We start from the raw sequence: 72089 nt of genomic DNA on the forward strand, positions 1-72089 counted from the left end.
CTTTAAGGAGTCCTCACTGAGAAAATCAGCAAAGCTTCCCTAAAGGAGAGCAAGTTCACCACTAGAAATCTTCTCATATAATCTGCTGTTACAGCGAAGTGTTTTAGGGTATTTGCTAACATTACATGAAGTGACAGTCACACTTTAGAAAAGTGACTGGTTGAGATTACAAATCCAAGAATTGCCAAGCGAGTAGCATCACTGGCCGAGAGATTCTGGGAAGTGTTGACCAACAGGTAACGTTTTCAAGCTCTGAGGATAGTAAATGTCAAAAGGCTTGGCATGTGTTTTATGTGAATTGGACAAAAAGAAAGAATTTTGTGGTACCTTCAAGACTAATTTATGTCAGCATAAGCTTTCATGGACTACAGCCCCCTTTCCCTGATGCTTCTGCAGAAGGAAAACTAATCCATAAACGCTTATGATAAAATAAACCAATTTAGAGCCGGAACAGACAGGCGTAAAAAGCTGGCTTCTGGGCATCTTGCGGGTGTGGTGTGCAGATGACACACTCCCCCAAGATGCTCAGAAGCTGGTTTCAAGCTGGGCAGCTGCCCACATGTGGGCTGGCTTCCAGATGCACCAGCGGCATAGCATTTAGACACTGCATGACGCCGGAGCACTTTAAAGTCTCTGGGAAAAGCGAGCCTTTAGCCACCTGGAAAAGGAGCAGCTCTTTGTTGTTGCTTTTTCGGGTGGCTTCTAGGTGGATTGGGGCGATCACACAGCAGCAAGCGGCCTTGTAAACACCCACCCATCAGCACACAGGCTCATGCAAAAGGATCTTGTAGTACCTTTGAGACTAACTGTGTAGAAAAAGGTGTAGCATAATCTTCTGTAGACCTGGTCTACTTCCTTAGATGCATCTCAGAACACAGTTAGTCTCAACACAGTTAGGCTGAAACAGATGGCCCTGAAGAGGTGGCTTCAAACTGCCCCTTCTGAAGGCAGATTGGGGCTGCAGCAACCACATGCTGTGGCCCCAATTTGCCCTGAAGCCACAGCATGTGGTTGCTGTGGCCCCAATCCATCTGTTTCAGCCCTAAGTCTTTAAGTATGCAAAGAGATCTTGCAAAGGCATCTTTGAGAAAGAAAAATAACACCACATACCATTCCTAATTCCAGCAAGCTAATTTTCATAACTGACCTTGGAATTAAGTACTGGTTTACTGTCACTCAGCACTTAATAATCCAGGAAAGCCTTAAAGACTTTAACAAAATAAAAGCTAACATAAGACCTATATTTCATTTACTTGCCATTTAATTTCATGTATTTTTATTTGTGTGTGTGACTTTCTGAAAGGTTTCCAAATTTCTCTGACATAAGATTCCAAATATATTTTTTCTTATAATATACGGTTCACTATTAGAAAACATAATATGCAAATATAGCAGAAATGGGGCATGGAAGTGTGATTGAAATAAAATGACCTGTTTACATTAAAACATCAAAGAAAATGAAATGTAGTGCTTAATGAGTCCAATCCGGCTTTTTTTTTCCTATTCCAAGAGCTGGCAATAAACTAAATCCCACAAGTTCAGAGATAACATGATATAAAGCTCTAGACAGAAATCTGGGGGTAGTGATGGTAACTTTTGTGTAGAGTCCACCAGAGTTTGCAAAGTCATGTTCTTAGAGTTCAGCTCAAAGAATCCGCAAGTCAACATGGCTCCAAGACATAACTGACATGAAGATTCTGGGGGCTGGGAGAGACAGGTCAAATGTTGATTACATGTCCAAAGGAAGGTACAGTCATGCTAAAGAAAAAGTATTTTGAATTAAGGAAAAATATGGAAGTTTTTTAAGCTCTTAGGTATCCCAAGGAAAAGCAGTGAAAGCATTACCAAGAACATTTTGATCCTATCATTGACTTACTGGTGCTTTCTAGTAATAATGGCCTCATTACCACTAAATAATAAACTGGTTTGCAAGCAGACCTGAACTGATTTAAATGGACCTTGTTCACACTTGCGCCAATTCCCTAAACCAATTTAAAGCGCTTCTCCCAGATCTGCTGAATTAAACACATCTTTTGCAATGGATCGATTCTGGACTAGTGTGAATAGGGTTGCCATAAGCCAGGACCTCCAAACCGGGACAAATGTAGGACAAATGTAGGACAGCATTTTCAAATGTACGACATGTTTTTATAAAAATGGAGGACATGTGAAAAAATTTGATGATTTTTAAAAAATGTTAATCTAAATGCATGTTTCTAAGGCATGATCAAAATGGAGGACATTTTGGCATTATTCCTAGACAGATGGCAGAAATGGACTTCCCTTTCTGGCCATATTTATATATTTAATAATAAAAATAATGAAAAAATAAATAAAAATCAAGACAGGGGTGTATATATTTAATAATAAAAATAATGAAAAAATAAATAAAAAATGAGACAGGGGTGTATATATTTAATAATAAAAATAATGGAAAAAATAAAAAGCAATAATAAAAATTAATAAAATAAAAAACAAGAAATAATAAAAATTAATAAAATAAAATAAAATAAGTATTTTATATTTTTAAAAAATAATTTAAAACCCCCCAAAAACCAAGGCAGACCTAATGGCCACTGACTCAGCTTTCCTCCTCCTCCTCCTCCTCCTCCTCTGCTCCAATTCTGCCAAGGCTATCACAGCGGCTTACAATTTGTTAATTAGACATTTCCCTGAGTCAGCCCTGTGACGTGACTCCATGCTGAATCGATTTATTGATGAATGTGAACATGAAGTGGATTAAACTGAAACAGGTAAGATTCGATTGCTGCTCCAATAGTGTGAACGTCTATTTGGTGCTAATTCGCTTCATCAGTTCGACTCAAAAACCAGTTTATTCTCTAGTGGGAGTGAGACCAACAATCTGAAATGTAAGGAAAAGGCTCAACAGGAATAGTTTTTACTTGGTGATTGCTTGATAATTTTCCTTTATAATTTAATAACTGCTGTCGTTAGCTAATATATCTTCAAAATTCTCTTATATGCTGCTATATGTTGTTGTAAATGGAATACATTTTGCTGTAAATGTTAAGGTGTTTCGTTGCTTTAGTGCCACACTGCCCAGACAAAATGCTGGTATCTGGACTGCCACCATGTTGTTAAATAAACTGCAGTCTTCAATTCACTATGCATCCCTTCTTGAACTGGGCAAGTTTCCTCTTCAGAACTGAAATGCAAAAATACCACTTGTCTATGTGTTGCCTTTAAATCATGGGTTCGATGTTGCTGCTGCAATATAATTTAAATAAGCAAAATCTAAGGGTAAAGTGGAGTCAGAGAAATGGTGTTGAAGACAAAGAACCATTAAGAAAAATCAGAAAGGCAAATTAACCAAAAATAGAGCCAATGAGCAAAATTAACATTTCTTGTTGCAGCTAAAGGAACTGGGGAAAGAATTCAAATCCAGAATCCAACTCTCTCATACCTTTCCTGAGATATTCCAGTTGCAGATTTGCATTATCACTGCCTACAGGTATGTGAAGTCAGTGAAGCTAAATGCACAATCCTTCTTTCCCTATCACAGTAAATATTTGTTCTGAGTATCTGGTGGGAAAAATGGAATAGAATGCGGGTATCATAAAAATGACTACAAACTCTGTTAAAAAAAGTCATTTGCTTAACTGTAACCACTTACATTTTCTGTGTTCTTTCTCATAAAAATGCTGACATCTGGACTTGCACTGTATTGTTAAACAAATTATAGTCTTTGATTCACTATATCTCTATTCTTGAACCCCAAATTGGGCAAGTTTCTAGTGCACGGACATGCACACTCACTAATAACATTCCAGTTTGCAAAGACCAAATCTAATGTGCTAAAGATGATAGAGGATTAGCTTTATTTCTACTGTAGTTAACTTGACTTACAAATAATGGCTTCCTTTGTGCTTTAAGCTAATAAAATATTTAGCAGTGGGTATCTATCTTTAGACAGTATGGATTTGGAAGTTTCACTATTAGGCAGAGTGTTTCTACTGACCATCTCATCATCTGTGAAATGAAAGATTTAAAAAAGAAAAGAAGGAACCATGAATTCTTTTTTAAAGATCTTGAAAATGAAGAATAAATCTACAATAATAACTGGATCTCTACTTATTTCATTTCAGCTATAAAAATAAAACAACCTAATTTGATAGTGTTTTGCCTAAAAATGTTCATGCTAAACAGACCCTTTTACAACTCAGATTTATTATTGTTTATTATTCAACATGACCTTTAGAGAGCTGGACCAAAACTAACAAAAATGAATTTCAACAAGAATAAATGTCAGATATTACATTTGGAAGAATCAGATGCAGCTAGCTGTCCATATCCATGGATTCTTTATCCACGGATTCAAGCATCCATGGCTTAAAAATATTATTTAAAAGTATAAATTCCAAATAGGAAACTTTGATTTTGCCACTTTATATAAGGGACACCATTTTACTATGCCACTGTATTTAATAGGACTTAAGCATCCACAGATTTTGGTATCCATGGCAGGTCCTGGAACAAAACCCCAGCAGATTAAAAATGGCCCACTGTATAAAATGGGTGAAATCTGGCTTGACAACACAGGTGACAAGTTATAGGAGTCTCAGTAGATCGTCCACAATATGATGTTTTGTGATGACACATAAGTCCAATGCAATCCTAGGCTGCACCAACAGAGATATAACATCTAGGATGCAATAGTGCTGCTTTATTCTGAATTGGTCAAACATCATTTGGAATACTGGGTCCATTATTGGTATATGAATGACACTGACAATCTGTCACAGATCCAGAGGAGGTTGACCGATCTGTTAAATGATATGGAAGCCAAACCGTATGACGAATGGTTGCAGGAATTGGGTATGTTTAGCCTAAAGAACAGTGACAGTCATCTTCAAATGTATGAAAGACTGTCATATTGAAGATGGACTTTTTTGGTGTTCCACAGAGTAGGATCCAAACCAAGGCATTCAAATTACAAGAAACTTTATGAATAGCGTCCTGTCGATATACAGTGAAACAGATTCCATTGGAAGGTGGTGGACTCTCCCTTGTTGGAGTGTTTTTTAACGAGAGATTGGATGGCCACCTTTCAGGTGTACAGTGGATTACTGTACCGGTAAGAAGTTGGACTACCTATCTCCTGAGATCCTTTCCAACTTTATGCTTCTATGTTCTTATCTGCTGTTTTCTGTTGTGATATGAGTGAATTATGAAAAATGACCCTTGGAAAAACTGTGGAGAAAATGTTAATTTTAAAAGAAGAATTTGAGAATTTAGACCACAAAGACTGAAGTTGTCCTTGGACAAATGATTTGTGTGAGGAGACACAAAGGAAATCAAAAACAGCTGTGCATGTATGAAGACCAATACACACACACACACACACACCTACACACACATGAGAAATACTAAATTTCTGTGGGAGCACCTATCCTTAGGAGCACTTTTTCATCCTTGTCCAAATACATCCAGTTGAAAACACTTCCATAGATGGATAGGTCTCATAAGAAAAGCGCTGTAAAATGGGACCCCAAAAACCTCTCTAGCCCAGCAGTACTGTTCCCAAATGTCTAATTGAAGACCGTAAGAGGACATGAGTGCAATGGCAACCCCTGCTCATGGTTCCTCAGCAACTGAGACTTGGAGGCCTGTTGCTTTTGATAATGATGGTGATATATAGCTATCCTGGCTGGGAGCCATCGAGACCTTATCTTTTATGGATTTGTCTAATCCCCTTTTAAAATTGTCCAGCCATCATATCGCTACATCTCTGCAGGTTAACTATGCACTGTGTGAAGAAAATTCTTCTCATGAATCTCTAAGTGTTCAGATTCTTTAGATTATCCTGTTTTCTAGTATGATCAGAGAAGGAGTAAAATTTGCACGCTTCATGTTTTCTACACCAAGCCTAGTTTTGTAGGTGCAAAACACACTGCAGAAATAATCCAGTTTGAGACTGCTTTAATTGCCCTGGCTCAGTGCTAGGGAATCCTGGGAATTGTAGTTTATTGTGGCATCAGTGCTCTCTGACAGAGATAGCTAAATGTCTCACAAAATGACAGTTCCCAGAATTCACTAGCCAGGGCATTTAAAGTGGTCCAAACTGAATTATTTCTGCACTGTGTTTTGGACCATAGACTCCTGTCCTGCTTCCCATTACTCACCTTTTTTTCCTATGCTTAAACAGATCAAAATAACCTTTCCCAGAACTTAGAACTACTGTTTGGAACCCAAGCCAGCATGTCAGTGTCCATACTGGCTGGGGATTCTGGGAGCTGTTGTCCAAAATTTAACTCTTCCAAGGTCTGATCTTCTCCTTGATTAGTTTGCTTTATCCTTTTCTGCAGCTTTTTGAGCTCTACCGTAATACTTTTTCAGGTGCAGTGACTAGAGGTACAGTATACACAACACATTTCCTACCCATATAATGGGCCACATCTGTACTTAATAGCACGAGAAGGGAGATAACAGGAGAGAAGAGGCTTGGAACCTCTTCATGTAAAAAGTACAGAAGCTTTGCCACTGGGGCTTTATCTGCATTGCAGAAATAATCCAACTTGACCCCACTTTAACTGCAGAATTATAGTCTGTTGTGGCACCAGAGCTCTCTGACAGCAAAGACTAAGGTCCTCACAAAACTACAATTCCCAGAACTCCATAGCAATGAGCCACTGCAATCAAACTGGACAGATCTCTAGGGAAAGCAGGTAACCTACAACCTGGGTTATGCTGGCCCTGATAGATGGGAAGACAAGATTTCCTAAGGAATTCTTGTGGCAATAAAAACACAGTTTTCTGCATATAAGAAACTACAGAAACACACAGAGGTCACAAGATCCATAACCTTTGGAGTTAATGACACAGTTAACAATTAAAAGTCTTTGCTAAATGCATGTATGCCATTCTAATGCAAAAGCAAGTGGTTTTTCATGATAGTGCACACACAGAACTCAAATTGTGTAGTGAAGAATGGGGAAGAAAAATAGTGGTAATACTAGTATCAGTTTATGCAAGGGCCAATCCAAGACATTTTTGTGCCTAAGGTGGATGCACAGTTTACCCTAGTCAACTCAAGTTATCCAAAGCCAGCTGACACACAAAACAGAGAATCCTGCATGAACCTGTCCCCATCACTGGCAGTAAAAATGCATAAATGACAAACTGAATAACTATCCCCACCTCAAAAATAACAAACTAAGATCCAAAGCGCACTGCAGAAATAATCCAGTTTGAGACTGCTTTAACTGCCCTGGCTCAGTGTTAGGGAATCCTGGAACTGTAGTTTATTGTGGCACCAGAGCTCTTGAACAGAGAAGGCTAAATGTCTCACAAAACTACAGTTCCCAGAATTCCCTAGCATTGAGCCAGGACAGTTAAAGTGGTCTCAAACTGGATTATTTCTGCAGTGCGTTTTGGATCTAAGTAACTAACAAGGACCAGTGGCGTTACTAGGGTTGGTGTCACCTGGTGCAGTAACTCATCTTGTTACCCTCACATTGATCTCCTTCCATACCATACCATACAGAATCCTGAGTAACACAGAATCCTTAGAAGAGACCTGGTGGCACAGTGGTTAAATGCCTGTACTGCAGCCATTCACTTACAAACCACAAGAGTTCAGTACTACTAGGGGCTCAGGGTCAACTCAGCCTGCCATCCTTCTGAGGTCGCTAACATGAATACCCAGCTTGTTGGGGGCAATTACCTTACACATTGTAAACTGCACTGATAAGTGGTTTAGAAATGTACTTGCTATTGCCAATTTTTTTTTTGTAATTATGGCCCGATCCAGATGGGCCTAAAGTGCGCCCTCATCACATGCTAGGGATTGGCTGAGGGCGCACTGCCCATACGTGCCTCGCCCCTAGCATGTGACAAGGACGTCAAAATGGCAGCGCCCTGTGCACATGGGCGTCGCCATTTTGACGCGACGGACACTTAGTGTCCGCACGTCACAGCGCAACTGTGATGTCCCGAGTGCAGCTTCCCGCTGGCGGAAAAGGAGGCACCAGCAGACCGCCCTTTTTGGGCGGTCTGTATCTCATCAATGTTACTCATAAAGTGTAATTCCCATAGACCATTGAATGTAATGGCAATAGTTGTGACAGAAAACAACTAGCAAAATTAAAATTATACTTTTAAATTACAAAATCATACACACATCCTAAATGTGTTTACATGTATATAGTTTCATGCAATTAAAGTGAAAATTTGGTAAGAATTTTTTAAAAGAATAACTTAAAAATTAAATTAAAGTTCTTTTTAAATTATTTTTTAAAAGGTAGCTTCTCTTTTCTCCTCCCACTGAGCCTCCCCCTGCTCACACCATCCCTTCAGCATTTTAAACCTCTCGTTTGGATTTCTGTAACGCGCTTTACATGGGGCAACCCCTGTACCAAACCCGGAAGCTTCTACTGGTTCAGAATATGGCAGCAAGGCTGGTCACTGGATCTTCCAGGGCCAGCCATATAACACCGGTACTTAAAGATCTACACTGGCTGCCTATTCGCTTCCGGGCACAATACAAGGTGTTGGTTATTACCTATAAAGCCCTAAATGGCTCGGGCCCAGGGTACTTAGAGGACTGCCTCTCTCCATATAATCCGCCCCGCACTCTCAGATCGGGTGATAAACATCTCTTAAGAGTTCCAGATGCTAGACGAGCCATCACTACACAAAGGGCCTTTTCCACCTCGGCCCCTAAGCTCTGGAACTCGATCCCCGACGAGCTCCACTCGACCCCCTCCCTAGCCCAATTTTAAAAAGGGCTGAAAACGTATCTTTTCAAACAGGCATACCCCCAATAGCCCTGTTGTGATCCCTCTCCCCCTCACCGTTGTTACAATCGTTGCTAGCCTAGAATTGTTATTGTTACTATTATTGTTGTTTTATATAATGTAATTGTAAATTTTTGATAATGCTTTTATTGTAATTTGTATGTTGTTGGATTGCAAAATCCACCATTGTAACCCGCCTTGATCTCTGGAAAGGCGGGCTAGAAATAAAAAAAAAGCTTTTAAAGGGATGCAGATGAATTCCACAACCCATTTCTACTCAGATATTTAAGCAATGGTGACATCTCCTTTTCGGTGTCACACGGTGCAGTCCTCACCCCTGGCACCCTCTAGTGACACCCATGACAAGGACATCACCGATCTATTGCTTGAGGGAGCCACCTCACATTGTCTAGTCACAGAATTGGACTTGGATTCATAATACAGCTGGACCTTGGTATCCACGGGGGGGGGGGGGTCCGTTCTGCCTCCCCCCTGGACACCAAAAACACAGAGTCTCAAGTCCCATTCTCCCTAATGACGGCCACTGAGTATATGCCTTTGACATGGTATCTGAGGTATTGTCATGGTATGCGTTCCTCTTAAATAATCATCTGCCTCCTCTCCTTGGAACGCAAAAGAATGTCTGCCAAAATCACTTCCACCATACTTTGTAATGCTTTTGACTTACTATACACAAGCAGCAAAGTGAAGTGGTGGAATCTTGAAGCTATTTTAATACAAAAAACAAGTGGTTTCTTATTATTGTTCAGACAAATGTGTAAGGAGGGAAGAGAGACAGCGGTAATGCTGAAAAGATTCTAAGTAGAAAACAACTCCTTACAAATCTTATTTATTGGAGAGAAAACTGACTCCAGTTTATAGTGACCATATCTGCAGGATTTTCCTGTCCAGATTTATTCAGAGGAGGTTTGCCATTGCCTTCCTCTGAGGCTGAGAGAGTGTGATTTGCCCAGGGTTACCCAGTGGGTTTCCATGGCTGAGTGGGGATTCAAATCCTGGTCTCCTGAGTTGTAGTCCAACACCCAAAGAGCTACATCATGCTGACTCTCAATTTCAAAATTATTCTATTTTATCTCAGGAGGTACAGGAAAGTAAAACTGGTATATATCCAGATAATTTGTAGGAGATCACCAAGGATTTGCAACTAACATGAATCCAGGGAAACACCAGTAAAAGGCTCCCTTTCCTTCCTAAATCAAGTTGCTAAATATCATGGAAGCTAAAGAAGAAAGGGAGTCAATTGGTGTATGCAAGGATTTACAAGCTTAGGTTTTGCTACTTAAAACAAATACCTTGGCTAGGCATGTTCTGTAATTCCATGCTGGGCTAGCCCACCATGAGTCAGAATGATTCCATCAACCAAGGCAGCTGCTTTTGGATATCATTAAAAGGGAACATATTATTAGTTAGTTTATTTTTAAAACCTCCTCCACTTTTCAAAGAAAGAGGTTTTGGGGAGGGGGCAAGGGATTGCCTTAGGTGGCAAAATAACTTGGCCAGCCCTGAGTACTGCACAATGTGACTTAAACCTTAAAACATGTTGTTGCCCGAGGTGAAGCAGCAAATGGTGTCCTTTGCTGCTTCACCCCAGGCAAAGAAAATTCATGGATGATGGCTTTTATTCTCTGCTTTTTGCCCTCCCTGAGCCAATTGTCTTTCAGTTGAAGGATCCCAAGCTCACAGTGAAAAAATAAATTACCGGTAACAAACAAAGCAGACCTTGGAAGATTAAACTGCTCACCCATGGATTCAGCTGTCTTTGGTGTGCCTCTGCTTTTCACAGACGAGCTTTAGGGATTTTTATGAAAATTTATTTATTCTATGAAAATTTATCTTATCTATTCTACGACACTGATCCATTGGAATATTTTTCTCATAAATATCAGAAGGTAGTAGCAATATTACAGAAAGGGTGAGCCTTTCATGATTAAGGCAACTGATACGAGGCCCATGACTGTCATTTTGGAAACCAAGGATTATATTCAAAAGTAGGAAGATAACTGCAAGACAGGAGTGCCTATCTCTTTATGAATAAAGTTTCATCCATGTCTTTAAAGTGGTATTGTTATGCATTGTTATTCTGAGTGATACTTATGATTTATTCTCCTCTTTGTAAAATATGAGTTAGGAACACTTTTCCATCCTTTTTAAAAAACTCTTACAAGATATTGTATAGCTAGTAACGTTTTCTGAAATTACATTTATCCTATAAGGAATATTCAAATTAATAAGACAACAACAACAATATTTGTCTAACAGCTTTGTAAACTCATGTATAGGCTGTTCCAGCAATGGCTTCTCTTTAAAAAAAACCTTTCATGTATGAAATGTAGAGGGAAAACAATGCAACTGAACAAACACAACATTCTTAAAAGGAGAGCGAAGCACACACAACACACAGGCTTTCTATGCCCCTAAGGCCTAAGGTCAATTGAAAGCTATTTTGTAATAGAATTTATTTATTTGCTCTATGAGATATTTGACTTTTATTTGCTGAGCACTGAAGGATTCTCTAATGTTGGACTGCCAGCTGGAAGTCAGAAATTTGCTTTAATGTATACCACCAAAGAATTCAGGGCTGTATGTTTTACACTGCAATCCTTTACAAATTGCCTTGTAAAGTTCAGTGGGACGTACTTGGGGGCAGCTGGTGGATTCCATGCCAGTCAGGAAGTGAAACTACTCTGGTTTTAATTTAGACTTTAAACATGTCAAATCTATTTTGGGGCTAGTGTTGAGCACCTTGGGTAGTTCTTTTAAAGTCCTTTAAAGCAGGATCATTTAGGAGATTACTGCACACGGTTTTTGAACCGCAATTAGACCAAGAAAAAAAGCAGCTTAGGTCACCTACTACAACCCATTGCTGCTTTGTTCTTGACCTGTAGCTGCTGCATCCCTTTCCCTTAATGGGGAAAACCTATCAATGATCTCACAATCGCACAAGTCGCCAGCTGCAAAATGTTCCCTTTATTAATTTTTCCTATTTCTATTTCTTTTCTTTTCCTAAAATACCCCACAGTAGCAGAGCTCTGGAATTGCTTGAGAAAAAGTGAATATTAAAAATCAAAATAACCAAAAGTCATGTTAGGTAGGGCATAGGGCAGAGAAGTGGTGTTAAGGGAGAGTCAGGGGGAGAGAGAGCGATAGGAGCAGCAACCACAGACATGCGATTGAGAAGATGGGCAGTGATGGCTTCTCTGAAAGTGATATTTTGCATTTTTAAAAAATAGATGCATTGCAGCAGGAGTGGGGCATGTTTGGGAATGCCCTTAAAGTGGTGATTTGTGGAATGGTGCTGGTCCCTGGCAAGTATCCAGGAAAATAATTGCCATCTCCTCACATCAGATAGCCTGAGAAGCACTGCTTTAAAGTGCTGCTACTTATCTGATGTGGGAGATCAGCATCCCCTTCTCCCGCCCATGGTGCTGGTACCAGTGCCAAATGGCTCAGAGGTAGGCATTGGTCCACAGACCACCACTTTGAGAAGCACTGCTTTAAAGCTTAAATTCACTGTCCCCAATTACCACCAAACCTACCCTCAGATAAGTAGGTAATAGAGTTGCACTCTTAGTCATTTGCAGCCTTTGAAACTTTCCATGAATTGTTATAAACAGCAGAAAAATAATTAAAAATGTTTCTTTGCTTTGGGAAAATGTGAAAATCTTTTTTTTTTTACCTTTGGATATTTACTTTCTATCACCTAGTTGTTTTCATGGTTGCCTATGGCACAGAAAGTGGAAAATGAAAGTTGTTATCAGTAGCCGGAGAGAAGTGTCTTATCTCTTATTTCAGATGCATTTGTCCACTTAATCCTTGACCACAGTCTGATGAAACTATGCTAGATTTATTTCCAGGCTTATAACTAGTAATTTTTCAAGGAAAGGAAGGTGTATTACTGAATGTAAATAGCAACAACCTAAATGCAGCCAATCTATTATATTTTAAACTATAAATAAAATAAAATATAATACACAGAGAGAGACAGACAGAGTAATTTATTCCAAAATGAGAAAAGAAAAGAATGAAAGTGCCAAATACCCACTAAACTGTGCTCAAGATAAAAATAATAATGTCATGTACCCAATTTGTTAACAAGTTATAGAAATCAATGCAAATCCTTGCATTCAGAAAAAAAAATAAAAATAACATAGCCACCATCAACCAGATTAAAACAACAGCTAAAGGTGACATAGGGAAGAAATGCAAGAAATCCTTCCTACCTCTTCTTCATTGCTTTATGGAAGAAATGAAAAGAAAGGCAGATGGACTTTATAGCTTCCATAACATGTCAATCATCCCAAGTCTTTGTCTTCCTGCAGCTGAGAGCTTGACCTGAGCAGTAAGCTTGTTCAGCTTGCACTCTCCCTCTTACATTTGCACAAGAAAAAGTGCTCCTAGTTCTATGACTTTTCATTGAACTCTCTGGCCCTTACAAATTCTTTTTGGAAGCATTTTTTCAACTTCCCCATCTTTATAGTTGAAGCATAGGGATAGAGAACCCTCATGGATCAAATGAGTATCACATCTATCAACTCATGAGACTTCACCACTTGCCATTCGGCCACAAATTCACTTCCAGATCAGCCAAGCACATGATAATCCATAGTTCAGACTATGATATATATGTAAGGACAGGCTGCAAACTTCAGTCAATGAGCGCCTCAAACCTTCAGTTTAACCAGCAAATGAATCAACCACAACTTGCACAGCACATTAAAAATCCCCAACAATTAATCACTAGGCCTTAGAGCGTGCAAAGACTCAGCACACTACTACATACAGGTCTGCCATCATGATGCTTCTCACAAAGAAACAAACTTTGCACCAAAATCAGCGAAAAAGAAACTCAAAAATGGCTTCCACTTCCATATCTAACTGTAGCTGGTGACTTAACATTCATGATGAAGTATTGATGCCTTTTATTGATATGAATCACAAGCATGAGTCACAAGTAGACAGTGCTCTGCTGAAATCACTATCACATACACACATATGTATAAAGGGTTTTTAAGTCAATATGCTTAGGGATGCATGTAACAGTTATGTTTTTTGGCAATAGAAAATATCCTAAGTTCTTCAACAGGATGATAATGCCAGTAATAAACATGTGGCAAGTCCCATTACACGGTTAAGGCACTATATTCCACTTTAACTGCCATGGCAACATCCTATAGAACCCTGGGCTTGTAAATCGCTGAGGTACTTGAGGTTTCTGGCTGAGAATTCTGCATGCCTCTCCCTAAACTGCAAATCCCAGGATTCCATAGGATGTTGCCATGGCAGTAAAAGTGGAACATAGCACTGTAACTGTATAATGTGAAAGGGCCCATGGTGTTACCTCCTGCTGAAAAAAATTGCAGCTTTCATTTGTCAATCTTGTTCACACATAGAAAACTGCCTGTCCTTCAGGGTTTTAAAAAAAATGAGCTGTCATAGAAATGTTGCAGTCATTTCAGACTTTCATTTAACAAAATGGTAACTATATGGTGCACATTCCACATGTGTAGCATCACATTGTTGTGGATTTAGTGGTTATACATATTATGAGCTTTGATATTTTTGGTCAGTGACATGTGCCAAGTAAACAAACCACTAACTGTGCAGAACTGCAAACCAATCTATGAATTACATTGAAAGAAAACACCAGGAATAGCTGTTAGGATGGGATTAATAATGTAGGAAGAACAGGAATGAAAAACATTAACTGAATTTGGGGGTGGGAGTAACCCAAACTACAGCAAGGATGTGCAAACAGCAAGTAAACTCAGTATTCATCACCACCGGCTATGCTGGCTAGGGTTGATTGGAGCTACAATTCACTAACATCTGTACGGTTGCATTTTGCCCACCTTGCCATATGGGGAAAGGGGACAGGTTGAGACATCCAATTTTATTTCAGTAGGCTTACTGTCCATATTGTCTTTAACTGTCTGGCTCAGAAATAGTATTCCAAATGCTGAAAGTCTGAAGCTTTAAACCACACATTCAAAATCACACCATGTAGTCCAATATGCTTAACTTCCCTGTGCAAGGACATTTTTATATACATGAGCATTCAACCATGTAACCCCAACCCCACGGCATTCTGAAGTGGATACAGTCAAAAGAAAACTGCACCATGTGGTACTTTGAAGATGAAGGTCAACTGTGATATTAGCTTAAACAATAAAAACAAAACTAAACAAAACCAATAAATGATGACTTCTGAAGATAACATGAAATGTCAAACTGGAATAAATGTGCCACTCCTTTATTGCTCAGTGGCACCCATCCCAGCATTCAGCAGAAAAGATCCCATAGCACAAGATGCCAGCTATGCAACAACACAGGCAAATTTCTCATCTTGACCTCCATCTCTTTATGCACAGAACATTATGCTACCCAAAATTATAACTGCTGTCCAGATACACCATTTTAATCCATGTAAGCATATAATCCTTTTAGGAACTGTAGTAAGCTATTTGCTTGTATAATTTGGTGTCACAGTGCATTTTACAAATAAAGTAACTGTGTGTTACATTGAAATATTTCATGTGTTGCCTTTTAATTTCATTTTTCAAGAGAGCAAAATGAAAGCAAAACCTGTCTAAGAACATACAAAATAAATGATTTTAAAGCTTTTAATGGTTGTAACTTTTATAGTGTGTTATTTGTAAAACTGTAAACCGATACATGGAAAACATGGGCCCACTTTATATTCCCAAACTATACAGTTAAAATGTGAGGTTCTCGTTTCTGTCACACCAATTGCAAAACTCAAGCTTGATTGAGACTGGATATGTTTGAAAGTTCCTGGTCTTTGAAACATCAGTATCTGTATATCTATAGTCAGAATTGGTATTTTACTGATATTCATTAATTATGCATAATGATGCATCTTATGAATGTAACTATTGAACAGAACCTAGTTACCAATATACCTTAGCAGTCTTAAAAATAATACCTTTCAATTCTATTCTTATTATATAAAGTGAAATATTATTTCACTACTCTGCATCCTGATTTGACTGGAAATTTGAAAGCTGCCTTTCGTGCCATTGTAGATAGCTAAATCATTTAATTTGTTTCCTATATAAGTATAGATCCAACTCCAACAGCATAGGTATCTTATGTTTAACCAATCTGCACAATTTCTATTGTCTCATGTGTACATGCACTGACAATATGCAACTGTGTTTCCCAGCACATATAAGCAAGGTGAACACAACACATTCATGATCTACACATCACCATGTGCATGGCTAAGCTCAGAATTTTCCTACACCTATATGCAGAGAAAAAACTCCATAAAGAGGACTTACATTTTTAAAAATCATAATATCACTACTGTTAATGTGGGACTACACCATTAAATACTCCTTCAGTATATGTAGATCAGGCAGGAGGACACGTCTCTGGAACTTCATTTATTTCAAGCCTCTTGGGGATTATGACCTGAAATGTTTTTGTATTCATGAAGATTGATTATTGCAGTGTTTCAACACAGCATGCTAAATTTAGCCTTTGAACCCATCAACATTAGCGTGAAGAACAAATGAGGTCAACTTATGAAGCTAGCCATAAGCATGGGTGGAATTATGTTTTCTATCCTAATCATTAACCAATTGTTTCATATGCAGAAATAGAACTATTTTTATTAGCAGGAAGAAATATAAAATCCCCCAAACAGCTCAGCTGGTAACTGCTTTCCATGAATTTTTGGATGAGAAATGGCTACTTCTAGAACTACAGTGAAATACAGAGTATGCCAGTATTAATTGGGAACAAGTCCTTTTTCTTTTTTTGAAAAATCTCTCTTTGTCGGAATCATAGTGTTATTTTTCTACTATACATTGTGTTCAAAAACTGTCATGTGACATGTTATCTCAAATAATGTGTGGTACCTTTAAGTAGAACTGACATATTCAAATAGATATCGGGGTAATTATGATAAACTACACAACAGTGCTATTGTCGAGAATATCATTTATCAATCCTGCAGTCCCCATCATTCATGCATTTACAGTTTGGGAATACAGTGACTTCAAAGAATAATAATCCATAATCGCTACATTCTCAATAATTCATGCTCTCTAACAAAATAATAGTAGTAATACTCATAATAAAAAAGGTTGTTGTATAAGTGGAAAAATGTAAAATTTTATTCCAAGAAAATTAACAGGCTACACAGGTAAATTTTGGCAAATGCAACTTTATATTGAAATCCACACATCTGTATCTTAAAGAAGGAAAGACTCACAGACTAATGTATTTCTAAAATACTAGAAATCATATTATATGCTTTCACAAGTTAAAATTGAAATAAATGGAAACAACCAATACACCAAATGTGCAGAAAGTATAAACAAGACTGTGCCTTCAGTAGAATAAATGCGTCAACCATTGTGCAAGATATCTTACTAAGGCAGCGGTCTTCCCATGACAGTTGTCTTAAAATATAAACATACATTGACTGCCTGTGTTTCTCAGAACAAACTAGAATGGGCAACACACCTAAAGGTGGGGGTTTGGGCGGGGAAATCATATCATCCTAGTGATGAGCATATTGATTTAGGGAATCATGGGAATAAAAAGGAAAGAGGGGATTAAGTGATCATTCATGCACTCCCAAACGACAGACTGGAGTTTACTGATTCACTTTTCTTTGCTCAGTTGCAAAAAAATGCTAAACAAAATGGAAGATACTAGATAACCCTTTAAGGCAACATGTGATTTTGTCTGTGTAATGATTACTCCTTTGCTATGATTGGATAATCTCATTGATGTTGCCTAACAGACCGATATCTAGCTTTCGAAAATATAAAATGTATACAGTAAATAATCAGGATTAAAAAAAACCCCAACAACAGCAACAACAAAAGTGAAATAAACAAAACACAGAACACAATTGTATACCAGTAATATTTCACCCTGAAAGAAGAGCAGTATTATGGAGGGTTTTTTCTAATAATAATAATAATAATAATAATAATAATAAGTGGGGGAGGATGAAAAGAACAAAAAATGTACAGAGAGGAAAATAAAGGTTTAATTTAAACCAAACCAAATGTAAACCCAGAACAACAACAACAACAACAAAAAACTGCTTTGGAATGCTCCCCAGAACTCACAAGGCAAACCGAATGGGGTGATAATCCAGCACTACATGGCACATCTCTCATCAGTTACAGGACTTAACCAATTTTTAGTCTTTGAAAAACAATAATTGTATGAAATGATTTAAAGGTCATCCGTGTCTAAAATTAGTTTCATCAACACATTAACCTCATGTCAAACTTAACTGATTCAGATGTCCAATGCTAATCTTTCTGTGATGGTCTTGCTTTATGGAGTGATATATACAGCATTTAGTGCTGATATATTTAGCACCTGCTACTCTCTGAATCATTTCTCTAGATTTCAACCACATCAAAGCATTTTAGGGCAGTGGTTCAGTCCTTTATTTCTTTTTCTTTTAAATTACAAACCTTCACGAGTGGTCAGCAGGAACAAGTTTAGCTTTTAAAATAGGATTAGAGATGAGCTATTGCAAAAAATTGCAGAATGTTGTTGTTGCCCAAATCCTTACAACTGCTGACATCTCCCTTTTTGAGATATATATATGTGTGTGTATATATATATATATTTCCTTTCTTCTCAAAACATGGCAACAGGCCACAATTGCTTAGCAGAGAAGGGTAGTGTTTTCACAAGGCTAAAGATTTTACAGATGCTTCCTCATATAACACAGTAAGGTTCCCTTGGTAACCTGGATTTTCTGCAGTAAAGAAGGGTTGTGCTGAAACAGCGCCTCAGCTCCCTGTTGGAGAAAATGCAGACAAAAGGATTGATTCCAGCTTGGGCAAAACTCATCCAAACCGCAGCCGTTAGAAATCCTCCAGGAACCACAGGCCCTCTCGCAAAAACTCTCCAGTAGCAGGCAACCAAATAGGGACCCCACAAGGTGAGAAAGAGGAATGTCATGATATAGAACATTCTGCTGATCCGCTTTTCCATTTTGAACTCATCCAAGACGAGAAGCCTTCTCCGGCCCGTGGTGTTGGCATTTTGCCTGATCCCCAACAAGGTTGGTGGCGTGGGACCCCTTCCGAACCCTGCCAGCCAGTTTGCAGCGGCTTGGCCACTGGCTCCAGGACCATGAAACGTCCAGTTCTGGCTCACTGCTGCAACAAACTGAACTGGCTTCATTTTCCTGCGATCGTGAACAAAAAAAATCAGCTTGAGGTAGACAAGCTGTGTGGCTAGAAGGATAAGAGCAAGAAGCAGCATAAATCCCAGAGAATCATTGGCTCTGAAGGAACGATGCTGAAAGGTGCATTGGTCTTCCTCCCTAATGAATGAATAGGTGCCCACATCCAACACCGGAGGGAAAGCCATAGCTACGGATAGGGTCCACACCATACAAATTACTGCCAAGCAAGTCCAGAAGGTCAGCCGTTTTGTATAAAAGCGATGATGGGCAATAGCTAAGTATCTGGTGACACTTATGCAGAACAACATGAAAGCTGTATGGAAGCAGGACAGAACCCCCAAGAAGGCAATCACTTTGCAAGTGAGAGTCCCATATGTCCAAGACGAACCATTTTTCACAGAAGTAAAAACAAATGGGAAACAAATTGCAGATCTGAGGATGTCTGAGCAGCAAAGATCCAACAGGAAGTAATACGGAGCTCTATGCAAGGTTTTGTCTTTGACTAGCAAAATGGAGATCAGAAGGTTGCCCACCACACTGACTCCTATTATGAAACCCAGCGAAGTCAATTTCAAAAATGCAGTTAAAGGGGAAAGATTTTGTAAAATGTTGTCAGCTGCATGGCTGTAGTTCGCCATAGATGGATGGATGATATGAATATTGCCTCAGTCAAGTCTCATGATCTATATGTATGAACAAGGAAAAAATAGACCCATACATCTTACTGAGAATGTATTCCAAAAGCAGAACTGATCTGGTGTCTAGTCATATAGTACATCCTCTTTTCCTCCTCCTGATTTGTCATGCCATCCAAATATCTGGGGGAAAGAGAAAAAAAAATCAAGCTATGAGTCCTTAAGTTAACATACAAATGATGTCAGGAAGTGTTACCTGACATGTTAATTTATGGAGAGTCAAAGGAAGTTGCAAGTTGGAGTACTATTATTTGTTTGAGGGAATGTGCCTGAGAACTGCAAACTTACTATGCGATGTTTGGGCTTATTCACGACTGCTCACATTGGTCTTGTTTACAATCAGATTTCTTGGCAGAATATAACATTGTACAGTTTCTGCCTCCAAATAACCTGCTTCCTATCTCGTCCTTCCAACAGTGGTACTGCTTAAAAATAAAACACCAAGAGATGCCTCCATTATGAATACCTCCAGAATGCCCATCTTTTCCCTGTTTATATTCTGTGTTTTGGAGCCAGATGCTGTGTTGATATGGAAAATGTCCAACAGCATCCCTGCAGAATGTATGTTTTCTAACCCAACTCACCAAAGCATATTAATCATACCCTGCTAGTTCATCCACAATGAAGAGAAACAACAGAATCCTGGTTTTCCTATGATTTCCCTGCACTGTCTCCTTTCTTTCCTTCAGACTTCCTAGTAAATGCCTGCATCAAACAGTTGATAGGCTTATGTTTTTATGGGATTTTTGTATTCTTCTCATTGCAATACCAGGGTGGGGGAAGGGACGGCAGCAATGAATGTGTCTGTCTCTGTCTGTGTGTAAGAAACACACCCAGGGCTAACAGGCACCCACTCAGACATTATTTGGACTGTAGCATCAAATGCAAAGATCTGCATGGGGATAGCTGGAACTCCAGACATCATCCTAACGCTGCCTGTTGGAAAATGGAATGAACAAAGAAAATGAGAGACACTGCTGCTTTTAGGGATGGGAAGAGCCACTCTGTGGCATGCCCTGGCAGGATGCTTTAGCGTTCTTCTGTTTCCAGGGACTGTCTTTCCTATGCTGCCTTTCCTCAGAGCTACACACAGAGCATCTCTTGACAATGGATTCAAGCAAAAGCCCATCCACCATTCTTAGCTTTTAGGAACCGCCTGGTTGCTGCTGCTGCTGCTGCCGCTGCCACTGCTGCTGTGTAAACAAGAGCCTGATCAGATCATGAGAGCATTGTTTAAAGCACACATGCACACACACACAAATGGCAAAGCAAGCACCACATCGCCCAAACCAGTTTTCCTCCCATCACCCCCTTCCCAATGACATGCATCTACAGACACACACACAAAGAGAGAGGTGAGGTGAGGGAGAAAGGCTTGCATGAGCCCCCTTTTGCAACCTCAATGGAGACTTGCCGGAGCCGCCAGATCTCAAAGCGCCTAGCCTTGTCTGCTTCAGACTTCCATGATGCAGCTTCTCATGGAAATTAAAAAAAGAGGGGGAGGGTAGAAAATAAAATCACACACACACACACACACACACCATCACAAGAAGGCTGGAAACCTCTCTCCACCCAGAGTCCAACAGCCACAGCCTTACATCAAATACACCCTCTGTCAACACAATGCATACACAGATATCTCACACCTATATCTCCCTAATCTGCAGGTGGAGAGCTAGATATATGCAAGACCTATATTTCTATCCAGATATCTTTGTCTTTCTATAGGCAGAGAGCTAGATATATGCAAGATTTAGCTATCTCTTTCTGTATAGGTAGAGAGCTAGACATAGGCAAGATCTATCTATCTATTTCTCTGTAGGTAGAGTGCTAGATATAGGTAAGCTCTATCTACATATTTATCTATAGATAGAGTGCTAGATATAGGCAAGATCTATCTATATATTTTGCTAAAGGTAGAGAGAAAGATCTATCTATATATTTCTCCATAGGCAGAGCACTAGATATAGGCAAGATCTATTCATATATTTAGCTATAGGGAGAAAGCAAGATCTATCTCTATATTTATCTATAAGCAGAGAGTTAGATATATGCAAGATTTATCTCTATATTTCTCTATAGGCAAAGAGCTAGATATAGGCAAGATCTATTTATAAATCTAGCTATAGGGAGAGAGCAAGATCTAACTATATATTTATCTATAGGTAGAGTGCTAGATAGAGGGCAAGAGTTATCCATCTATTTCTCTATAGGTAGAACGATAGATATAGGCAGAAACAATCTATATACATTTCTCTATAGGTAGAGAGCTAGATATAGGCAAGATCTATCCATTTATTTCTTCTCTATATGTAGAGAGCTAGATATAGGCAAGATCTATCAATCTATCTATTGGGTAGAGAGCTAGATATGTGCAAGATGATCTAAATATCTAAATCTATTTATAGACAGAGAGGCAGACAGATATGCAAGATGTATATCTCTAGAGCTCTCTATGGTGGAGAGCTGGATAGTTGTATGCAAGATCTACCCATCCATCCCTCCATCCCTCCCTCCCTACCTGTTGGTGCTGGGGGAGGGGGAGAGCAGGAGGCCCCCCCTCACCAGACCTTCTCCTTGCAATCTGCTGGCCTTTTCATCCCTGGCTTGCTGGCTGTCATTCCTGGGGACCTGGGGCTGCTGAAGCTCTGGAGTCTGGGGGGCTCCTCCGGCGCATGCTCAGTCCAGCCTCCTGGACCACTCAGCCTGGTCGCCTTCCCCTGTCGCAGCGGCACAGGCGCAGCAGCAGCAGCATCCTTCTCAGCATCCTCCTCCTCCTCAGCATCCTCCTCTCCTGGCCCTGGCTGGCAAGACTGGAGCCAGGGAAGAGAGGCTGATGCTGATGCTGATGCTGCAAGCCTTGGCTCAGAGCATCCCCTTGGCCTTGGCAGCCAGGCAGGGAGGGAAAAGAGGCAATGCCATGCAATGCCCGCCTCTCTAGGGCTGGAGAGGGGAGAATCTCTCCTCCTCCTCCTCCTTTCCCCCTCTCCCTCTCTTTCTCTCTCTCTTTCCCCCTCTCATGATGACTGCATTGTTATTGCACTTGGCAGAATATGGGTGGGAGGAGGGAAAGGGGATGCTCCCTCCTCCTCCTCCTCCTCCTCCTCTTCTTGCTTCTGATCTCTCTCTGCCTTTGGCAACAGAGGAGGCAGGCTGCCTTACTATTCTTTGCTTTAACTGCAGCAGCCAAATGGCACTTTTCATTATTATTATTATTATTATTATTATTATTTTCTTTGCAGGGATGATGGAGGCATATTCAGGCCAGGCAGAATGGCTCTGGTGTGCTGCCAGGGATATCTAATGAACAGGCCAAGATTCTTTTTCTTTTCTTCTTTTTTCCCCTTCCTTCCTTCCTTCCTTCCTTCCTTCCTTTCCATTTCTCATTTCAACTTCTCGTGAGATCAGGGAGATCAATGTTTGAAACTGAAGCCAGCATTTGTGTTTCATGGGAACAATCCCAACTTTCCTTGGTGGCCCTGGAAATCAATATCTATGGGGACGGACAGGTTTGGAAATACAAGCAGAAAGGGCCGTTTGGGTTTCTTGACTCACAGGTGACACTTCTGGAATTAAAAACAAATCATGTCATAGTGAAGGTTAGTGCTCCACCCTGAGCAACACACTTTTTTTTCAATACAGGCCTATTCTATAGATTCGGGTGAAGTTAACTTTTCAGAAAGCACACTGACAATTGCAACCGTTCCAAAGGAGGCCAGATTGCTGGCGCCTTTCACATCGAAATTATATCTGAATCATAATTCAGTTATATATATATATATTTGCCTGAAACATGCCAGCAAAGGACTGGCACGAGCTATTTATTAATTGGCATGCCTCTTGTTCTGGCACCTATACCAGCCCCCTTGCTTTGAACAGCTACCCTCTCAATATTGCAATGTTGAATTTAAGAATGGTTAAAAAAATTACCATTTCAGGAACTGAAAGAGTACATATTGTTGACCAAAAAAAACCCCATGCCAGTTCCTGATGTAAAAATAAGGAGAAGGGTGTTTGGAGCGCAAGGAGATGTGTGTTTTAAAGCTAATGTGTTTGAGAATTTGTAATAGGTGTGGCAAGACATCATAAGGAAGTTGTTTTGTCTTTTGCCATACAGTTCCTGTCTTTCTATGATGCTGATTATTGAGTGATTATGGTCTATCATCACAGAGCGGCCATACCTAATTTATCAGACAACAATGTGTATATGAAAGCATTGTGCTCTAGAACAGTGCTACTTAAAATGATGGTTCCTGGACTAGTGCTGGTACCTGGTGAGTTTCTAGGAAAATAATAATAATAATAATAATAATAATAATAATAATAATAATATAATAATACCAATTGTAGCTAATGGGCGCAAATATGGTGCAGGTCCCTGGCATATTGGGAAAAAAAGATGGCCAGTCCCCCACATCAGACAGCCTAGCAAACACTGGTCATGGACCAACAAAGTTCAGGAGTTTTAAGGGCTTATCTACACAATTAAAACATGCCTCATTCTAGTTGAGTAAAATGCAATACCACCATATGTGATTTGGAGGATTCAGGCTTTTTGTTGGGGGTTGGACAAGAAAAAGGCATCAAACTCAGAAGAAAAAGGAACTGAATTTTTTTTACTGCAGGTATCCACAAAAATGTGCACTATCAAACCTGTGTCCATCTGTCCACTTTGCATGGATTCATGTCGCTGCACATTTTTGGCAGAGGAGGAGTGAACGGATGTGAATTTGCACAGGAAAGTGAAGACAATTAAGCATCAGTGCAAATGTGTGAAAATCTGCAGCAATTCACATATACACTTATAAAAAAAGTTATGTGTAGACTTTGAGAGTTGATGTCAACACATTTTGAGACAAGAATGGGTGAATAAGGTGGGATACAGACCACCCAAAAAGGACAGTCTACCGCTGCCGCTTTTTCCGCTGGCGGGAAGCCACAGCGGAAAAAGAACCTGCAAAAAACGGGTTCTTTTTCTGTCATGCTTGCAACAACCAAGTGCACAAATGGCGCACTCGTGATGTCACAAATGCGCCACGATGTGCTGACGCTAAGCGTCTGTCGTGTCAAAATGGCGGTGCCCATGGGTACAGGGTGCCACCATTTTGATGTATGGAGTACGTACTAGGGTTGCGGGGCATCTGTAAGCGATGCCCTGAGGCAACCCTAGTATGTATGCAGGCCGGTGCAAAGCCTTTATTTATCAAATGATCAGTTCACCACACTGCAGCTGTAAAAGTTTCCCAGGCCAGGTTTAAGGGACATCACTTTTAATCCTCCATGGGAAACGAGACATTTCTCTCCATACCTCTTTTATTTTGTTAATTATTAAGATTTTTACCTTTCATTGAGATTCAAGGTGGATAACAATCATCCATATAAAGTTATTGACAATTTTGTCAGTATAATTTTGAAGCAGACAGGAAAACCAAACCCATACTCATTTCTACCACTTGAAGTTTGCTTAGAAAGTTTCCCCTTACTTTGGGGAAATGGTGCATGAAGAACTCTGGTGAATCCCTAAAGAAAGGGACTTCCAAAGCTGAGAGACAAGGTGGAAAGTATTTTTGTTTGTGCTTTCAGGGTTCATGCTTAATGGAAGGATGGTACTAGCAAGAAGCCATTGCTGATTCAAGAACCTAGAGAAGATTGTCTATATGACAAGAATTTTAGGACTTCAAGAGTCAAAATTAGCACCTTATATTGTATTTCGAAGGATGTAATAATCGCTGTAGCACCAAGGTACTCACAGCACATGTCTTGGACATAAGTGAGGACAAAAGCCTAGTTTCCATATACAAATATTGTTTGAATTCAGTACAATTGATCATTGTACCCGCAACTTCCCAGAGGACTTTCCTTTCTGCCGCTCCAAAATTGTGGAATAGCCTGCTGGAAGACATTTGTCTTATTACCACCTTAGACACCTTCAAAAATGCTGCCAAGACGGATCTCTTCCGGCAAGCCTTCCCAGACTGACCTCCCAAAGAAGGACAGCCAGAAAGATACCCCATCCGCCACAATCCGCCCATTCCTCCCTGAATATTTTAGGCTATGGCACTGGTGTAATTTTTTAACTGTTATAATTTTTTTTTATTTGTAATAGTGGGAGGGTCAGGGGTTATTATATGTTTTATTATGTTATGTGCTTCTGTATTTGTATTCTGTTGTAATCCCACCTCGATCCACAGAGAAAGGCGGGAAATACAAATTATTATTACTGTTGTTGTCGTTGCCTTGAATCTGAACTAAATGCATTGAGTAGCATTCCATTTAAGTTGACAGGAAATCACTACTGGTGGTTATATCTCAGAAACAGCACATTCATACATCTTAGCCACTCATTAGTACTGCAAGCACCCAGCAATGCTTGTGCCTGAATAACTAGTCCAGGTATGTTCTGTAGATACTATGATGTCTGAGGAGTTTTCCAGGATAAGTTCATGTGAAACCTATTATATTTGTACACTCTTGAATCTATGCAGGCCTCAGTTATGGTTGCCCAGTCTCAGCTTCATAGAGCTTTAGTTACTTTTCATCCCAGTACTCACTGCAGCTAGGCAATTCCACTTGGCTATATAATTTTACCTTTATTTGCAGTCCCATTAATGCAGCCTGGATAGGTTTAATATACTTTATTTCCACTGAAGTGTATGGGCTGATTTTCATATATTGGCATTTGGTATTCCACCCTAATCCAGCAAAGTGCTTGAACAGATGAATGCATACAATTTCACAAAACTTGGTAAATTTCATCAAAGAACATTCAGTCCATTGCTGACTTGAGCCTAGAATGATTAACTGTTCTCAGGCAGTTACAAGCACATGGCAAATGGTATCAAATTTACAGTGCATATTACAATGCAGCCTTGTGCTATTACATCTATTTAACAGGACGATTGCTATAACCTAGGACTCTCCTGGGGAGAACAAGAATGTCCAGCCACCTGAGAAGCATATTGAGGTATGGCCTCTGTCATATTATGTGTGAAAATGCCTCCTTAGGAAAGGTAGATCGCTGAAATATTATGTGTAGATCTGCTTTCCCTTCAAATCAGGACTTTTATCACACAAGCCTCCTTCTTGCCACCATCAATCCAGTAAAAGAAAACAGATACCAGTTTGGGAGCTTTCTTTGTTGCACATCCCTCCATTAGCGTGATGGGGGCTGTTTCTGCCATCTTGCATTCTATTTTGCATTCACTCTTAATCCTGCTCTATGATCTATCCAGTATCCTTTTTGCTTTTTTAAATTTTTTATTTGTATTTGTAACACAATTCCAGAGTTATGGCAATGTGATTTGGAGGCTGTGCAGACTGCCCCTAAGGGGCTGCCTAAAGCCGCCTACAGCATGGCCCTGATCTGTCCTTTCCAGGGTGCAAAATCTAGCTGCTGCACCACAGCTTTAAGGTGCTCCTTTGGCACTGAGTTGTGTGGACGCAGCACCAGAGGAGTGTTGTCATGCCACGCGCAGTGCGATGTGGCGCACAGTGTCAGGGCATGTGTCATGTGGATGCCACACCCCAATTCCACCCCCAGGCTGGTCTTTATGGCCGGTGTGCATAGTCCCTTAAGTGAAACAAGGATGAAAGAAAAAGTGAGGAAAAAAGAGAGAAGAAAACTAGCTTGTTTGGATATAGCAAGGGGGAGTGGGGAGAGGGGAGACTGTCACCACATGGCTGCACAATCTCAGAACTGCTGCAGGAGGAATCTATCGCACCTGAAGACTAATGGCATAGCAGTATGATTGGGAGCTTATTAATGATTTCCCCCATCAATGAAAGGGTGCATTCTGAACACACTTTGGAGGCACAGCAGTGACAGGTCAGAGGTGACATTGTGTGACAGGTATTCCCAAATGCGCTATTTTCCAACTTTAATTGTGGTTTAAAAGCTATGCATGATAGAGTCCTCAGTATGTAAAATTATTTAGAATATTTTTTTTGAATGAATCATGGGAAGGGGGTCATAGCTATGCTTGAGAATTTGGGCAGGTAATGATGTTAAGGAAGGAATATGAGTCCAAAAGAAGAATGAGGAAAAGATTGGGGTGTGCCTCTGCATTTTTTAAAAAGAAATTGGTATGGGACAGTGGGTCTTATCTGGATCAGTGAGTATTAGACAGGCTTAGGATATGGGTTGGTTGAGCTATGAAACTCACTAGGAAATCATAGGCTACTCACACTTTCTCAGTCTGGCCTACCTCACAGGGTGTGCGTGAAGATAAAATAGGAAAAAGGATAAATGTGTATGCTACCTTGAGCTCATTGGAGAAGAAATAATATGTCAATGTAATTAATTAATAAAAACAGAGATCAGTAACAGCAACAAATGAGCCTGAGAGGCAAGCAAAAAACTAAGATGAGAGTGAGATGCTTTTATAGACCATAGAGATAGGGACCAGTGATTCGCTAGATGTTGTTGGATTGCAGCTCCCATTATCCTTCACTATTGATTTTGCAGGCTAGGGCTATCCAAGAGCATCTGGATGGCTTCTTCAATCCCTGCTTTAAGGTTTTTCCTGTCATTCTGAATCTCATTGATCATGATTGATTGCAATTCAGTGCTGTATTCATTCACACCATCACATCAGAGCTGAGCAGTGAAATTTTGTTTTTTCTATGTCCCAACTTTTTCTCACAGTCAGGATTTGTAGTGGCCTGCAACATATTAAAATATCTAATAAAACATAATAAAAATGTTAAAAATAAAATACATTGATTTAAAACAGTCATTAAAATAACACCTTAATAAAAATCCCAACACATCAATTTAAAACCCGTTATTAAAGGCTTGCCTAAATGAAAAGTTCTTTTTAGGCATGTTTTCTCAAATGCAAATCCCATGTTTAATGAGGCTTCTTCCCAGGTGAGAGATTGTATAGGATTGCAGCCCAACTTTCAAGATATCCTATAAAAACCTCTGGTGTCTCTGGTAGTAATTTCCAGAGGGGTAGCCATGCTGGATTGTTGTAGCAACAATCAACAGTCCAGCTGTGCCATAGGGACTAACAAATTTATTAAAGCACAAACTCTGAAGACAGCTATAGTTTATGAAAGCAATTTGACCTTCAAAAAAGAATATTGTTCAGCTGGAAAAATTGCAAAAAAAGAGCAAACAAAATGATCAAGGGAATGAAACAATTCCCTTAAGAGGAAAGGTTATAACATTGGGCAGTGTTCAGTTCATAAAGAAACACAAGTAAGAGGAGACATGAAAAAGGCACATCAAACAAATACATGGTGTGGAAAAAATAGATAATGCTGTTTTAGATAAAACTGTTCAGTGGTCATCCACTGAAGCCAAATGGGGGAAAATTCAGAATGCATAAAAAGAAACACTTCTTTCACACTGCACATTGTGGAATTCGCTGCCACAAGATGTAGTAACGGCTTTAAAAATGACTGAATAATTTCACAGAGGATGGGGGCATCATTGGCAATTGGCCAGGGTGGCTATGTTATTACTCTCAATAGCAAAGGCAGCATATCCCTGCATAGGATTTTATTGCTGGGGAACAGGAGACAGAGGGTACAGTGGTACTTCAGTCTTGCAGGGACACTTCCAATAGGCAATTGGTTGGTTACTGTATGAACAAAACATGGGACTGTATAAGCCTTTGGTCTAACTCAGCATAGCTCTTCTTTGGGTTAAGGCTGCATTTTATTTTCTGTTTCTTCAGAAACATGTGAGTGGGGCAGTGATTTGGCTCCAAGTTTTGGATAACTTTAAAGGAACTGGCCGAGGACCTGTACCTATATTTGGGATAGAATTCAGCACCTTCTTTCAAGCTATCCAAAACCTTCACTGCATTCACCACCTCACTGGCATGGAAGCTACCAGCTACCACCACTTACAAACAGGGCTGGCCAAACTTTGTATCCATACTCATCATGATTCTGCGTGCAAAAGCTTACCAGCAGTTGAATTGCACATTGATATTGGCCACTTCTGTTGCACTTGAGGGCATCAGGCTAGCTTAGGAGTGTATTTGTGTGTGTGGGTAGACTGCATGGTCATTCACACACACACACACACACACACACACACATCCCTCTACATTTGCAACTTTGACTTTTGCAAATTTAATATTCATAGATTTGATTAGATGTTCTCTCTACGAATCTCTAGAACTTCCAGCGTGACTCTGTGGTCAACATCCACCAGAGATCATGCTGGAGGACCTAAAGATTTCTAGTGAGAACACTTCTCTAGGCAGTTGTAGGTCCTCCAGTGCAATTCTATGGTCAACGTACAGCAGGTGGTAGAGGTCCCAGAGGTTTTTAGAGATGTGTTCTCCCAGATAAACAAAAAGTGGTGGTTTTTTGTGTGGTTTTTCCACTTTCATGGGTGTCCTGCACCCCTAATTCTAGTGAATATGGAGGGTCCTCCCTCTCTCTCCCTCCCTCTCCCTCCCTCTCTCTCTCTCTCTCTCTCTCTCTGTGTGTGTGTGTATCTATGTTATCCAGCACCTGTTGTCACTCCCTGTCCCCACAAAGTGTCACTTGATCTGGACACTATGCTATGCCTTATGGAAGGCCTGGCCATGCTGGAAAAAAAGGGATATGATGTTTGGCTGAATTGTAGATTGGTCTTGAGCACAGTAATCAATAGGATGAGCAAACAAAACTTGAAACAAAATCTAAATGTCTGTACTTCCCCTTTGTATATGATCACAAAAGCAAAGCCTGGACATTTTAACAAATTGTGTAAAACAAAACCTTTCCCAAAATGTTGCCATATTAGTTATTGATTTACTTACTTACAACGTTTATTTATTAATTTCCCTGGTCAGTTTACAATAAATTTAAAAGCTGTTGAAATAGATGCCATGGGCAGGTTTACTCTTATCTATTTTACTGTTTGTATGTACAGTGCTGTGCAAATCTACAGTGCTATATAAATGAAGCATAATAATAATGATAATAATAATAATAATAATAAAAATAGAAAATAGAAAATAAATCCATAGTATATATCCAATTGTTAGTCTCAATTGTAGTAGACCCACTGAATCAAAGGGAGCTTCTTAAGTAAACACCTACACCATTGATTCAATGAATTGGTTGTAGTTGGGATAAACAATTGGAATTAAGCCAGATTATCTAAAGGAACATAAAAGATGACAATAAAATTTAGCAGCTCTCAAAATGTAACACTAAAAATTGAAAGGCCTAGATTGCATACCTTATTTAAAAGGCCTGGCACTGAAAAGATGCAGGTGTGCTGTCAGGCAAACCTCTCTGGGAAGGCTGGAAGAAGGACTCCCTAATTTTATCTGTATTTATCTAAAACTGTATGCAACTATGCTTGCAGATTTCATTGAATTCTGTGGAGAAATTAAAAGGTTATAGACAGTTCTCTTTTTAAAAGTCAAAATGAAAAGGTTTTCAGCAGCCCTTGTTCCACCTGCCTGTCTGCAATACATTGGACATTCAGATTGAAGTTCTTCAAATTCCTGCTTGTTCGGATATATTTCTGGAAGGGATGAGGGAGAATAATTTGCTAGAGCCTGCGAGTTAGCAAGATTCACCTATTCAGAAAATGCTGGTAAGGGATAATCTGAGAGACCCCCCTGTATAAATATCACCTGAGAGAACCTTCTGGTAATGTTGCATGCTCTTGAGGTCCATTCTGCTGTTGTTTGAGAGCAGGGCACTTCTCATGGTGGCACCCACTATATGGACTAGTCTTCCCCCTGATATTGGAGCCAATCCAATGGGTTTTTTTCCCCCCGAAACAATTTGGATGCATATTGAAAACCTATTTCTACAAGGCTCTCCTGTGCAGTCCAACTTTCCATTTGCTTTGCGGACAACATAAATGTTGTAACTTAATTCTGTGTATTGCTATGTTGCATACTTTATCATTGTATATTGCGTTGAAATCTTCAGAACTAAGCAATTTATCCTTATTCATAAGTAGGTAATAATTACTGTACCTGTAACTTCCATACAACTTTGAAAAAGAACAAGGGTCCAAAGTACTGAAATGGTGGTGAGAGGAGGCTAAATCATATTTCCTCTCTCATATACACCCTTAGAACATGGACAGTATGAATATTTACATATTTGTTATTCATGCAGCACCATCTGTGACACGAGTTTTTGCACACATATCAGAGTTAGTTTTTCTCCAGCCAGCACTGAAAACTACCTTGCTGGCTGGGGATTTTGTTAGTTGCAGTAAGACAAGAAGGGTGAAAAAATGGCTCCCCCAATGCTTCCGAATGTCATCTCCCATGCTCTCTGACCATTCATAGAATCATAGAGTTGGAAGAGGTCTAATGGGCCATTGGATCCAACACCCTGCTCAATGCAGGAACTCCAGCTACAGCATTCGCAGCAAGTAGCTGTCCATACTCTTTTTAAAGACATTCAGAGAAGGAGGCCTCACCACCTCCCTAGGCAATTGGTTCCATTGCATTACTGATCTCATTGTCAAGAAGCTTCTTCTAATGTTCAGTTGAAATCTACCCTCCTGTTACTTAAAACCATTAGACCTAGTTCTACCCCCCGAAGCCTTTAGCACATGACCCCCATTCTTGCTGTGATCACATTAATGAAAGGAAGCACATGCATTAAATTTGAGAACACTCTGTATCACACGTCTCTTCTGTGGAGTGTTGCTGCTCCTACACACTCTCTTCCACCCTTGTCTGTAACCCTGCCTCCCTGCATGCCCTACCCAGCATGCCTTTCATGTGTGTGTGTGAGTGTGTGGTGTGGTGGTAGTTTCTTTTTTAACACAATCATGTAGTTATGCTAATGTGGTTTAACTAAAAAAAAACCCAAATAATAAGAATAGAGAGTAAAAATAAATAAATAACCCAGGCTGTTCTGGAATAGTGATGGGGATGGGAGACAGGTGAGAAGAGGAGATACTGACACCATGTGATGGCCCAATCCCTACCACAGGATCACACCTGAGGACTAGTGCTCTACCAGCATGACTGGGAGTTTATTGACAGGTTATCAGCATGCCCAGATCCTTCAACCTCTCCTCATATGTTTTCTCCATACCTCTTATAATCCTTGTTGTCTGTCTCTGAATCTTGGTTCATCAACTTGGTTTTGATATAAAACCATGGATATGCAGGTAAAATCAAAACAAAAAGAACTGGAAAGTCTTGATACTCCCAGAAACCTTTTATCCTTTTTAGATAAACCATGAGAGTCAAAGACCCCATATAGTAGACCCTTGGTATCTGCTGGGGAGTTCATTCCAGGACCCCCTGTGGATGCCAAAATCTGTGAACTCTCAAGTCCCATTACATACAATGGGGTAGTAAAATGGTGCCCCTGATATAAAATGGGTGTGTGCGCACGTGTGTGTATGTGTGTGTGCGTGTGTGTGCGTGCACCATGGACAGTTGAATATGGATGTGGAATCTATGGATACAGGGTTCAGCCTGGAGGAGAGATTTGAAGGGCTTTAAGAGATTTGGTTTCACAGAAGTGTTTCACATGTTTAGGAGCCCTTATGAGCACATGTTTATGAACCCTTTGAGCCACATTAGTGGCCCAAAGTCTCTGTTCTTACTCCTCTGGTGCCAGACCCAAGAGTGTGCAAAAGTGTTCCCGGTAGCCAAATGCCACGGTGTCCTTTACTTATGAGTTTCTTGGTGCTAAGTTGATTTATCTCTCGGCTAGATGTGGGATCCACTGATGACCAACCTTGATAAAATACTTTATTTTGCCCCTCTGCTTTCTAAACCACACTGGAAAAATGATGTTGCCATAAAATAAAAGGGGTAGTAAAATATATTGCTTAAGCCTCCTTATCTCACTCTAATAAACAGGGATCAACCTATACAGAACTGTATGGCAGACAACACTGGAAGATACTGAGCTATCTTGTTTACAGTGGATGTGATTATGGTCAGAACAGGAAGAAGTGTTAAAGATTCATTAGCAATAAAGAACAAATGCCTTTGCTGGCAAGAAACCTATGCTAGAGCCCCCACTCCACCCTGCCTTCCGACTCTATCTACATTCTGTGTGGGTCTTAGGCATATTTGGGTGCATAAGGCATTTGTAGGGGGGAAAGGGTAGTGCCTCAGATCTGTCTGCGTAGCCTCATCACCAAAGGGACATGTGCCAATGCAGCTGCTGCCATGCTGTTCATAACACATGAGTTTATGGGGAAGGGGGGCATTTGTCAATAAGTAGGGTTTTACACTACCCAAGGTGTCTCCATAAGTAGAACAAGCTCCAAAGTGAAGAAATTATGGAGAACATGGAAACCAAGATCAGTGAAAATGACAACAGCAATGTGAATGAGGCAACAGGTCTAAGACACACAGTCCTGCCTGCCTTTATGACTATACATGAATAACCTATGATGGAGATAATATACAGAAGGGCTATATAAAATGTGAAATGATGAATGACACATGGGAAGAACAGGGATGTAGCCAGACTGTTGGGAAAGGAGGGGGGGTCCAGACTCAGTGCCACCATTATAATGGGGCTTGGGCACAGTGGCACACACCATTCATTGTATCTAACGGAAGGGGGGTCCGCACCCCACGGATCCCCCCCGGCTATGTCCCTGGGAAGAAAAAACTTGCAAAGATGAACTCCAAATTTTGGAAAGCGAAGTGAAAGCAGCACTCGAAGCAACTGGGAAGACTAAATCACCAGGTATAGATGGCATATCAATAGAACTGCTACAATTCACAGACAGTGAGTTTAGTTTAGGTCTAACTAAAATTTATCTTAAATCTGCCAACAAATATGGATATCAAAGCAGTGGCCCACAAACTAGAAGCAATCAATATATATTCCCATCCACAACAAAAGTAGACAAAAAAGGACCCTTGCACTAATTTCCCATGCAAGCAAAGTCATTCTCAAAATTCTTCAGCAAAGACTCCTATCATATATGGAAGACTCCTATCATATATGGAGAAATCCCAGAGGTACAAGCTGGTTTCTAGAAAGGAAGAGACACTAGGGATCACATTGCAAACATATAATGGATAATGGAGTGCACCAGGGAGTTCCAGAGGAAAATCTGCCTGTTCTTTATTGACTACAGCAAAGCCTTTGACTGCATGGATCATGAAAAGCTATGGATTGCTCTTTAAAATATGGGAGTGCCACTAAATTTGACTGTTCTGATACATAACCTGTACTCAGAACAAGAGGCTGCTATCAGAACAGAATACAGAGAAACAGAATGATTCCCTATTGGCAAAGGAGTCAGGCAAGGCTATCACCTTATCTATTCAACCTGTAAGCAAGAAACATCATACACAAAGCAGGCCTAGAATCAGAGGAAGGAACATTAACAATGTAAAGTATGCAGAGAACACAATATTAATAGCAGAAACCAGTAAAGACCTGGAGCAATTACTGAAGAAGGTCAAGGAGGAAAGTGCCAAGGCAGGCTTAATGCTGAACATTAAGAAAACAAAAATAATTACTAAGGAAGATCTCAAAGAATTCATCCCAGATAATGAGAAAATTGAAGTAGTCAAACAATTCTCATATCTTGGATCAAATACTGATCAGAATGGAGACTGCAGTCAAGAAGTCAGAAGGGCAGCTACGAATGAACTGGACAAGATCCTAAAGCGTAATGATAAAACTCTGGTCAGGATTAGCTGAGCCACTGTATTTCCCATCATCATGTATAGACCTGAGAGCTGGACAGTGAAGAATGCAAATAGGAAGAAAATAAACTCATCTGAGATGTGTTGCTGGAAAAGAGTGCTGAGGATACCATGGACAGCCAAGAAGACAAACAAATGCAGTTTGCTTTAGGGTTGCCATAAGTCAGAAACAACACAGTGTCCTAAAGGCAGACAACAATAGCAAAGGGTCTTTAACTGGAAGTTGTCAAAACCAGTGTCTTTCAAAGTTCAGAAATGCCAGGCTTCAGTGATAAAATCAGAAAATGTTTATTCAGTAATTATAGGTTTACACCAGGTATGTTCATTATCAGAAATAAACAACAAGCATTAGTGAAGCTTAATTAAACCACCAATAATTTCAAATCATTGGTGTGTGAATTTCTCATTCGTTACCAGAGAAAAACAACCCTGTTGCTGTCACATTCCCATGCCACTGCCTTCCTGGTTTCTTTCCCCAGGAAAATGACTGTGGGAAATTTTGAGCCAGGTGTACTCCCTTCTCTAAGTTATTTCCATATAAAGGAATGTGATCAACGAGCCCTCTCAATTGACACCCCATTACACATATTTCAGTATGCCAAAACACATTAACCCCAACTGCAATTCGCCATTCTATAAATCTATGGCAGGCAGCATGCATATGCAGCTCCCAACAGATGTTCTTGTGCAAAGAGGGGGTTCAAAATAGGGCTCAGAAAAGCTTTTTTGAAAGACAACTCTGCAGATCCACAGGCAGCCATGTTGGTTGAAGGGGTTTGGTAGTCATAGGAGAAAAAAAAACCTGCCCTTGTGACTGCAGTGACACTGACTCAGACATACAGACAGGGGCCCTATGTGTTAAGTTTTTCTGGTCATGTAGAGCAATGCTACAGACACTGGTGGTTCAGGGACTTCTACTGGTCCACAAGATATTGGTACCTGGTCCTTGGTGAATTTCCAGGAAATAATTGTAGCCAGTGGTCACAAGTATGGTGCTGGTTCCTGGCATACTGGAAAAAATAATTGCTGGTCCTCCATATCAGACAGCTCAGGATGTATTGGTGTAGAAGACTGACTGTACTCAGCTGAATCAGTTAAAATTGTCCTCCACGTAGGGGTTGGACTGAGGCTAATATGATTCCTTTCAATTTTCTGCCGTGTTTAATGAATAAAAATAGCCTGATTACAAGATTACTGTATGTTATATCCAGTATCTGAAACAGAGGAGTCTTTCTTCCCGTTCTAGGCAAAACACCTTAAGTAGGCTGCTCCTAATACATTAGTTCTAACCTAGGATTAGAGCTTTGATTTAGGATTAAGTTACTAACTCACTCTAGTGACTGAAATGGATGAGACTTTCTTTGATTTCTTTCTTTCTAGAGAAATATTGTAGTCTAAAGAGCCAGTGTGTACGGCTTTGAATGTTATACTAGGACTCTGGGAGTCTAGGGTTTGAATCCTTGCTTGGTCATGGAAATCACTATGTGACCTTGGGCAAGTCAGGCTCTCTCAGCCTTGGTGAAGGCAATGGTAACCCTCTCTGCTGGACAAATATTGTCATAAAGACCCCATAATAGGGTTGTTAGGGTCACCTTAAATTGTGTATGGCTTGAAGGCACATGTGCTTGAAGGCACAAAGGGATTATCATATCACCCCAGCACACAAGTCCGCTTAATGTTCCTACTGAATTAGGGTTGACTTGCCAGAATAAAACTGGCTCAGGACATCTTGCTGCCTGAACTAAAGAACAAAATGCTTCCCCCACACCTGTACCATATACTGAAAGTGGCAACAATGGTATTTGAATCTCACTATAAAAATAGGGTCCCCAGATCTTAGGACACAGGGGACGAGTGCCTTGAAAAGTATGTGTGTATGTTTCCCCTCATTTATTAGACTTTAAAAAAAATCGAACAGCATATTATGTGCAATTGTGGTTGAGGCTTACTGACATCATCAGGAGTTGCTTGTTATCACATCATCAAGAGTTATCCCCATGTCTAAGCTTTTGGCCCTGAAATCTCAGGGCCTGGAATAGGTTTGACCTGGCAGTCTTAGGTGACAGGCAAATGTCTTCTACCATACTTGAAAGCAACAGACTATTTAATGGGCACATAGAAGGCCATGTGGCATCTGTCCTCCATCACCTTACCACCACTCTTCAACTCCCAGCATCTTGCTACTTGAAGTAACTGCCTCACTGTGCCTCATGACAAAGCCAGACTTGCAGGATAGCAAGGTTGGGGATTTGCTTGGTCCCAAATGGTCCACTGCCTCCAGCACTACTGCCACCATGTTTGAAACACCTAAGTCTTAGGCTTTAGGATATTCAAAAAACAGCATCAGTACATTACTATTTGCATAAAGGCCTCATCTCCCACAATTATCCTTGAACTACTGTGTTTCAATCAATGGGCATTCGATGTATTTTTACTACCAAAAAACATCATTGACCTGCTATGCAGTTTGCACAAAAGGTCTGCAGATTTCTTGTACCCTCCCTAGCCTTTGTTCCTATGAATAAGGCATAGCTATCTTATTTGTGGCCCCAGAAAGCCATTTTGTAATGAAGCATCTACTAAAATATGCATGATTAATTGGATTCATTAAACTTCAGAATAGAACAAATGAAACAAATGAGTCACTCTGTTACAAAGCCATCCTTTGATGTCCGCGTGCATGTTTTATGATGCTGTGTGTGTGTGTGTGAGGGCACAATATTATGAGCAATTTATACGGATAAAGCAAGGGAGCTAATAGGAACTGGAGATAGACTTTTACACTTCTACCCCTTTTTCTGTTGTAGTTGCCAAAATGTTGAAAGGCACTCAACATAAAAGCGCTTGATTCAGTCCACCTATTATAGTAAGCCCCAATAGTTCTGTTTTTGTTGTTACCAAAAAGGGATGAATGAAATTAGCTTCTTTTCCAGAAGTCCAAAATATCATTTTAATTAGCCTAGGAATGTGTAGATAGATTTGTGCATGTGTATGGTGAACTTGGAAAAAATACAGTTTGAATGACAGCTCCTAGAATCCCTAGAAAATTCTGCAAATTGTAGTCCAAAATGGTAACTTTCTTTCAGCAGAAGCAGAATTCAAAAAATAACTACTGCTTATTTCAATTTTTTTAAAATTTGAAGATGCCACTTTTGCAAAAGAATTTTTGCATCTTCTGGTTGGCCTAATAAAAGGTTATAACCCCCAAATGTACTTTGGATTTTGGAGTTGATCAATCCAAGAGAATGGCAGTTTGACCGCTACTTGGGATGTTTTCCACAAGCCAGCTGTTGAATTACAAATACAATAGAGTCATAGTTCATATGTATTTGAGTATTTGGACAGATGGATGGATGGACAGACAAGCATGGGCAGTCATATCTGATCACATTAAATCAGATTTGGGGAACTTTTGGTCTTTCAAATATTTTGGTTTATAGCTTCAACAATCCTTTGTGATTATTTATGCAGGACAAGATTGATGGGAGATGCAGTCCAAGCCCTAAATCCTAGTGGTAGTCCCAGCTGGAATAGACCCATTGAATTTATATAGGTCTACTCAAGTTAGCTGGAGCAAATAATAGGTTTCAGATCCCAACCTCTGCCTTGAACTATATTTCTCTTTCATCCTTTTGATCCATACTGCAAATGATAGATAGGCGTTAATCATTGTAATTCCCAGCTACAGTGCAGCAAGAACTCTCTCCAGTTCATTGTTTTTATGTCCCATCAAGTTAATGTCCATTTCCACAGAACACTAAATGCATCATCCTTGAGATACTAAAATTAGAGTGCTACAACAAGGTAACTTTTTTGGCCTGAGGGCTGACATGAGATTATGAGCTCTTGAGTTCCTCTTTGGCCAAAGACGTGTGCATTGTGCATTTCAGACATGAGTCAATACAAATGGTGTGTACTCTGCTTTAACAATGCTAGCCTTTACCATTCATTTCCAGACAAATCAGACATCTACTGGTGGCACCCACACTGGTGCAATGGTGAATCCACTCTTTTAGTCCAGACATCAAGTCATCCAATGTGCTGCACTGTATCCTATCCACAGAACAGGCTCAGCAGCTTGGATAGCTTCTCTGACATTTAGCCTAAGCTCCAATGGATTCATTACCCCACTGATGTTGACACCACCAACCATAACTGCTGACACAGTTCATTTAATGTTTGGACTAGAACCCACAGCAGATACATCATTCCACTTAAATGGGAGCAACCAGCCACCACTCTGGACACAATCCCTTTTTTTTTAAAAAATGTCGGTCTCTGCTCCATATTCATGAATACTGGCTTGACTTCTCAGCTAATACAACATCTGAGCAGGTGACAAGACTATAATAAAACCGTATGTCATGTAATGGAAAACTAGTGCTCCACTGCTAAGGTACTGAATCAAATCATGAATATCAATCCAGTGTTCAAGAGAGGTTTCTAAGAAGAGCAGCAGGAGATCTAAACAGTGATTTTTTTAAAGTACAATAATCAGCTAGTCATAAAACAGCAAAGGTCTTTTGCTTGGCTTTACTTGTACTGCTCTGACGTGCTTGGCTTCTGGTTGCTTCTCTTTCTCCATTGCTTACGGTTCCATTTGTTTGAGGTTTGCAATTTTTGATTTGTTATTAGAGGGGACTCCAATGAATATTTGTTTGAACCATATTATCTGCCCACACACTTAATGTACTTCTGGACTTTTCAGTAAAGTGTTTAAGCCATCATGCTCAGCACAGCAAGTATGCATTTTAAACAGATTCTTTTGTGAAAGTGCCTCATTATGTGTTTTATAAGGCAATTACTTAATCCCTTTGAAATAAACAAAATGGGAACAATATCTGGTCAGAAGCTTCCCAATGAATAGTTTTTGCAACTTAATGAAGTAACTCTAAGCTCACAATGATGCATGTTCACCATATCTAAAGCTGCTTAACTCAGCTTGGTCCTGCACCTCTGAATTTAATAGGCCTGCTGCTGACATTTCAAGAATGGTACAACATCCTGAAGCCAAAGATGAAGAACCTTTGCTCTCCAGATGTTTTGGCCTACAGTGCACCTTAGTGTCATCCAGAAAACCAATGTAAGGGATTGTAGTCCGACTTTTCTGAAGAGCCAAGCTACTCCATCCTTCTGGTTTGATTTTGTATTGGCCATCAAACTGTACAAACTAGATCAAACTAAAATATGACAGAAGGTATGAACCTTTCATTTAACTAATGAAAACCACAATTCCAGCTGCTAAATGCCTTGCCACTAGGGCAGTACAAAGGAACAGGTTTGCTGTTGTTGTTATTGTTATTGTTGTGTGCACCTTTCTGACTTACCTAATATGGAGCAAAGCTAACATGGGGTTTTCTTGGCATGATTTGTTCAGAGGTTTGTCATTGCCTTTCCCAGGCTGACAGGAGGTAGTAAAGAGAAGTGAAGAGGGAAATATCAAAGATAGGGCTTGTTTGTTGTTGCTGTGTGCCTTCAAGTTATCTCTGACTTATGGAGATCGTAAGGTGAACCTATAATATTTTCTTGGCATGATTTGTTCAGAGGTTTGCCATTGCCTTTCCTTGAGGCTGACAGCAAGTGTCTTCCCCAAAAACACCAAGTGGGTTTCATGGCTGACCTGGGAATTGAACCATGGTTTCCAGAGTCATAGTCCAACACTGAAATCACTATGCCATGAGATACAATGCAGATATGCTCAGGGGGACAGTTAACCAACCTCCTCATGCACAACAGTCATGATCCAGTTTTTCCCTTTCCCATGTTTTTTTTTAATCTGAAAAAAAAAGATGTTGAAGAAAGTCCATCATGATATCTAGGTAATTTGCATATTTTGGCCTTCAACCTCTTGCATTTAACATTAAGTAGAAGGGAGCCAGCGGGTCATAGTGGTCTGGTGAGCAGGGTTCATATCTCAGCTTGGCCATGAAACCAACTGAGTGACCTTGGCCAGTCACACTCTCTCTTAGCCTCAGAGGATGGCAGTGAAAACCTCCTCTGAAGAAACTTGCCAAGAAAACCCTGTGATAGGTTTGCCTTAGGACCGCCATATGTCAGAAACAACTCGAAGGCACACGACAACAAAAATGTCTAGAGAACACGTACTGCCAGATGTACACTTAGAATCTAGACATGCAATTCAAGTGGTACTTAAAAGTAATAAATCTGCATTCTTTCACTCATTTCTGAGCCATACATGCACTTTGAAGCATTTTTAAAAATGAAGAAGGGACAGCATCTTGATTTCAGCAGCAAGATGACAACAGGAAGCTTTTAAAATTAGAAGTGAAGAGATTCCTTTAATAAATTTACAACCATCCATTTCTTATAATGCACACTTTACAGGAGAGAGAGCGAGAGAGAGACAAGACATTTGCATTCTTCAGTTAATCAACACAGGCAGTTCCTGTAACAGTCAATCTTTTATTTTAACCTCACATGCATACAATTCTAGACTGCATCTTCAGACTGAACCACCAATGTTGACATATGAACATTAAACATTATGGGATTTTAGAGGCAGAAAACAATTTGGTAGGTTTCATATTGGATTGTAGGTGTGAATGTGGAAGTGGCAAAGGACCTTAAGTAAAAACAAGCCCTAAAGACTCTTGTGATGTAAAACATGGACATTTCATAGAATGGTGCTGAACAGAGAAAATGTCAGGTCAAAAGGCAGATGCCTTGAACACCCACTTCAGATTGTTTATTTCCCCATGTCTTAACATAAACCAACAACTTGAGTGCTCCATCTGTGCAAAGAACTATGTGACAACTATGTGTAGAGAGGTCTTGGCATTGTCTGTCCACAACTATGGAAACCTCACTCTTCATGGAACTGTGCCAAGGTTTGAGCATCTTGCAGCTGCAACCCTAAATCTTTTTATTTAGACTGCCTTACTGTGAATAGTGTTAGTGAGTACTGAAGTGATAGGAACAGATTTTAAAATTATGATTGTGCTTATGGTGGGGAAGATGGCAGGGAAGAGGTTTAAACTTCATCACTCTGGCAAAAGCATTTACAAGCAAATCCCAGCTCATGCAACTCTACATTATAATGCACTGTCAATGCTGGTCCAAGGTATTTTGTAGCCCAAGCAAACTATGTTAAGGGTTAAAACCAGCAAACTGAGAAATGCTTGGATGTGTGTGTGACCATGAGCATCCAGGACCAGAAGGACAAGGCTAATTAGTCACAGCTGATGCTCATAGGCACACGGTCACTCTGCTTGCCTACGTGCAGCAAAGCCTGGATGATGAAACATGTGTCTGCATGGACAGGAGGACACTTTACAGTGTGGGACAGGAAGTGACTGAGTTTGGGAGACCTCATGGTCTGGAGTGTATATAAACTCAAGGGCTTCCAGTAATTGCTTGTGGGTTTGAGTAGGAGTTGGTATTCGTTTGATCTGTATAGTAGCATTGGTGATTTGTGGTTAGCGCTCTGTTAATAAAGATAGCACTTTCGGGAGCCTGGCTTCTCTGGTCATTTATTCAGCTGGAGCCGGAGCAGCAGCAATTGCTGGAGAGTTCCCGAGATTCCTGCAATTCCTTCACTTCTGGAAGAATCCAGTGCCTGTCATCTTTACTGAGGACTGTGAACCACGTTTCTGCAAATTTGTCAACTACTCTGCTATTATTCCAGAATTGGATTATAAGACCAGCAGTTTTTCTGCCAATAGTTATAGGGCTCAGCAGTTATATTGACAAACTACACCATTTATCTCAAAAGGAATAAAAACTATCCCAGGACAGGTTTTACATATCAGAGGTGTTTCTTCTTCTTCTTTGTCTTCTCTTTTTTAAAAAAGTTAAATCTGTGATGAGATAAACAACGTATTTCTAATAATTTCCTTTGGCACACAATTACCCACCTCTATGAGAACAGAGTCATTCCAGAGATAAATATTTTTTTTTATTTAAAAAATGATGTTGAGACAGAAAAGGCAAATCAGGAAAAATCCCATAAGATAATTAGTACAATTACTATAATTTTGTTCCATAGAACTTAAGAGAATGAATGACAGTATCTGCTGTCTTTTTATAGATCCTCCACTTGCTAACCTAACCCAATGTACACCAAGCCTGCAAAATGCCTTGTTCGTATTAAAGGGACATACTGGAAATGGGCAGTATTTATCATGGTTTAAAATACAAAGCTGGTACAAGGTAAATAAATTCAGCAAAGCATAAGACAAAAAAAAAAGTAGTACAGTACAACCCCACATATCCGTGAGGAATACGTTCCTGGACTCACTATGGGAAATGCGAAACTGCAGGTAACAGTGAACGCTAAATGAATGACATCCAGTGGAATCATACCATAGAATTATGCTGGAGGAGTTAGAAAATGTCTAAACAACATATTTTTTTGGACATGGGCAAATGGAATTATGGATACCAGACCCGTAGATATGGGGCTTGTACTGTCTATTTCTTTGGCTTCATATTTCACCTTAAATTTACAAAAGCTAACTGGTTAGCATTCGCAGTATTATGCAGAAGTAGTAAATAAAACTAAGATATTACACACACAGCTATTCTTTCATTTTGAAGCTAAAGTAACAGAAATAACAACTTTACCAATGACCTCTGTTACAGCCATGAACATGTTTCCACCTTTTGTGCACAGTCATTTCAGGACTCCAAGCATCACATACATGAGGTATGTTTATATTTTGGCACTCAGCTTTTACAATGCACCCAAGCATGAGGCCTGAGCCTTTGTTGAAAAAAAGGACACACCATGAATGAAAAATCCTATACACCACCACTGAAAAAACAAACCATGCACTTCACACCTGACAAAATATTCAATTATTTTGTAACTGGGTAATGCCAGCATCTATAAGTCTCCTTTCATATGAATTAATCCTAATACTGAAGGAAGAAATTAACAGACAGCTGAGATGAACCTGCATGGTGACCTACATATGAAGTGGAACAGATGTGACTAGCTGGAGGAAAGAAAACCTTACCCATTTTTTCTCCCTTATTCTCTGCATCTCTAGTTCTGATAATGTTGTACCAAGCTGCTGATGAAGAAGGGAAAAACTACCACTGGTACACAGGATTATTTGAAAAGACTCAAAGGATATGGGCTTGATTTCGAAGTTAACATTAAAGATTAAGAAGGATCCCCCCCAAACTTTACAACAATTTATTTCAAGGAAAAGCTATATCTACAGTTCTTAAAAAAAGTGTAGTTTAATTAATCTGAATCTAGAAAAAGAAATATTAAAGTTGGCTAGCAAATATCTGCACCATTAAAGTCTGGCCTTGATGTAACTATTATATTCCATGGACATTAGACCTGCATGAAATGTGTTACGTAGTACACGACAGCATGGTAGATCAATAAACGGTAAAGCTTCATAATTCTTTTAACCTGTTACTCTCAAGAATATTTTAAAACAATACCTTTTAAAAAATCTTGTCACTTGATATTCCTAAATTAAACAAGCTAGGGTCAAACATTCTAAATAAACAATGCTATCTGCAGGAGTCCAAAAATATTTGCCATAGCTCAGCCTAAAAATAGATATAGCAAAGAGCACATCTCATTCTCTTTCATTTCACATTTCTGTGCCCCATCCTGCAATCCACTTTTGCTGACATACACAGTCTTAGAGCAAGGGATGGGCAGCTAGAGCCATTCAGATGTTCTGGGACTGCAAATGTAACTCCTTTCCATTGGCTATCCTAGCTATGACAGAACGGAAAAGGTAAAGGTAGTCCTTTTGTAACCAACTGTAGGGGGCGGTGGTCATCTCCCTTACTAAGCCGAAGAGCCAGCGCTGTCTGAAGATGACTCCGGTGGTCATGTGGCCAGCATGGCCGCACTGAACGCTATTACCTTCCCACTGAAGTGGTACATATTTATCTACTTGCATTTGCATGCTTTCAAACTGCTTGGTTGGCAGAAGCTGGAACTAGTGACAGGAGCTCACCCCATCAAGCAGCACTCCGGCCTCAAACAGCCAACCTTCCGATCTTCCAATTGTCAGAATTGGCATTTTAACCACTAAGCCACTGCATCTGCTGCAAACCAAACAATTTTCAGATGGCCATAAATACTCACTTTAAGAATGCACCCACACTACCCAATTATAGCACTGTGGTCCAAAATATACTGTAGAAATAATCCACTTAGATACTGCTTTAACTGCCCTGGGTCAATGCTAGGGAACTCTGGGAACTGTAGCGAGACATTTAGTCTTCTCTGACAGAGAGTTCTGGTGCCACAATAAATTACAATTCCCAGGATTCCCTAGCACTGATTCAGGGCAGTTAAAGCGGTCTCAAACTGGATAATTTCTGCAGTGTGTTTTGGACCTTTGATACCACTACTATTACTATGGCTCAGTTCTATGGATTTTTAGTTTGGTGAGAATGAGATAATTAAAAGCCTCTGACAGTGAATTCTAATCCAGTGCCTTGAAATAATACCAAAAGAGCTCTAGAGCAGAAAATTCCCATTACCTCACCAAACTAATGTATCCTGTAGGATGGCACCATGGCAGTTAAACTATTGTAACTGTGCAGTGTGGATACAACTATGTTTTAGAGAAACTCTGTGAAAGTGAACCCTTGGTTTAGCTTCTCTCAATGTGTAGCTCTTCTTGTTCTCAGTCCATCCTGTTCCCTTAACACTGGCTTCACTATTTCACTCATCTAGATTCACCTTGCTTTGAAAAAGGAACATATCTATCCATCTGGACCAAGGACTGGAGAGAAAATGGTCTTTCCTATAGAACACAATACTTGTTCATGATTTAAACACATTGTTTAATCAACATTTAGACTCTTTCAGTGCAGTACAGGAAAGCAATTAATTGAAATCTAAGCACATATATTCCAATATCCTTGTATTCCGAAAGCTAAGCCATTTTTTGTTTTGTTTTGTGGCATGATTTTCTTTCTTGTTTTTTAGCACACTTTCAGCTGGATTCCTGAACAAACTCAGTCTTTTCTTAAGATCTAGCTCAGTCATTGGACACCTAAGCACACAAGCTAAGCTCAAGAGAGCTTGGACGGTACCACCACACAACATATTGGTAAAGTTACATTGGAAGACCAAGAATAATAATCTTTCTGGGTATTCGGTGACCATTTACCTCATTTAATATCTTTGGAATAATTAAAGTTCCACTATTTATTAAAAACTCTTCAAATAATACAAGTCAAGAGATAAACAGAAAGTATTTGGTCATTTAAGCATCTTCCCTCAAAATACTTTTAATTAATAACGGAGTGGTCTTATGGCCTGATGCATTGAGGACTTTCAAACAGGTTCTGTTGAAAAGAACAAGAAGCATGCCAGAAAAAAAGAGGGCCAATTTTGTGCAATTCCCATTCTCTTCAAAAACAACAACAAAATGATCCCAGTGAATGGTACCAATTAAATCATTTGTCAAGTATTTAAGGAGATAATAGCACAGCCTTTAAAATTATTAGCAAAGCAAAGGTCCCAAGGTGAACACACATCATAGAATTAGGATATAGATCATCTTGGCCTTATCATAATACAGTGGTTTAACTTGGGGAAAACTAAGAAGGTACATTTTACATTTCAGGAACTTAGGAAAAATAGTCCCTTAATCAACTAATTGGGATCGATTTTCCATGTTTCCCAACACTATATGGGTTTGAATAGTTTCTGCACACTATCCTCAACACAGACCACTTTTCCTCCCCTCATTTAAAAAATCATCCATTGCACCTCAACCTCTATGCAAATTTTTACTGTTAATTTCTCCTGTTCAGAAAAAGCAAAAAGTTTCCTTATTAAACTAATCTCTTAAACACAAGCATTATGAAACAATTTTTTTCCTATGAAGTGCAATTCTTCAAAATCTTCCACCAAGGACAGTCCACACTCCAGGAATAGGAACACCCAGAAACTTTAAACTGTAATACCATCCAACACAGTTATGCTTGTTTGAGACATCTCTTTCTTGAAATCATAATTCTCCATTTCGTTTTCTTGCATACAAGCCAAGACAGGCACAGAATCCAATGCAACTGAGAACCAAGCCCACCAGGAGGGCTAGAGCATCGCCCATATCCATAGCTTCCACAACAGGCAGCCCGATCAGCAGAGAGAAAAGCACGAGGAAGAGCTGGGAAACACTGCTGATAGCTGCCATGTTTCCAGTGACTACAGGTCCTGAACGAAAAGCTGAGCACAGAATTAGTGCTTCAAATGTATCTAGAACACAAAAACAGAGTTAAGGAAAGGAGGACTCTGATAAACATGACAACAGGCTTGGATGAATTGTTATTCAACATTGAGTATAGCCCTCTTTTATACTGAATGCACTGGCATCATATCCTAGCCCTTTTGTCATGTTGGCAAGGAGGTGTCTATAGTGGGGTCAGCAGACAGGGTATTCTAATCACTCCTGCCTCCTCTATTCCCATCCCATTTTGCACTCACTCCCTTGCAGGAAGCATTTTATGTCCATGTATATTTTTCTTTACTGTCCACCTATATGGTAAGGAAGATATGGATAGAGTAAACAAGCCCTGAGCCAGTGTGCCATAGTAGTCTGAGTGTTGGACTATGACTCTGAAGGCCAGGGTTTGATTCCCAGTTTGGCCATGAAATCCACTGGGTGACCTTGGACAAGCCACATGCTCTCAGTCTCAGGGGAAGGCAATGGCAAACCTCTTCTGAACAAATCATGTCAAAAAAAACCCCATGATAGGTTCACCTTAGGGTCATCGTAAGTCCAAAATAACGTGAAGGCACACAAGAACAGCAAGCAAGGCCTATCTTTGATATTTCCCTCTTCACTTCTCCTTACTAACCAGCACATGAACTAAACATTGTATGAAACCAGAATCAGCATTAAGTCCATTTGGATGTACAGAATGCTCTGGTTTATTTGAGTAAACCACAATATTGGTGTAAAAGCTGGTGAGGTGAGAAGAGAGCATACTTTTGAGATCAATATCTCAGAATTAAGCCAATGATTATGAAATCATACTTTTATTACACAACCTGCTGTTAGGACAATTTATCCCAGTGAAATAAAGATTAAACATGTAAAACAGTAAAATGCAATTACAGGTTGAATTTCACCTATTTTGAATTCAGAAATATTTCAAAATCGTCCATGTGGATGGCTGAGATAGTGACACCTTTGCTTTCTGATAGTTTAATATGCACAAATTTTGTTTCATGCACAAAATTATTAAGAATATTGTGTATAAAATTACAGTCAGGCTACATGTATTACACTGTATGTGTGTGCATGTGTTTGTGTGCTGTTTGCCTTCAAGCTGTTTCTGATTTATTCCAACCCTATCCCAGGATGTTATTGGCAAGCTTAGTTCAGTGGGGGCTTGACATTGCCATGCTCTCTCAGCCTGAGAGACTGTGACTTGCCCAGGGTCACCCAGTGGGGTTTCATGGCCAAGAGAAGATTCGAATCCTGGTCTCCAGTCATAGTACAATGCCTAAACCACTACACCATACTGACTCACAAATGCATTTCATGTTTAGACTTGAGTCTCATCTCCAAGATCTCATTATGATAGGCAAATATACCAAAATCTGAAAAAAGAAAATCTAAAATCCCAAACACTTCTGATCCCAAACATTTTAGATAAGGGGGAGTCAACCAGTTTTCAACTAAGAGAAGAGACTATTCCTAAGTGTAACAACTGTTCAGCAATTCCATGAACTGCCTTAAAAAGTGAAATCTATTTATCTTCATGTTTTGAAGCAAAGCCTAACAAGATACTTGTTACAAATATTTCTGGATAAAGATATCCTGATGCCCCACAGCCGGTTCCAATTGTAAGGGCTGATTCTCACTGTAAGAGAACTATATGGAGTTTCCACAGTCAGGAACTACTTCTGCACCATCACAAGAAAACAGTTAATAGATGACTCTTCATGTGCATGGAGCCACCTTGTGGAACAGCAGCCACACTTCCCACAAGACAGCCACAACAAATGGGTTGGCTCCATGAGTGTGAGTACCTGAGTATGGTCAGCAGATAGATTAAGCAATGCTAACATTTCCCTGAAGAACTGGTTGGCGTCTTGACTGATCTATTTAACTGAACAATAACTTTTATTGTAAATGCTATAAGCAAGAACAATAAATAATGGGTGCATGTGGGTGAAATTAATTTGAAGTAATTTTTTCAAAGAACTGTCAGCAAAACAGCTCATTTACTAATAACATTTGCTTTTTAATCATGGAACTTTACAGATCTATCCTGTTTAATGGAATATGATATATTACTAAGAGTCTATTATTATGGAGCAATGATGAATGGGAACATGTGTGTGTGTGTGCTATCAAGTTGCTTGTCAACTGAATTTCAGAGAGTTTTCTTAGGCAAGGAATATCCAGAGGTGGTTTTGCCAGTTCCTTCCCCTGAAATATAGCCTACAACAACTGGTATTCATTGGTGGTCTCCCATCCTAGTACTAACCAGGCCTGACCCTGCTTAGCTTCCAAAATCGGATGAGATCATACCATCCAACAAATTAAGAAGCACTCCTCTGGCCCCACTTTTAATGGAGGCATTGCTGTGGCCAGATTTCAAAAGCCAAGTACATTTGAGGCCACTAAACTACATGGTACTACAATGTTTAAGAACAAGGTAAAACTCTTTATAGTAAGAGTGTCTAACACACTCCTGTGGAAGGATTACAAGATGTTAATAGAAATTTTAGGAACAAAATAAACACTGAAAACTAAGCATCAATCTACACTGTAGAAAGAATAAAGTTTGACACCACTTTTGCTACCATGGCTCCATCTTACAGAGTCCTGGGATTTGTAGTTTTGTGAGGCACCAACACTCTTTGGCAGAGGAAGGCTAAAGAAATTTGTTTGTTGTTGTTGCATGCCTCCAAGTCATTTCTGACTTATAGCGACCCTAGGGCAAAACTATCATGGGGTTTTTACTTGGCAAGTTTCTTCAGAGGTTTGTGCCCTTGTCATTTTCTGAGGCTGAGAGAGTGTGACTTGCACAAGTACTAGTCCTCGGATTCCTTCGGATGGTGCCACAGTGGTATCAAACTGTATTATTTCTACAGTGCAGATGCACCTTCAATGGCAACCTTAGTTTTCTGAGAGGACTAAACCTAAGAATAAATTGAGAGGTTCTCCCTTTTGTGAGTGAAGAACCCACAAAGGTAAAGACTAACAAACTGATTATTTGGCTAGCCTTCCAAGTGCTACTGAACAGTTGTTTCCAAAGAAAAGACCAATATATTTACTCTGCTGTGTGAAAAAGACCAATATCAAGATTTATTTCACCACAATATTATCCTAAAGCAGGAGATTCACAACCACCCATATTTTAACTGTAGCAGTATCTTACCTGTGCAAATCTGTATTTGGGATTATTTAGCTCTGGGATCTAGGAAACTATACAGTCGTCCAGAAGAAGACCTACTGAAAGGAGGAGAGTGGAGGGAAACACAAAAAGAAATTTACTGAGTTACGCAAAGCAAATTTAATCCTTGTCAGTGGATTTAAATCCACCGTGGTGCAATGATCTGAGCGCTGGATTGAGGTGCAAAACACACTGCAGAAATAATCCAGTTTGAGACTGCTCTAACCGCCCCGGCTCAATGCTAGGGAATTCTGGGAACTTTAGTTTTGTGAGCCATTTTGTGAGACACAACAAACTACGGTCCAAAATACACTGCAGAAATAATCCAATCCAGTGTCAAACTGGATTATTTCTGCAGTGTGTTTTGGGATCAACCATTCCCAGGATTATTTGGCTAGCCTTCAAAGTTATGTTGAACAGTTGTTTCGAAAGAGTGTGCTTTGGACCTGAGTTCGAATCCCTGTTCAGCCCTGGAAACACAAGGGATGACTTTGGGCTAGTCACACTCTCTCAGCCTCAGAGGATGGCAAAATGACACACACACACACACCTTAGTTTGAAACAAACTTTGCCAAGAAAAACCCCCTTCATAGGAGCCTCCTAAAGACTTGACACCACAACAAAGTCCAGCCTAACACAATTCACACCATGAGAGTCTTTTTTAAGAGTCCTTTGCAAAAGCAGGCATCAGCAATGCTAGAAAATTGGGATAAAAGTTTTATTTTGGTTTAAAAAAGGGGGAGAACCAACCTCTGCTCAAATATAGAAGCTTTTGCTGGAAAGAGAGAGCCAAACCTGAGCAAAATCTGCTGAAAGGAGGCTCCCAAGAGAGGAGAGCCCCAAAGGTTACCTTCAAATGGAAGCAGCAGCAGTGGGCTTACCTTCCTGGAAGCAGCCATTATAAGGAAGGGCCTGTGATTGGTTCGCATTGCCTGCTGGGGCAGCCTCTGCCTACAACTCCCATCATGCACCGCGATTAGGCAGAGCCTCCATTTTAACTCTTCACAGCCTAGGCCTCCAACTGAGGCAGGCTGCAGTGCTTGTTTCCCAACTTCTTCAGTGCCTTTACTTGTGTGGCATAAAAACCACTACCAAAAAATGAAAGAAAACAAAAGCAAATAAATAAACCAAGTAAAACACACAAAAAAAATCAGATACATGCATTACAAAATAGAATAATAATAATAATAATAATAATAAAGTTTTATGATTTTATAAAATACAATATACAATACAACATATATTAAAGTGCATTCTACTATTTCCCTCCCCTCCTCAATGCATCACAAAGCTAAAAACTATCCAAAGACATTATTCTTATAGGTTCAAATCAAATTGAATAAACGCAAAGATCTGAGTCCTTGCATTACTTCACAAGGCTAAAAGCAAAGACATAGGTTCAAATCAAACCGAATGAACACAAAGATCAGAGACATTACAAAAATGCTACATTTCATCACAAAGCTAAAACCATCCAAAGACATCATTCTTATAGGTTCAAATCAACCTAAATGAACACAAAGATCGGAGATATTGCATTACTTCACAAGGTTAAAACCAAAGACATTATTTTTATAGGCTCAAATCAAACTGAATAAACACAAAGATCAGAGACATTACAAAAATACTACATTGCATCACAAAGCTAAACATCATCCAAAGACATTACACTCGTCCCTCCACATTTGCGGCTTTGACTTGTGCGGCTCTGATTATTCACAGACTTTATTAGTATGTTCTTTCTAGGAATAGCTAGGTCCTCCAGTGCAACTCTATGGTCAACATTAACAAATCTCATTTTATCTTAAATTAGCCCCAATAGAAAATCTGGACCCCATTCCTGCCTCAAGTATTTTATAAACAGATACCAAACAGATACCAAACTAAGTAAATTTAAAGAATTCTTTCTCAATAACTGAATCAATTTATCAGTTTCCATATAATCATATAACTTCCAAAGCCATTCTTGTCTATCTATATTTTCTTTCCTCTTCCATTTTGACGCATATGACATCTTGCTGCGGTCATCATATAAAATATAAGCTTCTCATATTTTTGTTCTATATTATCATCCGTGATCATGCTCAAAAATTACACCTTAGGATCAACCTGTTTTTTAATATCTATGATCTTCACTACTTGACTGTGAATCATATTGCAAATTTTTTAACCTTTCTGCATGACTCTACGATTCTATGATTCTTCGATCAATATGATCACATTGCAAGGAATATGGTTTTTAATAGAATTTTTATAATGGAATAAAAAGAAGGGCTAGCCTGTTTCCTGTGTTTTTGGTTCTGAAAACTGTTTTTTCTATGTTTTTAAAGCCCCAGTCATTGGGTTTCTTAGATTATCAACTTTTAAAAAGATCTTAAACTGCATCACCTTCAGCACTGTAGCTAGCACAATTTGCTCCAGACTTGAAGCAATTGGGAAAAAAAACTTTAGCTAATCAATGTTCTCTCTCAAACTGTCCAGCATTTTCCCCTACTCCTTTTAAAAAGGAAACTAGCTGTTTCAGTCGCACACCCCAAAATTCTTACCAGCAAACATCAAACTTTGAAAGCCAATAAATGTCTTCTATCAACCAGCTCTAAAAGCTTGGAATGGCCTTCTCTTTTTCTGGTCTGATTGTGAAATAGCATTTTTCACACTCTTGAGATATACTCCAAAAAAGGATTGGACCCACAAAGAGCCTATGCTGAGCCTTAGGCATTGTTGTTGTTGTTGTTATGTGCTTCAAGTTCTGTCCAATTTTTGGTGACCCATGGGTTTTTTGTGAGGTTCAGTGTTTGTGACTTGGCCAAGGTTATCCAGTGGCAGGGTGACCAGATGTTCTCCTTTTCCAGGACATGCCCTACATTCCAACCTCTGTCCAGGAGGAATTCCAAAATGTCCTCCATTTTGAGCATGACTAAGAAGCATGAATTTATATTTATATTAGTGTTTTAAGTGCTCATTTGATCATATCCTCCATTTTTCTTGTACATTTTGTGGTGCCTTGTCCTCCTTTGCAGTTATGACATCTGGGTAAGTAAGGATTTGAACCCTGGTCTACTGGAGTCCTAGACTACTATACCTCACTGGCTCTGATACAACATGCTGGCTCTCTTATGTTTTATTTTTGCATAAATATATGCCATAGCAGTTATGTTGGATCCCACTGGTTGTACAACAGTTGCCATGGGCTTGAATGTACTGGTTGTGCAACAAACATTTAGCTCCTCACCTACCAAATAAAAAAAGAGGGTGACAGCATGGCTACTTGTAAAATCATTGGCTCCAGTGGGATGGCACATATACAGCCTTTAAGAAATCTGTTGGGCTACTAGATACAGTGGACCCTTGTTATACGCTGGGGTTTGGTTCCAAAATCCCCCGTGTATAACAAAATCCGTGTATGCTCAAGTCCCATTAAATACAATGGCAGAGCAAAATGGTGTCCCTTATAAAAAATGGAAAATCAAGGTTTGATATTTTAAATTTATACTTTTTTAAACATTTTCAAACCTTGGATGCTTGAATCCGTGTATAAAAAATCTGTGTATAAGAACGACCGACTGTATATGCTAAGATAGTACTCCAACTGGATTCTGCTCTTTGAATGAGACCAAACTTCAAATCCCTGCTCATTGAAAATGGTGATTGAATAACTTGGGCCGTGCTCTGTTGCTCAGTCTGACCTCCCTCACAGGATTGCTGTGAAGAAAAATAGGCAAGCAATGACCATATAAGCCAATCTTCAAGTACCAGGTGCTCTTCCAATGTCTTGAATTGCAGCTCCCATTACTGTATCCCCCATGATGGGAGTTTAGTCTAACACTTCTCTCACACACATATCAGGTTAGGAAAGATATTTGGTTTTTGGAAGACATGTGACAGATAAGTGAAAAAAAAAAAAAACCACAAAATTTTCAAATGAAGGGAAGACAAAGTTGTGCACAGGTATTTAGTGGAACATTGTAGTGCTGCAAATAGGAGTAGGGAATCTTTTTGCAGGTAAGCTAGGACCGGTTGTCTCTGAATAGCTGCTGCTTACATACTTTTTCTTGTTTGTTTACCAGCTATTATTTTCTCCTGTTCACATTTTCTAGAATTACTTTGCATGGCATTTCTCCATCTTCTTTTCTCCTGTGAAATCACCGAAGACCCTTAAATCCCCTCCTGATCAACATATTGCTGCCCATTAATAGGAACTTGTTTGCAGAGCTCTGTGCAGGAGATCACATGCAGCCCCTACATAACTGTAATTCATTGTAGAATGAAAGCTGCATCTGGCGGCACCCTTTGTATTTCCTTTTTAAAAACCAGAGATACCCTTGAGTACAGTAAAAAAATATATGTATACAACTTTAGGAGTGAGAAGAAATGAAATGAAAATAACACTCCCTATGGGAAGCGCAGGTGTTTATACAACAGTTCTCTTTGCAATTATCCTTTGAACACCAATATAGTACAATCAATACAGACTTATATTTTCCCAGGGTAAATAAGACCAAACAGGCTTTTCCAAATAAGTTATTAGCTGATACCATTCTTCTAGAAAGTCATTCTTCATGTTTGTCTGCCTAGCAAGTCTCATTTGAAATGTCAACTTTTGAGTAATAAGAACCTCTCAATCCTTTAAAAGCCAATTTTGTGTGTGTGATGAGTACCTAGGATTTTTTTTTATGAATTTGGGCCTGGATTCCTCTTATATTGCATTTACAAATGAAGTATCTGAGATGAAGCAACTTCTTTTGCCTAAGCATCAAAATAATGGGGGTGGCGCTTCTATGCAATTTATGGTAGTTGTACTGAAGTCCCATTTAAATCAATAAAACTTGAACAAGTGATAATGATTAATGTTTCAGGTTGATTTCAATAGGATATAAGTGAAACTAATCCTGAATGCAATGTAGCAACTAACAGTCATGAAGCAAGATGAAGGTCAATATGAAAACCTGTACTTTGCCATTTTTACCGCACAAGGCAAAGGGAAGAGACACTAAACTCCTTCTTCCCTGCTATGGTCACAATAAAAGCCTATCCTGTGCACCTGACATTAGCTTTGCAAAAGAAGCTGCTATTCCTAGTCCAGGTTGTCTCCTTTCACTGGCATAGGAATACGGCTCAGTACCAAGGGGGAAAGTTTTCTGGTTTGGAGAATGTTACTGTTGTTGTGTCCTTTGAAGTCATTTCCAATTTATAGCAACCCTAAGGATTTTTTTTTAATCCTTATGGGCAAATAATGCTCCTAAGCATCTGAACCAGGGGTAGGCAACCTGCGGCCCGCGGGCCGGATGCGGCCCGGCGAGGCCTTGGGACTGGCTCCAGCCCGGTCCTGCTGCCAATTGCCGCCGGGGCCTTTGGGGGGCAATTGTCTATAGAAGCCTCAGAAACATGCATTTATATTAACATTTTTTAAAAATCAGAAAATTTTTTCACATGTCCTCCATTTTTTTTTAAAAAAAGTATCTTCCATTTGAAAATTTTGTCCTACATTTGTCCTGGTTTATTTATATATTTAATATTTTAAAAAATTATTTAATTATTTATTTTTTGGCTTCGGCCCCCCAGTTGTCTGAGGGACAGCAACCCGGCCCCTGGCTCAAAAAGGTTGCCTACCCCTGATCTGAACAGATGTTCCAGATGTGGGCTTTGGCCTTGGATCCATTTGAGGGATGCGCCAAAGCACCACTACACTTTGACAGTTGTTACATGAAAACAATTACCTCCAAGATAGAATATTTTTGATAAAGTTCCTAATGCAGCGTGAAGGGGAAGAGCAGTTAGAAGCCTTGTTTTCTCCCATCAAGGTGATATTATTCTAAAGGTGTATAAAAGTTAGACCCAAGATCTGTTGAGGACTGTTACAATATCAAACCCTTATGGTTTAATTTTTTAAAAACGATATGTTCTACAGATTGGTGGGTAAAAATGTTGATCAGGTCAAATGTTCTTGGATCTTGTAGTTGGATTTCTTAATGCAAACAGCTACTAGGCCTATACTGCCAAGCTAATGTTAAGGCTACTGCCATTTTATAACACATCACATATATGGACTACCACATTTCCTAAGTTTTGTTAATTTCCAAATGGTCATGTTTATTTATGGTTGCAGTACATCTAGTGTAAATCCTTCAGATCTAGTGTGTTTATGCTGCTGGAGATTTAATATCTTGGGGGAAAAAAACTTCCCCTGGTTGACTCACTGTTTTTTATAATGAGTGGGGTGACACCTGTATGTCACTCTCAAGCAACACATTTAAAAGTATCTCAGATTATAGCTAGCTCCATACCAGGAGTGCTATTCTCCTCTTGCTTTTTGGAAAAAAAAACACAGAAGGATATTTTCATAAAATGGCACTTACAAGGAACAAAGGTCATCAGCTGGTTGTGATATTACCCCTTCTCACATTTGCACTTTCTATTAATTCAGATAGCTCTTCCAGAATTGTAAAGCATGCAGGTCAATGAGATCAGTATTTATAATGGGTTAAATTTTTTTTTATATAAATCTAAGCTATTTTACTCTTAAGTGACATATGTTTAGGATTTCTCCTAAGATATATTTGGCTATCCTGCCACCCCAAGGAATTTAATTTTTTTGTTGTATGATTTCAAGCCATTCCTGACTTATGATGACCCTACGGTGAACCTATCACTGAGTTTTCTTGGCAAGGTTTGTTCAGAGGGGGTTCACTATTCCTGAGGCTGAGAAAGTTGTGACTGCCCAAGGTCACCCAGTGGGTTTCCATGGCTGAGCAGGAATTTAAATCCTGTTCCCCTAGTTAATGAGGATTGAAATTTCTGGTCTACATTTACAAGGAGTGACAGAATTCTTCTTCACTCATTGATACACAGAACTCTTCTTTTAGAAAGACATTTCATTGTGGAGGTTATGCAAATATTGTTCTAGCAGTTGAATGAGCCTACAAGAACTATTTGAACTCTGAACTTCATAAATTTTGTGATGTAACATTTAGATATCTCTTCTTATAAGTACGGGTAAATACCTTCCATATCCATTTCTTTATCAAGTAAAATAAATGGAAATGGAAATGCCTTTTGAAGCAACAGATTTTAACACATATAGACAATCTTTTGATTGACGTGTGTATGTTATTGGATGGAGGTCCCAGTTTTGATAAATGAACTAAAGAATCAGGCAAAGCTTGGAAAAGTTACTTTTTTAGATGACCACTCCCAGAAAACCCCCAGGAAGCATGGAAATTATGGGAATTTTAGTGCAAAGATGTAATTTTCCCAAGTACTGACAGTTTTAGCCCCTGGCACCTTGGGCAAGTGCTTTGACTTGGGCTCGTTACAGATGGGCGTAAAGTACATCCTGGGGACGTATTAGGGTTAGGGAAAGTGCATTCTGGGAGATTGAAAATGGCTAGCTATAGTTATCCACTATCATTGCCAGATAATCTGCTCAGAAAAGGTTGGCCAGGATAGTGAATAATAATAATAATAATAATAATAATAATAATACAATTTATTGAATGGCCTGTAGACCATGCTCTCTGGGGCAAGACTGACAGAACTGAGTATGTTTAGGGAAGAAATAATAAAGAAACAGCTTCGTATATCTAAAGGCCTGCTACATAAGTGATGCAGCATTTTTTTTTATTGTTTCAGAGGACACAATCTAAGCCATCAGATTCAAATGACAAGAAAGATAAATATTTCCTGATGATATGAAGCCACTGTAGGACAGATATCTAGGTAGATGCAGACTTTTCTTCTGTTGTCTAAGGAGAGATGCAATGGCTTCCTGTCCAGCAGTGGATCTTCTTCACTGACTGTGAGCTAGTCTAGATAATCTTTGAGGTTTCTACAGTCTCTATGATTCCAAGTCAAAGGCCAAGATTCCAGTATCTAAAGATGTGATACACCATAGGGCACTGTGCAAGCCTGAATTCAGCATGAATATGAGTTCATATATTTGTTGGCTCAAATAGCAAATTATATAATTTAGATCCAGTGATTCCTGTTCTTATTGAAAGAATATCACAGATCTCTAGCTTTGATAAGTAGTTGTAAAAACACATTTGAGAGTTCAATCTTGATACATGTTTGTCTGTTCACCCAGTGTTTTGTAAAATATGTAGCAACTTGTTTCTAGACGCACCATTAGTAGGGCTATGAAACATTATCAGAAGTGAGGTTAAGATGGGTTAAATACTTTGAGGATACATCCTCCCTGTCTGAGTGCAAAGGTATTGACATGCTAGGAAGTGTGTTTAAGATTCAGTTATAAAAATATATACTGTATCCTCAGTTTTCTATCTTTATATATCATAATGGCCAAAAATGTCTTGCTCTGTTCAAGTCAGTACCAGCAATACCTAGCAGTTTATCGCACTGCGTTCTGAGACCGTTCTCATCACGTGATGAGAACGGAACGCATTTGAGTATACCGCACGTATGTGTTCCAATCGGGTTCTCAGAACGCTTAAATGTGTTCCAAATGTGTTCCAGGAGGGTACAGATATGAATGTGTTCCCAGAGAGCTGAAACGTGATGAGAACGTTCCAACAGAAGTGTGTGCGATATTCTTATGTGTTCTCAAATCCGTTCTCGCATTCCTCTGTCTCCTGATTGGCTGAAAGAATGACAGGCAGGGAGGGAGGCAGGCAGGCGAGCGACTGCAGTGAGGGAAGCTGTGTGTGTGTGAGGGAGGGAAGGGAGGAAAGTTGGGACAAGTGAGAGAAGAGGAAAGAAGGGAAAGAGAGAGAAAGAGAGAGGGAAACAGGGGGGCCAGAGCAGAGAGCTAGAGGCTGCTTCTGCGGGGGCCTCTAGTGTCATGTCCAGCGGGGCTCCTGTGCTGGCAGCCTGCAGGAGGCAAGGATGGCAGGGATGCCCAGGACCTTCTCCTCCTTCCCTCCAGGAAGGAACCCACAAAAGCTCCTCTGTTTGGAGCAACACACAAAAGCAAGCAAACAACTCCCAGAATTCCATAGCAAAGAGCCAGACAAGAATTAAAGCGGGGAGGGAAGCTCACAGGCCCCACCTGGAATATTGTGTCCAGTTCTGGGCACAACAATTCAAAAAGGAGCGTGTCCAAAGGAGGGCGACTAAAATGGTGAAAGGTCTGGAAACCATGCCCTACAAGGAATGACTTAGGGAGCTGGGGATGTTTAGCCTGGAGAAGAGAAGATTAAGAGGTGATATGATAGCCCTGTTTAAATATTTGAAGGGATGTCACATTGATGAGGGAGCAAGCTTGTTTTCTGCTGCTCCAGAGACTAGGACCCGGAGCAATGGATGCAAGCTCCAGGAAAAGAGATCCCACTTCAATATTAGGAGGAACTTCCTGAGAGTAAGGGCTGTTTGACAGTGGAACACACTCTTTCCTCAGAGTGTAGTGGACTCTCCTTCCTTGGAGGTCTTTAAGCAGAGGCTGGATGGCCATCTGTTGGGGATGCTTTGATTGTGATTTCCTGCATGGCAGAATGGGGTTGGACTGGATGGCCCTTGTGGTCTCTTCCAACTATGATTCTATGATTCTATGAAGGCACACATTACATGCGCACACACACAGGAGGCAAAAGGCTGACAAGCAGCTAAAATGGGGAATTGGGATGACAGCAGAGGACTCTTCTTTTCTAACCGGTTTAAAGAGCTGCTATGGCTGCCGGGGCTCTGCCCTTGGCCCAGTCCCCTCCCTGGCAACTTGCTTTTCTTCGGCTTGAAGAGACCTGCATGGAGCTCCTCCTTCTTCCCAGCCTTGCAAAGGAGGTTTGGGATGTAACTTGCATCCCCATTTCTCTTTCTCCCTGCCTTCCTCCCGATCCCTCCTTCTTCCCTCCCTTCCCTCCCTCCTCCTTTCCCCCCCCTCTCTCTCACACACACCCCTTCCCTCACTGCAGTCGCTCGCCTGCCTGCTTCAATGCCTCCCTGCCTGTCATTCTTTCAGCCAATCAGGAGACGGAGGCGGCCTTGGTGGAATATGTTCTCGGAACGGTTTCAGGAATCGCTGTGCGGTAAAATGCAGTTCTGATCACGTTTTGATCACGTTCTAGTTTACTAATGCAGTAATATCTGTTCCAGGAACATTCTCATCACGTGATGATAGGAACGTTCTCAGAACGCAGTGCGATAATCTCCCTAGTGTCAGGTCTTTCCCTATAAGTAAGTGGTGTGAATTATGGGGGCTCCAGATGTTGTTGGATGGCAAGTCATATCACATCTAACTAAGCAGGTTATTGCACATTTTTAAAAAGTGGCTTTCCGTTCCTGAATTGAATTCTAATTCGGGCTACATCTGGATACTATCACATATGTTTTTGCTGCCGACACTACTGGACAGGTGCATCCTGGATAACTTCCAGCTAAATCCAAGTTCAGCCGGCTGATTTGCAAAGCCAGGAGGTTCATAGCTTTGAAAAGAGGCTGGTTGAGCTCAGATTCTAGCCGGAAGTTACTTGGGATGCATCCACTCGGTGGTGTCGGTAGCAAAAATACATGTGATAATATCCAGATGCAGCCCAGATTAGAATTCGATTCGGGAAAGATATTCTACTTTGTAAAGCTGTGCGATAAGCTCCTAAAACAGCTGATATTGACAGATGGTGGAATTTGCAGTTAAACATCATCTGGAGGGCCATAGGATGCCCATCATTGTTTTATCTGATATCAGTGGTGCTGGTCAAAGCACATTCCTAAACCCTGGAGGTGAACTTTTGACAAAGTCTTCTGAAAGAGACCTTCATTCTTGTCTCATCACTATGTTTAATATAACGTAATATAGTTTTCTATAATTTGTGCCCTAGGCTCCTGTCTCAAGAGTATCAAGGGAATGGATAAATTTTCTGCCATTTTTCTCGTTAATATTATAATTTTTCTCACTAGATTAAGGGGAAATGTGTGGGGAGAATAGGAATGAGAATGAGTGGAAAAATGCTCAATATTGGAACATTAAAATTTGGTGATAACTCATTCCACTGACAGGCTGTAGCAGAGGCAGAGCAGAGTCTAAGAGATATTCATTTCCCTGACAAAAGGTGGAGAGACAATATGAAATTGTACCAAAGTAATTTACTCTTGTGACAAAGCTTCTAAGCCAGCAGCAGGCTTATGTCTTGGTTTCAGCAAGGGTCTGGCTATTATATCTAAAAGTAATCATAAAATGAGATTTATAGGGAATATTATGGAAATAGAACGGATGTTGGTGGTTGGATCATAGAAATAAAACTGTTTTATTGTAAAAATACAAATATCTGTCCATGATTTCTTTATGATCAGCACAAAGTAGTCCCCAAGGTGCATGACTAGACATCATGTCCCTGAACCAGCTTTAGTTGCACACAGCTAGCAAGGGGATGTCCACCCTTTGGTGAACTTAAAAAAGAACAAGGGAAAAATTATCAAGCCCATTTAAGGGTCTGTGGCTGATTCTGGAGCACATTTAATGCATTCCCCTCAGTACTGGAAGGCTTTGAAAACTTGTTTGGGAGCCTGGGTCTCCCTTGCCTGATTATGCTGTGGAATTGACTGAGATTCATGCCGCATTAGGAGTGTGCCATTTACATGACACATGCCCCGAACACAGCCTGAAGCCACTCCGATGCCATGCCAAACAAGAAGTTCCAAGCCAAAAAGAGTGGACAGAACCCACTCCTTCTGATGGCCTGGTTCAGGAGTGTGGTGGCAGCATGGATCGGGCTGGGGCCCATGAGGTTGCCATAGTCCCAGTGCAAATGGTGCCGGTGCAGTCCAGGCTTGGTCCTTTTGGCCCATCTGCTTCGGACTGTAGTTAGCCTTGTGAAAAAAAGGGTGTGAAGGCCAATTCACAAGCCCTTTGGTCTGAGTATAGGAATAAGCAACTACAGACTTGGTGCTAAATCTATTCCATAAAGGCTTTTTATTTGGGCTCTGATCTTTTCAAAGTTATCTTCCTCACACAAATCACAGAACTGAAACATTCAGTAAAAAATTATTTTGGTTATTTACAACATTACAGAAAGGAAGAACTAAAAAAGAGCCAATGTTTTTCACGTTCACCAGTGATGCAGTATAATCCACCTCACTTCATACACTTTTAGCTTGAAGGTTGGATATGACACTATGGAATTTATTTCGATGTGGTACACATTTTCTACCATATTCAGAAATAGCTTTTATCAGGAAAAAATGTCAGATATGAAGCACAGTAGAGAGAATGCTACTGTATCTACTGCAGCAAGGGGCATTCAGTGTGCCATTGTGGATGCACATTTCTAATCAGCCTTGCCCAACCTGAAGTCCTCCAGCTGTTTTAGATTTTAATTTAATATTATCCTTTGACTCTGCGGAGAAAAGCATACAGGGGTGGTTGTCTAAACATCTGGAGCATGCCAAGGTGAAGCATGTCAGTCTGAACCAACTACAAGTCAATTCATTACAGTAGCATTATTAGCACTCACTGGATTGATTCTCAGCCTCTTGCTCTTAAAGGATTAGATAATTTGTTGTGGTCTGAAAGGGATGGCATCTCAGCACCATTCCTACAGCTTTGTTTTTGAAGCTGTGTGGAAAAGGCATGTCAGACCTTGCAAACTATTAAACCAGACACTACTCCATTCTTTATAATGATGTCTTTGTAATGCATGGAGCAATGCAAAGGGAAATGTCTGACCAGCTGTTTTTTCAGGCTGCTGTACTCTTGCTCTAAACCTATTCATTTCAGTGTGGCACAGACAGAAAAACTTCTGGATGGATGGTTACTAAGCCAGCTGTTCACCAAACATCTGAAAATAAATGACTTTATATGTTAAACTTGGAAATTACCTGGCTTTGCCTGTTGTTGAAGTTAATGATTTCTCTTATGATTTGAAAGAAACAAAGTTTGATTGGTAGTACTTGCAACATTTAATATATGTTTAAAAACAAGTTCCCTGCAAAACAGTTTTCTGGTTTGCTAGAAAAAAGTTTGCCAGTTGGTAGTAGACTTGCACAGAAATGCAACCAGCTATCAACTAAGGATATCAACTTAAGTATAAATATCATCAAAATCAGTTCGTAAATATGCATTCCAGAGCAAGAAGAACTACAGAAACATACATCCAGAATGTTTATTTGGAATCCACAGGAGCAGATAGATCAGTCTTTATTTTGATCCCATTAAATAACATACAGGTTGGGTGGTTCTGTGATCAAATATATGAAAATAGACGAAAAAGCATTTTACATTATTCTACAGATGATAGAGGTTTTGTTTTGAAAACCCTGTGGTTATGGGAAAAAAAATCAAACTTTACAACATCCTTAAGCATTTCCTAATAATAAAATGCATGGAAGAAAATCCATATTGCTCAAACTGCATTGTCAATGATAATAAAAAGATTTCTGTTGATCTTTGGGAAAAGTGGGTTATGTTTCTCAGTGTGTTTGCATATAAGTTGCTAGCTAAGTGCACTAGGTTTTTTCCCCCTTCTTCTTCCCCTGGTAGGCTGTCAAAACCATAACACGACAGTATGTTCCTTCTGCGTGAGATGAAACAATGCTGCCAGTAGGAATATGTCAAGTTAGTACATTTTAGCCTGTTTTAAAGTGGGCAGCCTGATCCTCACACCCTGATTGTGACACTCCAAAACATTACTGTCAACTTTGCTTCCTCCAATCACAGATGAAGAACAAAGGTATGTCAGCCTGAATAAGCATTTAAATAATTCAAAATGCCGAGTCAAGTGGTTTTCTGTCCAACTTGTGAAAGACAAATTACATGTCAACATATCACTAAGTGCTAAAAATTTACACTGTGGTAGTTTATGCTTCAGGTTGCTCTGATCTGGTTTCTGTAAAACAAACTTCCATTTTGACAATGGTTCCTGTATTATTTCTCTGTTAGAATGACAATTCCAGGAGATTCTGACAAGATTTCTAGTGGAGGTATTACAAATCTTCCATTCCAAATGAAGACTCCCATTCTTATAATTGTTAATATATATATAGGATCCAATGCACATTTTTTTTAAAAAAAGTATGATGAATTAACCTTTCCATTGACATAATTTCACCAGAGGTATCCTTTAAAACAACAATGGGCCCAGCCAGACAGGCCAAAATAAAGCTGCTTCGGCCACTTTGGAAATATGCTGTTTAAATGAAGCATGCATCCTAAGAGGCCGGAAGCCACACCAAAGCCATGCTCCATTCCTAAGGACTGGAGCACAGCTTTGGGCCTTTTAAAATGCACATGTCATTTAAACAGCATATCTCCAAAGTGACCCAAAGCAGCTTTATTTTGGCCTATCTGTTAAGGCCCAACATCTGGAAATAGATACACTTCTAGAGCAGCCATTCAGTAAGTCCAGTAGAGCAAGCTTTCCTATTGTCCCCTCCAGATGTGCTGGATTTCAAGCCCATGCCAGTATGGATGATGCGTGGTGCACTTCAGCACCTTTGGTTGGAGAAGTTTGCAGCTGACACACAGTGCTAATATCAGCACAGTGAGTTGCCTCCCATAAGGTGGGAAAATGTGTGTTTAAAAAGAAGTAGCTACAAAAATTAGCTGAGAGGGAAATGAGTTCCATCACCAACTTCACCTCTCTGATCGCTTCCATAGCCCTGCTGCATTTTTCTTTCTCTTCCTTCCTGCTTTTTCTACTCTGCCTTTCTTTGAAAACCAAAGCTTGTTTTCTTTCCCTTCTTCTCATCCTTCTCAAATTCAAAATAGACCAACAAGCCTCCAGGGTTTATCAGAGCATACATCTGATGAATCAGAAGATGAGAAAAACTTGGTGTAGAAAGCATTCCATGAAGAGAGAGCTCAGCATGGCTCTCATTGAAAGGCAACTATAGTGCCCAGCAATGCCTTCCTTTATTTCGATCTCAGAAGGCAGCCCTGCCTCTTTCTTCTCATCCCCAAAACTAGGCACAGTTTGTAGGCTAATTTCCTTGCTACTGTGATATACTTGAGGCATTAGGAAGCTTTCCATTTCCATCAGGCCCAGCGCATTCATCATTTCCATTCAAGAAGCAATTTTCTTGTAAGAAGGTCTATCTTGAGACCCCAACCTGACTGTCGAACTAGTTAAATTTGTAATTGGCTTCAGATGAACACTGGACGTAATGTTGTTTTAACCTGTAATTCTCAGCTTTAAAGCCTTCAGGTGTTTGGGGCTTCAGTTCCCATGCTGAAATGCTAAGAATTGACATCCAACATTTCTGATGGATCAGAGGTTGAAAATCACTACTCTTAAGATTTTTTCTTGTTGGGTTGACATCATAAATTGCCCCACCTTGGACTGTCCTTGGTGCTGACCATCTATAATCTGCCCAAGGCTCTTGTCATAATCAAATTGTGAGTCAACCAAAAAGGCCCAGTACCTCTGTGAGTGTTTTTAAGGCAATAAGCTTCTTTGTTAAGCAAATATGTTTGAGAAGGTAACCAGAAATTAAGGAATCTTAGAATGATGTGATCTGCAAGTTGCACTATGGGTCTTGTAGGGAGAGGCAGGGGCAAAAGTTTGGCAGATTATTTCATTGAGTACCTCAAATGGTCCTTTGAGTTAAAGGGAACAAGAAAGGCTATGGAAGGCTGTTAACTGTAATACTCCATTTTGACAATTTATACCAATGTTAGATTATTGGTATGTGCAGGAATTATGCAATTTTTGACATGTAATTTTTGGAACATACATTTTATAATGTGATGGATCTCTCTATATTCCAGGCGTTACATATTCATGAATATGTCATGAATATGGTCTTACCTGACACTAGGTAGGAATTTTATTAGGCAGCTTACTTTATCATTGCTGTACTTTTAACAGCTAAATTTTTCCTAACAGGTATTGCTATTTTACAGATTGGGAAATGTGTCTCTCTTTGTCTCCTTACCTGCTTTGGAGAGTGAAGGACAGGAATAATTCAAAATTACATAATGGTGTGAATTGTTAAAGCAGAATTCAAAAGAACAATTTGATCAGCTTTACAGGTACTGGAGCTTCAGGAGTCCTCTTCTTCCCCAAATTTGTCATGTCTTTGTACGAGTCACTTCTGAAGGCAATAAGGTTAAGGGAACTCTGACACACCCTGAGAAGCTACAGGAAAATCAGGAAGCTGCTATGTTCATACAAGGGAAACTGCAGAGCACTTTTGTTTAGGCCTAGAGCTGGTATTGACTGGCTTTCGCCAACCTATTTCGCAAAATGTCAACAATGTGTTGTTATTTTCTACATTATTGTTATTTCCCCAAGGTGCCAAGAGATATTCATCATTTCTTGTTGCTGTTTCTGTTTCTTTTTAATTATTGATTTGCAAGTAATCAAGGTTGATCTAAAGAGGCTCTGTGTGCATGTCTGAAGGTGGGACTAACCATCCTTCTAACACTAGATGTGACATAACAGGCTGTGGACCTCCTGGTTTGGAAGACTAGTCTTTCTAATCTCTTGAAATAAGGCTGGTTTCTAGCACTTGATGTGTTTGATACCATCAAGTCCAGACTCTTTACCCAGGCATTTTCCTGTTTATTTTCCTAGTTGTTAACAATATCAGTTACATCTAGTTTTTAATGAAGGATTTGATGAATTTTCTAAATGCCTCTCCCTAAACTGCAAATCCCAGGATTCCATACAATGTTGTTATGGCATTAAACTGGAATAAAAGCAGTTTATCAATGTAGTGTGATAGGGCCGTAAGTGAAACACACACATATGATATCATACCCCTGTTTTCCTTGTGTTCTATATTTCTTGTTGCACTTCGTTTCATTATGCATCATGTTCTCTCCATTTTGCATGGTGAGATTTCCTTTTCTTTGCAGCACTGATATTTTATATTGTTTCAGCAGAGTTTGCTTTCTTTATAAATATACAGGTACTGTAGAACCAAACTTTGTAAATCAACAAAGAGCCTGGACTCATGCCAAAGTGCAGATTTGCTATTTTATGGTAGAGCTCCAGATTCAGAAAAAGGAAAATATTTGTTCCTTTTGCAAATCCTTTTAAAATGATGTATAATGGCAGGAGCCTGAGATGAGGAAGATTATACTAGGATAGAGAGATGGGATCAAAAATTGCCACTTCTTCACACATTTGGGAGATGAGAATATGATAGTCATTTAATTCCTGAATGGATTTTCATGATGATGGTGATGAAGATGATGATGAATAAGAAATGTAAGAAAATGGAGAAACTTTGGAGAACAAGAAACCAAAGAAATTCAATAGATGTGCAATATTCCAAGCAAACATCATCTGGACCATCAGCTAAAAAAATATGAGTGAATGGTATCAGTAACAGAGAGAAGGCTTCCTATGAGTGAGGCATTAAAGACACTTTCTCAGCAATTATTACCCAGTTTTTAAAATGTTTTGTTCTGGATTTTTGTCAGAGATCAATCTTGATAATTGAAAGATGGATATGAACAAATCATGCCAAGAAAGCCTCTTCGGGCCACCATAAATCAGAAACGATTTAACTATGTGATGTGAAAGGACCCCAGGGCTATGAGGAATATTATAGCATTGTTTTCCTCTGAAAATTTATCATTTTCATCACTGATCATTTGCAGGCACACAACAACAACAACAACAACAACAACAACAACAAAGTGGGTGGGGAAGCAAACTATTGCATTTTGCAAGGTTTGGAGGTGAAAATTTCCCTCAATTTTCAGAGATCCAGTAGCCACAAACTAAGATCTGGTGTAAGTCTTCTGCAGCCTTAACTGAAGGGATATGCATAGTTTTATAACAGTTACATGGCATGTGCATAGTTACATAACAGCAATTGACAGTTATCTGATTTGTTGCATAGCTCCACATGATCAGTGAAAATCCCCAAAGGAGAAAGAGAAAGAAACACCCAAGAAATTACCACGAAAACTGTAAAATTCACAGTTCCTACATTGGAAAACAAATGGAATGTTTCAGATGATCAATTTTCAGAGGAAAATAGTGCTATGATATTCCCTGTAGCCCTAGGGTCCTTTCACATCACAGAGTTATAGCACTATGGTTCCACTTTAACTGCCATGGTTCCATCCGATGGATTCATGGATTGGTAGTTTATGGAGGGGCATTTAGAATTGTCAGTCAGAGAGCAATACTGCTTCACCAAACTATGAATCCCAGGATTCCACAGGATGGAACCATGGCAGTTAATGGGGAGTCACAGTGGTCTAACTGCCAAGCACATCAGGGATGGTCAGAGTGCAGCCTCGGGACTTTACATAGCCTCCACGGATGTTTTTCATGACCTTTGAACCCTCCGAATTCCCTGGATCAATTTTTTCTGGCTCCTTGAAAAGGTAACTTGCCTGTCTTATACCTCTGAATGACAAATCACCTTTTAAATAGGTTGCACTTCCCTAACTGTTTGTTTAGTACAATAACATCCACAGTCCATACAACTGTGATTCCTTTATTTGCCATCCAAAATGCATAAAATACATGATGCAAGCTTTTGAAGCTCCACTGTCTTCTTCATCAGGCAAAGGTGTTAAAAATTAAACAGGAGAAAGGAAAAGATGTTGAAGTCATAGGCCTACGTTTTGTTAAGATGTTGTTATAATTGCTCTCAATTGAGATGGTACAGAGGGATATCTATATAGGCAGAAGCCATTCCTCTCCTTTGGTCATGCTGGCACTAGGAGACAAAAGGTTGTAAACTCCAAGAAATAAAATTTAAAGTCCATTAGCAACATAAAAAGAAACCTTCATTGAGATCCACTTGTTTCTGTCCTGTGCTGAGTCTACCTGTCCTCCTTCTTTGGCAGAGAACCTTGAATTTATCCAGAAATATCTGTGGAGTTTATCAGACAAGGGAAACTGGAAATATAATCCAATGGCAATCCGAACGCAATCAGGGGTTTAACGTTATTGCGTGATAGACTACCACACGCAAATTCAGGCAACGGCATGCTATTTTTGGGCAGTGGGAAGCCAGTTCGAACACAATTCGCATTCACATAAATTTGCTGTACTAGCGAATTCACATGAATGTGTTCTGGCCCCACTTTCTTTTCATTCGAAATTAAGAGAAATTCTTCCGGTGTGATAAACTCCTGTGTTGTTGCTTTTAGATGCTCTTTAGGTAGAATTCTAAATGTAGTCCCAATGTGGGGTTTTTTTTTTTTTTAATATTTTACCTTTTTGGACCTAAAAACCTGAAAGAGTTAAGCCCCAGTCCCTTGGTTCCTTCCTTAGGATTCCCCTATTTAAGCTAACTTTTAAAACTCTTTCTTTTTCAAAACCAGAAGTAAATTAATGGTCATTTCCAGTGGTATTGGTAATTTCTTGTGGCTTTCATCTGTCCTGGGAAGAGAAAATAGGTTCCTGGACCTACCACTGTTACCTGCCTCTGATTTAGAGGCCAAATATTTTCATACCATTATAGGGTATCATTGTATTTTTGTATCATAATATTATTATGTTCATAAAGGGTTTTCATTTCTTGGTAAAGCTGTAGGTAAGAGAGGAAATAAATCAAATAAACAAAACACAAAAGAAGAACAGGCTTTTTATATGGAACTAGATATAATTTTCCATAATCCATGCAGACCAAATGAATATAGGTTTACTCAGAAGCAAGATCTCTATAAGTCAGTGGGGTTTACTCCAAAGTAATTTTGTATAGCACTGCAGACAAATATAGAGCCGAATGACCATCTGACATTCTAGACGGTGCACAGAGATTCATTCATATTTATGAAACAAAGTTGCTGGTAGAAGCACACAAGGATTATACAAAATTTACATTTTAAACACATCTTCTCTTGGAAAGGACAAGCTCTGACCTTTGATGTCTTCATAATGCCAATATTTACTCACAATATATGCAGCTAAGTTTAAGAAAAGCGGGGGGGGGGGGGGTTGGATAGGTAATATATGTATTTGTTTTCATTTATTTACATTTTTTTCATTAACTCAATTTTTATTGATTTTGCCCTTCGTAGGAATTCAGTAAGATACAGGCAAAGAACAGAGAGAAATAAGTTTCATTATATAATGATATTCTTCACAATTTTGCCAAATGCCCAAGCATAAGAAAGAGAAAAAAATTCCCCTAAAATCAGTATTATTATGAGTGAACAAGATAACTGTAATACTAGTGAAGTATGTTTTCCCCCTATAAAGTTATATTATATCAATACTGGGTACTATTGACTTCTTTTGTTGATTAAAATTTCTTTATGATAAGAAATAACTGCCTAACAACATCACAAGAACAGCGGAGTGTCAGTTTATCAACATCCATCTATACTATGTCAAGAGGAAATTGACTTTCAAAGGCCATACATGAGTGTAACTTCTGTTTTCCTAACCGTTTTTAATTAATTCTGTTTTCTTAATTGTTTTAAATTGTATTTTGTACATTCCTTTGATCATTTTGATCACTAATCGAGAAAACTGATTTATTTCCAGCAATGCAATCTGGGCCCTGAATTGGTTCTTAAGAGTTGCCTGGAATGATAATAGAGAAATGGATGATTAAAATTGCCTTGGGTTTTTGAGTGATTCCGATTTAAAGTCATTACAGATTTATGGAAGCCTTTGAGATAGTTCAGAATCTTTTAAGTAGCTTCAAAGAGAGCCAATGTGTGTTGAGTATCATGCAATTTTAGAGCTTCTGTGCAGCCATATGAAATGAAGGTTGTAGCGCTAAAGTACTCCAGAGACTTATTATCTCTGAATCAGAATACAATAATCCATAATAATTTTAAAGGAGCCATACAGGGCAGTATGTTCTTTTATATTTCCCTACCTGGAATAAATTAAATTCCTTTAGGTACAAAACAGGACTTTCAAATGCTATCCTGAATATCTGGAGAGAGATGGAGAGAGAGAGATTTTAACTAACATATCTTCAGAGGCACACATGGCTTGTTTTCCTGCTAAATGTGTATCAGTGCACAGAAGATGCTAGTCAGCATTCTCCAGAAATGGATCTTTAGGCACTGGATATTTGGAGTGAGGTGATCATTTCATATGAGAGAAAGTAGGATGTTAGAATCCATCACTTGGGTAGAAGTGGGAAGCTGTTGGAGAGAACTATGGGCCTGAACAGACAAGCTGAAATAAAGCTGCTTTCGGTCTTTTTGGAGGTATACTCCTTAAATGATACATGCGTCCTAAGAGGTCGTAAGCTGCGCCAAAGCCATGCTCTAGCCCTAAACACTCGAGTGCAGCTTTGGCACAACTTCTGGCCTCTTAAGATGTGTGTGTCTTTTAAGGAACATACCTCCAAAGAGACCCAAAGCAGCTTTATTTTGCCCTTTCTGTTTGGGCCCTCTGTATCCTACTTTGATCTGCTCTGTGTTTCCTAAGTTAGTATGCTGCCCTCAGATATACTGGAGCATGCTACCCCATTGCCACAGTTGTGGGGGGGGGGGGAATCAGCCCCCAATCCATCATTGCTATCCATATGTGTAAGTAGAGAAAAGTTGTAATCTTGTCCTTTTTATAAGGTAGCAAAATGCTTAGTGTCCATCCTGATAGCCCAGCAGAAACCTTTTTGA

At 39.6% G+C, this 72089-nt stretch overlaps 2 protein-coding genes across 4 annotated transcripts; both read right to left on the minus strand.

The window, feature by feature from the left end:
• Positions 1–16950: 16950 nt before the first annotated feature.
• GPR85 (G protein-coupled receptor 85) lies at positions 16951–22652 on the minus strand. Its single transcript, XM_089526833.1, has 2 exons — positions 22186–22652; positions 16951–19787 (listed from the first exon to the last, which is right to left on the minus strand). Exon 2 carries the CDS (start codon positions 19605–19607, stop codon positions 18495–18497), a length of 1113 nt encoding a protein of 370 aa, XP_089382959.1. The 5' UTR covers positions 19608–19787; positions 22186–22652; the 3' UTR covers positions 16951–18494.
• A 23738-nt stretch (positions 22653–46390) lies between these two features.
• On the minus strand, positions 46391–51552 carry SMIM30 (small integral membrane protein 30). Of its 3 annotated transcripts, none has more exons than XM_089524319.1 (3): positions 51532–51552; positions 50636–50709; positions 46391–47495 (listed from the first exon to the last, which is right to left on the minus strand). In XM_089524319.1, the coding sequence occupies exon 3, from the start codon at positions 47431–47433 to the stop codon at positions 47248–47250; it is 186 nt and encodes a 61-aa protein (XP_089380445.1). In that variant the 5' UTR covers positions 47434–47495; positions 50636–50709; positions 51532–51552; the 3' UTR covers positions 46391–47247. The 3 variants fall into 3 exon arrangements, with proteins under 3 accessions (XP_089380445.1, XP_089380446.1, XP_089380444.1); XM_089524320.1 differs by lacking the exon at positions 51532–51552 and adding an exon at positions 51501–51521; XM_089524318.1 differs by lacking the exon at positions 51532–51552 and adding an exon at positions 51401–51493.
• Between the last annotated feature and the right edge of the window lie 20537 nt (positions 51553–72089).

Source organism: Sceloporus occidentalis, unplaced genomic scaffold (assembly GCF_023333645.1).
Source record: "Sceloporus occidentalis isolate IW3139 unplaced genomic scaffold, rSceOcc1.0.p SCAF_5, whole genome shotgun sequence".
Classification (NCBI taxonomy): Eukaryota; Metazoa; Chordata; class Lepidosauria; order Squamata; family Phrynosomatidae; genus Sceloporus; species Sceloporus occidentalis.

Coding starts and splice junctions, on each gene's coding strand:
- SMIM30 (XM_089524319.1), bottom strand. CDS start 47,433: ATGGCAGCTATCAGCAGTGTTTCCCAGCTCTTCCTCGTGCTTTTCTCT.
- GPR85 (XM_089526833.1), bottom strand. CDS start 19,607: ATGGCGAACTACAGCCATGCAGCTGACAACATTTTACAAAATCTTTCC.